This window comes from Xiphophorus hellerii, chromosome 18 (assembly GCF_003331165.1).
Source record: "Xiphophorus hellerii strain 12219 chromosome 18, Xiphophorus_hellerii-4.1, whole genome shotgun sequence".
Classification (NCBI taxonomy): Eukaryota; Metazoa; Chordata; class Actinopteri; order Cyprinodontiformes; family Poeciliidae; genus Xiphophorus; species Xiphophorus hellerii.
Genome location: NC_045689.1, coordinates 15526902 through 15582142, shown reverse-complemented (window position 1 = coordinate 15582142; position 55241 = coordinate 15526902). Strand labels below are relative to the sequence as shown.

The window sequence follows — 55241 nt, the reverse complement described above, 5'->3', positions numbered from 1 at the left end:
TAATAAGAGAAGTTATTGTTTAGAGCTTCACAAGTGCATTTCAGTCCTCCCGTCCTTCCTCTCTACTTCCACCTGCCCTCATTCTGACTCTGGCACAATCCTCAGCTTAAGAGGAGGACCAATAATGCTACATTTAGAGCTTAGTGCTGCTGATAGACTGAGAGTGGGTTGTCTTTACTGCTTGGAGTGTCTGTGTATTGAGTGCTAACTTGACACTTTGTGTTTTGTCTGTTTATGTAGCCATTGGTGAATGTGAAACCCATTTTACCTGGATTAATATTCTTACCATGTCTTTGGTTACATATGCTTTGATTTAATGTTTTTAATTTGAGAGCAAGTAAGCAAGTAAAAAAATGTGTGATGCATAAATCCAGGTTAAATGATATTGGAAGTTGAAGCTAACAGCTAGTCTTAAAAGGATGACAACAATAATTTCCCTGCTTGTACTAAGAACAGAGCATGAAACACATTTCCGGTCAGAGTAAGAATCTCAGAAGATGTAATGTTTTAAAGTATTATAAAACAATGACAGAAAAGAGGAGAGGAGATGGAGGTATTGCTTTACCAACTCCATATTCAGGACAGATGTGCAACACAGCACACAAGATGTTAATACTGAGGTAATTACCAACCGCTGCCACTCTGCTGCCTGAGCCTCATAGCCCAGAGCGTGACTTAGGCAGTGCTCACAGCTACTCTTCCATCACAACTCTTCTCCCTTCCTGTCAGTGCTCTTGTCAGTTTCTCCTTGTCTGTATCATTATTGCACATACTGAAGTGGTCTGCTTTCCTTTCCACAGGATTCCAGATTATTACCATTAATTGCTAAGTTGACGAGGTAACACCTTAATGGGTTTCTGCACTTGATTCAGCATAAAACAAATGTGCAATCAAACTGGTTATTACTTAAAAACATGTTTCCTCTGGAATTCTATAAATAGCATCTCACAAATGTTAGAGATCATCTCTTATACACTTTTTATCCCTTTGCTTTAACAAACGTATTTCAAACAGCAAACATTAGGTTCAGCCAGTTCCTCAAAAATTGAATTGCTTCGTAATGACAGATTTATTCTAAAGCCTTGCTTGTGCCCTGGCTGTGACCCCAGCTAACAAAAATCACTCATAAAGGCAGAGTTGCAGGGCATAAAGAAAGCTTGCTAATACATATGTTAAATTTTATGTCAGTGTTCACAAGCCTTCAGACTAACTGATCGCTACCCCTAAAGGAAGAATACTTCTTACAATGAAATATAGTTCATTCAAGGCTGTTCTCATAAAACTGCCATGCTCGCTTATGAAAACCAAATTAAATTTGCTGAGTCAGCACGCAGTGGCCACTATGCAATCAGTCGGGACAACTTTTTCAAAGCTAAAGGTTTTGGACACATTAAAAATGGCTGTGTTACACCCACACTATGCAACATAAAATGTATTAAATGCTCTTGGATAAACAAAAAGACAAACTTTAATAAACTGCCATCATTTGGTTGTCAACTAAGCCATATCACTGAAAAAGTGTGTGGAAATCGAGTGAAAATTTATTTAGTGTGTAAACCTAGAGCATTCTGTAGATTGTAGAATTGTTTTCTAATGTCATAAGCTTGAAACAACCAGCTTCTTCAAAATGAAATGCTGGTATTGGTGCTTTTTTCCTTTTTAGTACCAAATTTGCTGGCGCTCGGGGCCCCTTCCTACTTGGTTCTGTAAAAACACTCCAAAGACTGAAAATACAGCCATATCACTGTCACCAAAATGTTTCTTCAAGTAAATCATTCCTTCCTCTGGCATATACTGAATTTATATACTGTTTTACCTCTTTGGTGTGTTGAAGATATGTTTATGGAGAAAAAAAAATGTTTTTGCGTGTGTGTGTGTAAAGATGCTAGAGGCACACCGCACTGAACATGTTGACAATAAAATCATTTTTACTTTATATTATTTTGCTCGATAGCATAAAATACAAATAAAATGAATTTAGTCTTATTGTTGTGTAGGTGTTTTTCAAGGAGCATTAATACATTCTAAGCCAGGTTTGTCCTGTTATTTACAACAAAGTGCTTTCGTAATTTGACTTTTACTTTAAGCAACTATTATCTTGTTATTTGTAAAATTGGTTTGCTCTGTCACCTGCAACACATTCCTATTGTTGTAATTAACATACACTAATGCATCAATAGGTAAAACAACATAGAGAAACTGAAGTACAGACACAAAAGTTTTCAAAAGCGCAATCATTGATTAAATTTTACATGAAGGATCTAATGGAGCAAACGCTGGGCTCATGGACAGCGGAATGCAGTTACAATAATTACATGGGGGACAAACATTATGATCTGCTTGGACAACTTATGAGATTGCATTTCCATGATAATCAGTGGACCAGTCTCATACCTCCTTCCAAATCCAGCAGACGGCTAATTACGTGATGAAACATGGCTCAACAACAAGCACACACACACACGCACCCACCCCACCCAATGCCTTGAATGGAGCTGTGACACCTGCAGAGACCCTTAAAGCTAATTTGAGGGAAATCTTTTGAGTGAGACATTAACACAGCACAAGTGAAATGGAAAAAAAGTCAATTAACATTTAACCAAGTGATGAAACCCAACAATACAAACAAGTGTGCCTCTGGGTCCTCATTAGACAGATGGAAATTATTAAAATAAGATAATAAGAAGACTGCCTATAGAGCGAGGCTTTGCAGGGTGAAAAAGTTAAAGATGTTGCCTTTCTACCAATATTGAGCATGTACAAAGGATATTCATAGAGTGGAAAATTGGTTCTAGTTTATTATCATGAATTTTACGCATTGATACTACATGGTTCTTGTTTTCTGTAAGAGTTTCAGTTCAGTGTTTATAATCCTTTATTCCTTCTATTGTATTTACCTTTGTGGCTATGTAGAAGACTGCAATACTGATTTCAATGCAGGTGGTCTTTGACCTATGCAGCTAATTTATCTTGTCTGTGCATCAAAGTAGAATTAAAACCTTCGGAGCAGAGGTCATAACAAAAGAGAGTGTTGCTTCTAGAATGGTGATTCTGTCAACCTCTTGTATCACCCATATAACCAATTAATGAAGTCATATATCTTCATAAGTGCCGCATTCTCTCCAAGTGTTTTTTTTTTTTTTTTATGTGATTTAGTCACTTCAGACCCTCATTTTGTCACTTTACTGATCCAATTGATGAAGAAAAATTTGATTTTGGATTAGCTCTTCATCATTTAATGTTTTTTACCTTATCTATTTGACGGTGTTCAATTTCAGTTTTACTCAGTAATATGCATCTCGTCTTAATTCCTCAATAGTCTATTGAGCCATGTCAAGACTCCTGCACATCCTCCTCCTTGAAAAACATAATACAGTATAGCTCTTTTCTATAGTGCTTTTGATCACTCAAAGCTCTTTACACTAGAGCCACATTCACCCAGTTGCACATACAAGAGAACCCACAAGACAAAACTAACATGCATGCACAAAAGTGCACATACTGAAACTTGTCATGAACCCTCAACTTTCAGATTGAAAGACTACTTCTCCAGCTGAGTCCGAATCACTCCGGGTTCATATTACTTATTAGAAATATGCTGAAAATGTTTATTTTTTTTTCATTTAAATTCAGAAATGAAATAACACCATGTGTTATATACTTTCCTAAATAAAGAGTGTTTGCAAGTGTCTCTGCTAATTTTATACAGAAGTTTAATTTTTAATTAAAAAATGTTGAAAAGTATATTCACGCCCTGAATGATGTTTGCACCCAGTACTTTATTGGGGCTTCTTTAGCATGAGATACTGCATCAGTGCAGTGTAAGGTGGAGTTGAACCACCTCTGTTACTGCTGAGGTCTTAAGGAAGAGCAGGTTGCTTTAACAGTGGCCTTGAGCTCATCTACATGTTTGGTACTGGTGTCTTTTATCTTCCTCTTACAACACCCCACATACTCTCTAAGGGGTTTAAAGCAGGGCAGTTTGCTGCCCAATGAAGCACAGTGATACCAAGGTCATGGCAGTGTGGGCAGGTGTCAGGTACTGCTGGAAAATGAAACCAGCATCTCTATTAAGCTTGTCAGCAGAGGAAAGCATGCAGTGCTTGATGAAACACAGTGGGCCAACACCAGCAGATGACATAGCTCCCTAAATCATCAGCCACTTTCATAGAACATCTTCATTATAAACCGACAGAAATGAGTTGCCTCTGAGCTAAGTCACAAGGCAATTTTTGCGCAGAGCTAGTCTTTTTATACCATACTTTCCAAAACAATAATGCCAGAAAAACTCAGTTCTGTAATCCTGTTGGTAATTGAGTAAATGTTTCTTTTTAAAAGTCTTACCTTTTGATTCTTCTACTTGGAAATGATTCCGGTGTCATTTTTTTTGGTGCAGAGGTGCACTGCCGCATTGGTCCTGTCACAAAACACATAGAGATAACAAACAGGTGCCTTAACCCCAGCTTCATGTGTTCTGAGAGAATGGGCAAACTATAACATTCAATCTGATTGTTTATTGCCTTACCTGGGTCATCATCAGCTAAGGCCTATGCAAGAAATTAGTATTGTTAAAGGCCTGTAAAAACAATGTGTGACAGCCAAAACAACAAAAACATTTTAAAGTTAGAGAAATAAAACTATTTTAACCATGCCTAAGCTCCAGCAAGCACTCTCATCTGACCTCTCATGTCTGGTCTACCCCAGAACTAGAGAAAGGACCACCAAACAGCTCAGATTTTTTTTTACGTTTGTTAATGCAGGGCTTTATTTTATCGCTCTACTTTTTAGCTTCATCTTTATATTCTGTAGTTTGCTTTTCCTACTCCATCTTCTACTGTTATTGCAAGCCTATTTAATGTTGCTTATAGTGTCAGTGACTGCCAGGAGAAATTATATGATGAGCTGGAGTCACTCTGCATCTCTCAGCTGGATGCAAGAGACAAATGGGGAGATTTAATTTATGTTGCACTGGTAGGACAAGTTACTCAAGTTACTGTTGCGTTTTTAATGAGGCTATTTGTTTTCGTAGGCCGAGCTTTATCAGACGACTTCTTTATTGTCAGCCGACTGGACCTGTACTGCTCGTTCATGTGTTAACAGGTCCACTCTGTCCTGAGATCTGCCTGACTGGAAAGGAGGAGAGATGGAGAAGGCATTTGACAGGACAGCTTACCAGCCCCTAACCCACCTGCCCACCTGGGAAATCCCTGGTAGGCAGGTTTGTCAGTCCACCCCAGAAGTGTTGACTGCACCAATGAAGGTCTGCTAAGAGTTAAATCAGGAGTTTTCCCTGAAATAGGTAGGTTATAAACTGCTTTTTTTATTGTAAAGATCTGTTTTATTCATCTTATAAAATATAAATATTTTCTAAGAGACTAGGTTTTGGGCTTTCATTAGCTGTAAACTATTTCATCTCTGTGCAATGAGAATATGTAATAAATAACTTTCATCTTTTGAACTGAATTACTAAAATAAAGTAAAAGAAATTACGATCTCCTTATTAATTGGCATACCTCTATACTTACCTACAGCATTTTGTAAAGCCATGGTCACAAGATTAACATGCAGTATCACTTGTTTATGAATACTATATAAGATTTTCCTAATGCATAAGATTGTCATCTATACTCACAGCTGTAGTAACACTTGATGGCATGATTTTTGCACTTGCTGCAGGGATAGATGCTCATAATTCATATACTTTCCAGACAGATTCTTAATAGAATGCACCAAACCAGCAAGTAAGTGCTGCACCACATCTAAAAGTGTGTGCAAGGTTGTCAATTTGATGATTTATGCAAAGTATGAAAATTGATTCTTGGTATCTACGTTTAGCAATTTATTTGTTCATTTTCATCCATTTTAATGTGGCTTCATATGTTTTAACTCTTCAAATTAAATGACAGCTTCCTTGTTCAGTGAAATATAAATTTGAGTTTGGATATTCTGTGATGTAACAACACTTTTTTTTGCTTCAGTGCAGAGGCATGGATGGGCTGGATTTTTCAACCTTTTCACAGTTTCTAGATTAAATATCACGATGAGCGAGCTGGTGGGGATTGGGTTTCTGAGACAAGGACATTTCAATAGTGTGAATATAAATTTGCCTTTCTGAGAACTGAATAAATGACTGAAAATTTTCTCTCAGACAACTAGGTCATTCTTTTAACCATTATTGCAAAGTGACTTTCTTGTAATTTGTCCCCACATTACACTGTACATACACGGGTTATTAGCCAGTGCCGTCAATATGTTTCCTGCTATTCAGCATGCCATTAACATTATCTGCTCGTAATTGTACAGTGTGAACCTTTGCCTTTTGTTGCCAGAGGGGAGAGGGACTTGTTCCCACATCTAGGAACACCAGACAGCAAATATAAAATTTATATTTTATCATGCCCCAACGCCTGTCAGACAAATGTATGTGGACATCCTGTCAATAAAGGGTTGAAAGATTGATGAAATATGATTTCTCTGGGTGGAACATAGAGCAGATGGAAGTTTGGATACTATTTTTGGAAGAATGTGTTGATTCTTTTAAGATTTGGGTCATCCAACATTGACACATTGATATAGGCAATGCTGGTTTTGAAGGGCATAATATTAAAGAACATTTTTCAGTTTACAATTTGTAATATTCACAAAGTAGTTTATATGTGACTGTATGGAAATCATACATGGACATTTGCATGTCCGTCTTGTTCTCAAATTGACCATAATCTTCTTCTAAGATATCTTTACCAGGCATATGACCTCTATACATCAATGCAGTTTGTCCAAATAAATTTGATATTATCTCTGTGTTTATGAGTATGTGTATACATTTTTTTTATCACACCCTGCTTTCAAAATCCAAAGTAAATTACCTGTCATGATAAGTAATAATACACTCATCCATAACACCGGCATTTAAGTGACTGTTAGATAGAGATATTATCTCACAGAGACCCACACAAAACCTGTCCTTCAAGATCTGCTGTTGCAGCTTCACAGTTCGTCTCCAATTCCCTGACATTCTAAATAAACAGACTGCATGTCAAGGCAACGGCTGCACATTTCTGTACAGAGAAACCCACAAGCCAAGGATAGAGCGACCACACAATATTAGTTGTGACAACAACAGACCCAAATGCCTGGAACAGCCTTCAGTGAATTTGACATGGTCCCATCTTGCCGGATGTGCCAAACTCCTCTTGAACTTTTCTTCCTCTTATTTTGCGCTGAGGAACACAGTGAGCCTCAAGCAGCTCCTGCATGAGTTTGAAGTAATGTGCTTTGCCCTGACAGTGATGATAACGGGCCTAAGCTGGGGGCGAAGAAGGGAAAAAAAACAACTCTAAGCTCTCAAAAGAGCCTACTGTGTGCATGAAGGTTGGGTGTGTGCCTTTTTCCCAATAGGACAGGCGCTGGACTGAAATGGCTATTGTAAAAATTTAGACTGAGAAATTATCTTTTACAGCTCTCCTCAGACAACTTCTTCAATAAATGACCAATTCGAATAGAAATTACAGTGCTTTGCAGCGTATTCACAGACTTTGAACTTTTCAGTTTCTCAAGGTTCAACAAAACACTTCAATGAATTTAATTGGAATATTTTGTGATAGATGCAAAGTAGTGCATAATAAAAATGTAAATCTGATTTTGATATTGCCACAGGTCTTTGGGGCTATACCCTTACCAGCTTTATCCATCCAGAGAAGCAACATTTTTGCTCAGTCAGATGGAGAATATTTGTGAGAATTAGTGTCATGTCTTAACACAAATTCTCCATTAGATTCAGATTTGAAAGTATTCTGTTGTCAAGCTGTGACTGTGTGTTTACAGTTCTCGTCATGCTGGAAAGGGAGGAATTTTACTGCCCATAACATTTTCTTCCATCATTTGGCTTGTACCACCTTCCCTGTTCTGGCAATAAAAAAACTCTTCTCACACCTGATGAGAGCACCTGTTTGCTTTAAAAATGTCCATACATTTAAAGACTTAAACTTCAAATCATTGTAGGATTATTTTTTCCTAATGTGACTACTACATTTAGTGATCAGACTGTCAGTAAATCTTCTTCATCTAACTGTAATTTCCTCTCTGCAATAAATGATAAGTGGTAAATTTCCTCTCTGCAATAAGCTATTGATGGCAGTCAGACTCCAAGCAAAAACTCAAGAACAAATTAAACTTTTAATCCAGAGGTTTTGTATGTAAATCAAATATTTGCATAACAAGAAGTTGGCATAACACCCTCTGATCAGCTGATTACCATAGTGATGAGAATCTTCAAAGGGAAAACTTTTTCTTTCTGGGGTGGAGCTTAGAGTTATAGGTTATAAGCTGCAATATTGACTGTCTCTGAGGGCATGTTCTGCTCAGCAGGAAAGAATATGGGACACTCTGTTGTTGATTATAATGAAAAGGAGAAGAAGGCAAAAGCTTACTTTTGGAGCAGGGGGTATGGGGGAGCAAAAAGGAGCAGTCTCTTTGTGCTTCTTGACAGAGCTCATTATCTTTTCCAAAAGGTGTTGGAGGCTTTAAAAAGCAGCAGGAGGTAAGGCAGAAAAAAGAAGACCTGCACAGAATATATTTAAAGAAGTTAGATATTTGTGCTGCAAAGAATTTTACAGTTAAAATCCATTTCTTAATCACTCCTCCAGGACAATTATTCCCTCTTGATTCCCAATGCAATAAAACACTCACCATAAGGCACCTTTGGCAAAGGGCAATAGCCCGCACCTCAACAGGCAGGCATGAAGTGAGCCTATAGCTGTCTGAAATGTGCTGACACCTCACTTCTTGCAGTAGCCACAGGGGTAGGGTAATGGGAGCAGTGGGGGTAGAGTGATTACTGGATGAAAAACAAGCATCGCCTATTTTCATTTGCTGCAACAGATGCTCATTTTATGCAATTATTAATAACTTCAAATATTTCAGCTAATACTCTTATTATGGTCTGTTGAGTAATAAGCTGGTTGATTTTGACGTTTTTGGCCTTCTGCAGTCCATTTTTTGCGGTGTGGGGTCCTTGCCAGATATCTCCCTCTCTTTCCCTCTCCCTTTTTCTTATAGTGCTACTCAGCACTGCAGCACTGTAGCAACAGGGTAGATCTTTCTCCTAATATGCGTTTGTGTGTGTTTGATACATTGCAAGGACCATTTTCCTAACACACACTACATTGTGGGGACCAACTACTTCTTATTGCGGCCAAAACCTGTACCCCATACAGTGCTGTTTTTGGGTTAGGTTAGGTATAGGGTTAGGCATGCACTGGTAATGGATAGGTTTAGGGTAAGAATCAAGAATAGACTATAGAAATGAATGAAAAATAAATGGAAGTCAATACAAAGTCATTGTGAAGATAGAAAAACCTACTGTAAGTGGGGGTGTGCAGGCGTGTGCATGCATGCGTGTGTGTGTTTTTGTAAGAGGGAAGCAGTCACAGCATATCAGGGCAGCACTAACATGCAATGACGATATTTGGATAAAAAGCATGTTGCAAGGAAAAAAAGGAAAGCAAGTGCAGAAAAGAAGTGCATGGGCACCTTTCATTAGATTATTGAATCTATTCGTCTTGAGTGGGTGGTGAAACGGTGTGGCATCATGCCAGTGATGAGCTGTTCACTGCATACAGTGCTGTGAAAAATTAGTTGCCCTTTTTACTCATGTCGTGACCAGTGATGGCATAGTTAGCTTTAAAAAGTAACATGATTTTTGATTGCTGACTACTCCTTCCACTAACAATGACATCCATTAGATATAACTGTAATGCTGGGTCATAGTTAAATTTGAATAGCATTTTTTTTCATTAATAAATAAAGCCAGCATTTGAAAACTACTCATATTATCTTTGACACAAAATTAATTTCATCATGTAAAAAATTTAAGAGTGACAATGAAGCAAACATAGAAGAAATCTGTAAGATGCTGAATACTTTTTAGAAAGACCTGTTTGTGTGTATGTTTGGAGATATTTTCTCCAAATCCCAACTTAAGTTTGATTGCAAAGTGAAAACTAATTGTAATTTATTGTTTTTCTCTGCAGAAAAGATGGGTAATACTTGTTTGTGTTTGTAAATGTAAGCAGTAACTTTTCTTCTGCAGCAATATACAAAGTGTAATTTCATTATCTTTCAAAGAAAACTGAAATGCACCTGGTATAACCTAACACTTCTGTGGCAATCTGTGATCCATATGCCAGTAGCCATCTAAACCAGAACCTATAGGCTATATATAAGGCCATGGTCCTAAATAATAAATGACATCCATCACAAAAGTGGCTCTCCTGCTGCACTAAATTAAGCATGATTGATCCCCATATTGGAACTGAAACAATATAAACCACTCAAATGCCATCCCTGTCAACTGGTTCTATCAAATATCAACTCAAGGGGTGTAAAATAAGATTGTGCATGTAGGTGGGGCGGTGACTGCCTGGTGAGCACAGAGTAGCACTTTGGAAAGCACAGGCCATTAAGCTGTGCTGGATGCAGTGAATGGGAAGCTGCTATGATGGCATCACGTTGCCAAAGAGGGATGGCATAATTAAACTTTCATCCGACAAATATTCATGCGCATTTAATGATCCCAATTCACTTCATTCCACATGAATTATGAATATTAATGAAAAGGAGGAAAATGCAGTGGGGTGTGTATATGATGGAGCCCGAAGGAAAGATTGGGGTTAACGAAGAGCCACCAGTGGGTTGGCTTTGCAGTACGACCAAACACCCGTAGGCTGGAGGTCATAATTGGAAGTGTGTATATACTATGAGAAAGTAATGTACAAGTGTGTGTGTTGAGCCTGACTATTCTCGTCTTGTGTGGCTAAGTGACCATAAAATCTCACCCATATTATACCAGCCAATAGGAAACTGGTTTGGCCTAATTTGGGGGTTCTTCACTGTTTTCCCCATGGCAAGTTCAACAGTCTAATCTTGCAAACTCAAGCTGGCACATTTATTTATGTGTCGCTAATTCTATGTGTCTGAAAAGACAAGTTCCAAATTTAAGTGCAGCAGGTATGTTAAATGTAAATTAGAACAATGGTTTTGTTCATATACAATAGTCAATAGATTCAAATAGATTCAAAGGCATAAGAGTGCTTGTCAGTGCTTTGGCTCTTAAGACAGAGGCAATTCCCTGCTTTTCTACAGCACATTGAGCTTCAAAAGCTGGATGTATCTGCTGTATAAAATAATGAGATTTAAAATAATTTTAATGACATACATAATGTGACTCATTGATCAACCACAGCTTAGGTGCTGTTATATTGCCGCTTCTATTCCGCATAAAAAGTAGCAATGAAAATAAGGAATTAAATCTTGTAGATAATTTCACTGAGGCACAACAGTTGTGTGGTGTAAGACTATTTTCTTAGTCCTGCTTATTTTCATTAGATGTTGCTAGAAAAATTGAAGTCTATTCTGGATACATGCAGTTATTTAAATAATGGGAGTGATGCTATTTCTAAAACTGTTTGTTTACAACATCTAAGACATGACAGTGGGTGATACGCAGAGGGAAAAAATTCATAAGCATTTCAGTTTCTATTCATAAACAGATGGATGGATGGATGGATGGATGGATGGATGGATGGATGGATGGATGGATGGATGGACGGACGGATGGATGGATGGATCTCACAGAAAAAAAATCTCACAGAAAAAGCCTTTTGTGTTGCCTGAACTGTTACCATTGTCAGCGGATCAATGCTACCACCTACTGGTAATCCTTTAAACTGCACGCTGCTCTCAGTATAAGAGAACAATTACGTACATATTTGCATGCTTAATGTCGCTGCCTGCTTCGTCCTCCATCTTACTCTCTCTTTCAGCTCCCATGAAACCTTCCTTGTAGTTGTAAATCAAGGATAATAATGACGTAAGGGAATTGTTTGGAGTAATAACCATATATTAACTAAAAATAGATTCAAGGGTTTTCATTGCAGTACTACACAGGTGTGAATTTTATGGTTGAGTTTTACTGCTTCCCTTTGATAATAATAAACTATAAGTCTCTTGTTGTATTGGAGCTTTATATGCAGAAGAGCATGTGTTAACAACTAAGCCCACCATTTACACTGAGGAGTTTACTGCCATATGAAAAATTCAATCAAAACTCTGCCTTGCATGTAAAACATGTCATAAGCATAAAGTGTAGATTCTTAGTGTGTATGTCTGTTGCATTCCCCTCACTTTGATGTTTCATATTAAATTAAACCAGAAAATATGGAAATGAGTCACAATTCTCACTGTGGCCTAATTTGCATCTACTATTACCTCGTGCACCGCAACCCCAATACCACCTAATCATGGCAGAATCCGTGAAGATGTTTCTCAGGCATGAAGGGGAAATTCATTACCAGACAAGTTGATCTAATTAACATGGAGGACAGAACATGAGAATCCATCTAATAACAATGAGAGCAAAGCCTCTAAAATTGCTCGCTCGACCTCCACAGTCAGACACACCACGGACATTAGAGGCATTTGGTTCCGGACAATTTAAGGAACTGACCCAATCAGGGTAAAATAAAAAGTACAAAAAAAAATAATAATGTGACAGCTAGATATAAGGATAGGAAAGCGGTTATAACAGGGTTAAAAATGGATTCTACATGTAAAGAGAGTACATTAAAAATTATTAAAACAGCACAAAACAATTAGCAATTCAAGATCTCATGAACAACAGTATGAATCCAGATTCATCTTTTTTAAGGACTATAACCTTTGTCAGTCTTGTAACATTTCTGGAAATTGAAATGTCCTTTTCAATTAGAGAAGAAGGATAAGCAGCTTGAATAGGGCAAATTAATGCTGCAAACTTCTTTGGAATGATTGGACAATATAAATCATCCAGTGTGAAAAGCTCCCTTAATTCACCTTTTACTCTCATTATACATGTCTACAGTGACAAACAATACATTCTAATTCTGAATAATTGTTTTGTTTTTTTTCATAAGCCAAATGGCAATCTACCTTACACAGTAAACTTTTCATTTACAGCCCAGGTGTGTTAAATGTACAGTACACACCTAGTTGTTCCTAATTTCACTAAACATATGCTAAGTCTTACATCTTAATTCAAAACTCAAAAGCTGTCAAGACAATACAGTTAGTCACAGTTCACTTGGATGAATGAATGGACAGATGAAGAAACACTAAAATTCTTCAGTGAAAAACACCAAGGCAAAGTCATTAAAAATAGTTGGGCAACCATGTCAGAAGGGTTAAACAGAGAAATTGCTGTCTTGAAATAATGCTTACTTAAAAATAAAACCTGCTTTAATATGAAAGCTTTAGATACATGTGATATTTATATCACCTTTTACAGGTGATGGCTAAAAAAGAGACAATAACCACTATAAAGAGAATAAACACTTGACTCAGTCAAGTTAGACTCAGTTGTCATAGCATATCTACTACTAAAGCCCATTTCCTCTTTTTTGTCTCCCACCTTTAAGCCGCCAGGGTTCCTTGATTTCACTCAGACAGCAGAAGACAACCTCTAAATTTCATGGTCCAATTTCTGGGAATCCCCCGTTCAGCTCCTTCCAACAAGCAGCAGACACATTGTGGAACTGCTATTATGCTGAGCTCATCACGCAACCAACTTCTTGGCGAAATGCTGGAAAAATATTGTGAAAGGATTATTAGAGAAAGGTTGCTGTGATGACATGCAAAAGGCAAAGAATCGGAAAGAGCAAGAGCTTCGTTAATTGATAAAGGTCCAATTTCAGGGCATGAATTGTGAAGTCAAATTTCTTTTAAGTCATATTTGATATATAGAGCTTTTTTAATAGCAACTAAAAGTAACATTATTTTGCTATAAACCGATACTATGTCATTGGAAAATACATAATACTGCCCCTTTAAAACATTGTGTGTTGACACACAGGTTTTACATTACACACTCCAGTGCACTAAGCAGTGGTATGCATGTCGGTTTGCTTTAGGCTCAAGGGGTAGTATAGGGAAGGATTATGCTGTTTCTAGTTGTACTCAGAACTGGGAAATTCCAACTTCCCAGTCAGAAAAATTAACTGGAACGCCCTCTGAAGTCGGATTCCCCACTGAAAAAAATGAAAACATTCAGAATACCCACATTTATTACCACATTTATGATTTTGAATTCAAAATCAGCCTTCCACTTAATAAATAATACATTTAATAATAACTGATTTGTTTTGCTTTTAAACAGATGTGGCAGTCTTTCATATACCCCTGCATCTGTGGAGTAAGTACAGTCTATGGAAGCCACGGATTTAAGGTTTCTCTAAGTTTGTTCTGCCTGTCTGGGAGAATCCTCCCTCAGATACTGATTATGGATTATGCTGCTTTGTAGTTGTACTCAGAACTGGGAAATTCCAACTTCACAGTCAGAAAAAATTAACTGGAACGACCTCTGAAGTCGGACTCCCCACTGAAGAAATGAAAACAATTCAGAATGCCCAAATTTATTAAGTGGAAGGCTGATTTTGCTTTCAAAATGGCAACTTCTCACATCAACAGTGGAAAGACGTAGTGGAAATATGTTTATTTTAAACTCTACATGTAAGAGTGCGTCTAAAATCAGTTTTAACAAGTAACACTTGAAACTCTAAACTGAACAAATTAAAAGTAATGCTTAAAATATGAATAATATATAAATAAAATAATATATTTATTTTATTTTATTTTATTTGTCATGTTGTACACACTCCTTACCAGTTGGTGGCAGTAATGCTTCCGTAATGAAGAAGGCTCAGGAAGAAGAAAACAGAGGTGCTTACTTTTGAATGCCACGGTGTTTTTCATGCTAGTGTCTGTGTTTGTTTCTTTGTTTCACTAAAAAGTTTCACTAGCACCTCAAATACGATGGGTATAGAAGACGAAGCGGATCGCACTCTCTTCATAAGAAACTTAGACACCAGAGTTACGGAGGAACTGCTGTTCGAGCTGTTTTTACAGGTGCTGCTGTTGTTAGCCACAAGCTAGCAGATGTCCTGTTTGTTTGTAACGGCAGGCTAATGCTAATCCCGAGAAAATGTTTGAGGACAGACAGGCCAGAGTTGTAATTTACGAACATGATCTTATCTTAAGCTTTCTTTAATTTTTCTTCTTTTTTTACATTTTTATTATGTACACTAAAGCTATTCTGTTAGCGTGAAATTTATAAGTTTTTGCAGCCTTGTTTGTGACAGAAAGTGGTTGTGTTTGCAGGCTGGACCTCTCATCCGAACTAAAATCCCTAAAGATTCGGATGGGAAACAGAAAACATTTGGCTTTGCAGTTTATAAACATGAGGTGTCCGTGCCTTATGCCATGCAACTTCTAAATGGGACATCGCTGTATGGGAAAACCATCCAAGTCCAGTTCAGAACGGGTGAGAAATCGTTTAACATCTCAGTCATTGTAAATAATGTGACAACAAATTAGAATTAATCTATAGATATTTGCATGAAGTTATATTATCAATAGATGGAGTTAAAACAACTTGCTTAGAAAATGATTTTACATTTTAAGTTAGTTAATAAAAATTGCAAATAGCTACATTTCAATATCTTTAATTTACGCAGAGATTTGAGGATACATGGGAATGTTACAAAATTACCACAACATATGTCTGTGCGTATGAATAAAAATATGTACATTTGTGTAAATTCACTTAGTAAGAATGCTTTTTTTTTCTCGCTGTCTGAAATAAACTTGTTTTAGATCAATTAGTATTATGAAAATTGTTTCTATTTGCTAAATTGGAGAAGAAACATCAGTTTCATTTATTGTAGAAATAATAATACAAAATGCAAAGTAACATTTTTAATTATTCAATATATCATACACTCATGGACAAAATTGCTGGTACCCATTTATTAATTAATGAATGGAAACCCATAAAGGTCCCTGAAATGAATAGAAACCAGCAGAAGTGCTAATATTTTGTCATATATAGATATATTTTAGGATTGTCAATGTGAGTTCGTTAAAACATATGATTAATCTGACATTTTTAGTGTGCTAATATTCCATAACACAGATTAATCTCTTAATTTTGCCCTTAAAGCCTCTCTCCTGAGGAGGCTTTTATGCCTTCTAACATGTGGGGAATTAAATTTAGGCTAGGAATGCTTGAAATGATGTTCACCAATTGCATTAATGCTCCTACTGAATGAGAGCGCTGCTGTCGTGATTTTTATGCAGATTTTCACTGCATGGTAAGAAGTAATGCTCTGTAAATAAAACTTTTTTTCTCAAATTAATAACCAAAGTTTAGCAACATATATGTTGTTGGTACTGGTAAGCATAAACATATATATTTTTTAAAACTAATATACACAGAAGGTTATACAGATTATTTTCTCTGTTACTTAAACATAAATCAGCACAAAACATTTTGGGATAAATCTAAAATATAAATCTAGAATGTAACATTTCACTTTTTAAAAAACACTTTTTTTCATAGGTAGCAGTCATAGCAGTCCAGGAAACTCCCAGAATTCTAGTCCTGCAAATACCCCAAATCCTCATGGCCAAAGGTAAGAATACATAAGTGCCCTATATATTATGCCCCCACCCCCCTTATTAAAATAAAACAAATACAGGGAATTAATACATTGGTTGTTAAATTACCAGCAAGTACTCCTGATTTAAAGATGGAGGCGAGGATGCTTAAGAGGATCACTGGGGACTGTGGTGTCTCCTCCTGCAGAGTAAAGTTTAGACTGGGCCTAAAGAATCTGACCCGGCCCAGGCCCATAGATATTGTGTCCGAGCTTGAACCAACCCTACTAATTGACTTCAATTAGAGGTTCCAGCCCAAAGTAAACCTGACGTAGGAGTGAAAAGCAACACATTTGGTGCACTCAGTGAAGCCAAGAACCAGTTTAAAATACTTCCAGGCCTCTGACTTTGCATTTTGTTGGTTTAGTCGTGTAACTTCTTTAATTTTTAGCTTTTGTTTGACATTTTCCAGCTCCATTTTGTCACATGTTGTAACCACAGGGCGAGTCAATAGCAAATCTTTTGGGATGAGTGATTGATGGGAGCTTAGCAGGGCAGGGCTAGTCAGCTGTGCTTGTTTCAGTCTAATTAACTTCTACACCTTACATTCTTTCTTTCTTCATCAGGGTAAATTACCTACTCATCTAGGCCTGTCGCAATAAACAATAAATCAATTAATCGCACAATAAATTAAAACTATTGACTTCATTTTAATTATCGGTTTTATCGTTTCTTCCGGCCTTTTACTTTTTCTGTTGATGACACTAAATGAAAAAAGGCTCAACTCCGGTGCTCTCCACTGACCCTTCTCTTCCTCATTTCTTTAGTGTAATGCCAAGCTCTCACTACATGATCCTAGAGTTGTCGGCCCATTTTCAAAACATGAGAGACCATACATTAGCCGACAGAAATCCTAGGTATAAGGGTTCGATCGTGCCGTGTGGTGTCCAACAATGGGCACAAAATAATGGCTACAAGTCCAGTTAACTAATTTTAAAACCAGGCATTAATCAATGCTTTACTACAATCTACCTGCAATGCATGTGGCTAGTGTCAGTCCTGACTGAATTAAAATCATTATAACCTATTTATGTCATGTTAACGAACAGCTGAAAAGTTACCGTGTTTGTCAACTGCGGTAGCAATTTTTCTCCAACTCCTCCCCTTGTCATTTCTATATTCTTTGCACAAAATGTTGAATAAACGTTAATGTTGTTTCCACATATCATCTCCAATGTCCGCTGGACTTTGGGTTGTGCAGCTGTTTGGGATTCCCCTCCGTAATTTCCCCTCAGAAAGCACGGAGGGGATTCTGCGCTTTCTGATCGGCTACCTGTCACATTCAACAGGCTAATGCTCCCAGTCGGGGAAAACCCCTGATTTAGATCCGACCTCATGATCTACCATAACACACCACACACTACAGGATGATCGGTTACGAAATCGCAAGCGACAATCTTAGAACGCCCAACGTTCTAAGATTGTCGTAAGGGGGAAATTGGGGCAAAAAATCGTATAGTGTGAACTATTACACCAGGTAGTCGGATGTGCCCATCTTTTCTATTTAAATCTAATGATTACTGAAGGGCAATATAGTATACAGACTTCATAATCTGCACTCTTTTGGTTGAATGAAGTATTTATTTCCACTTTGGCTTTATGTTGTTTAGATTTTAAGTAAATTTTTTGTTAATGGAGACGGAGAATCCATTTTATTTTTGTTTTTGGTTGTTTTGTTTATTTTGTTTATCAGTTCCAGTGTTAAGTGTTCTTTTGAAAATAAAGTGTATCTATCTTTGGCAGGAAATCACATGCATTCCAATTAAATCAGTGTAAAAAGGTCTTCAAACAATATTATTGTTTATTGCAATAATTTTTGAGACAATCGCTCAACAAAGTTTATCGTGACAGGCCTATGCTCATCTATTTAGACTTTAATAAATAGATTAATACAACAATAAGGACAACATGCATTCTTGTTTTGTTTAGTTTTCACTGTGCTGTATGTATTGTAGGCTTATTAAAAATGCGCCACAGAAGACCTGCCCGAACATCAAGGATACGGTTTTGACAAGTTTCAGCCCGAATATAAGGTTGGACTTAGGCTGTAAATCTAAACTCTACTGCAGAGTCGTTTGCATAAAACAAAATGTACAGTTATGAAAACAGTTTTCTCTTCACATGAACATCAAATCACCAGTTTGAGTTGGTGAAACCTGTAGAAACTCTGCTTTTAATCTTTTTTTTTTTAATTAATTGACTGCATAGATGCTTTGAGTTCTGAGATCTACTGAGAAACATCCTAAAATGTTTTGCAAGAAATTTATGGTGGACATTAAACAGTAACTTTCTGCACTCACTTTCGCCTTTTATTTCTAGTAGTTATGCTGTGCAATGTGTGATATCTTTCTTGATTAAGTCCAGTGACTCAATAGAATAGCCAAGGAAAGAACATATCCAGGCCCGTTGATCATACTTGCCTTTTTGCACTCTTAAGAGTGGAACAGTAACTGAGCCAGCGCTGCTGATGTGTCATAAGTACAAGAGTACATAGACATGTACGCATATTGAGCAGTTTCTTCCTTCCTCTTTGTGTTCAGTCGCTTGCATCTATTACCTATGTTGTACCTTTGATAAAGACTGGCTAGAATTTTATTTTATTTTTTTTTATTTATGTGCTTACAGCCAAAAATATCCACTCTTGTCTATTTATTACAAGGGAAGAAATCATAGTTTGTTCTGCAACAGATGATTAATATCAATACTTGTAATCAATACTTTAAACACTGCCATGTTATTTGCAGTTTTATGTGAAAAAATTCAGGTAAAACCAGACATTCACATTCACTGTTATCCATATTATTAACTTTGCTGTCAATTTGAATGGCCAGTCATGAAAATGACCTTTTTGTTATACTGCAAAAAATCATGTAAATTTAGCTGTGCTTCTAACTAAAAATACATACCAATGCAACCAGTACCCTGTACTTGGCAGTGTGTGCATTTTTTTTTTTTTTGAAAGAGTACAGCAAGTTTAAGTAACTAACTAGCTTTAGTTACTTCAGTTTGTTCAGTTACAGGTTAATTTGTTCCAACTTATTCTGTTTTTCAGCAGTAATTCTAGAAGCATTTATGATTAAATAAAACATAGCAGGCTAAAATAATAAATTTCCCCTTTTTCTGTATTTAAACCATTTCCTTTCTTTTACTGGGGAACATGTGTGCACAGATTTTAAATTTTTCTCAGTAAATATCAGCAGACATATGTCAAGTATTGATTCATTTGGAAGTTTTCCCTTGATTTTTTGTTTTATTTTGTATTTTTTCCTGACCACCTGTCAATGTGTTTCTTTCCCCCGTTAACCAAATTCTTAGAAACAGCATGGTCTTTGGTGGACCTTAATGAGTTTAGAAAAACAATTTCTTAAAAGTTAGGTACATGTTCTGTGATTCATAAATGGTAATATTTTAATTATTTCATTTTCACTTTCTTTCGAAACCACTACCTCTAGCACAGAACTTGCAGCAAATAAATTTGTTTGCTACAAAAGTGCAATGAAAACAGAATCAGTGTACAGACATAACTTGGCATGTTGTGTAAATTGTGAGGCTTTCATCCTTTGTATTGATTAGTTTAAAAGAATAACCCATTGAAGATGTAAGTGTGGACCAAACTGAACTTCACCCATACAAATGTACAAACACTCACCAAGATCTTGCTCTTAAGGGAAAATGTTGTTCTTTTCTGTATAAAGAAGCTAAAGTTTGTTCGAAATATCTTCCATGTAAATCTTGCGTTTGTGCACTACTGAATTTTTTTCTGTTTAAGAGTGGTGGTGATGTAAATGAAAATATGCGAAACAAGGGTTTTGGTACAAACTTTTTAATAAATGTAACATTTTTCAATGTATTTTTTTTTTTATTCCCTTACAGGATGCCAATCCAGTTTAGTTCTCCTCCATACACACCTCCACACCAAATGCAGAGGTCATTTTCATCGCCTGACCATCTCCCAAAGCATGCCATGGTAACACTATTTCTTGGCCTACAAAGTAAAAACTCAAAAAACAAAAAAAAAACTCACGCCTCGCTACCTGTTCTTTTCTACATCCACAGAGGAACAACATGTGGCAACTCCATATGCAGCAGCTCGAGCTGCTTAACGGCACTTTTGCCAAATCTTTCCACCGGCAGTCGCCCGCTGCTGGAAATTCTGGCAGAGGGGAGTTGAGGCAGCAGGACGACGATCACTACAGGCATGATCGAACCCAGATGAACAGCGGCGGGAGAAGCCAGCGCCACGGGGATGAGCACGGCTCTGGTCGTTATCAGCAGCACAGCCACAGCCGGGAGAACTACCACCACCAGAATGACAGGAGTGGTGGCAACCGACACCACGACAGCCGAGGTGGAAACAGTCGTGATGAACGGGCTGGCAATCGTGGCCTCAAAGAGTACGTTCACAGATGGCGACGTTACTGAGTTACATATTTGTGAAAGAAAAAAAAAAATCAGTTCTTCACATTTTTTGTGGATATTTCTTTTAAGAAAATCTGAATTAGGTTAAAAATCATTGTGTATATACTCAGGTTGTTTGTAAATGATCTCACCAATTTGAGGATTTAATAACTCATGCCTTTAAGGCCTCTTTTTAAAGGTCTTTAAATTTGAACATTTTTCTTTGATGTGACAGTTTTGTTCTCGGCTGTTCTGGATATTCTGAAAGTGATTGTAATGTTGCAGAAGCAGTTACAACAATCTTGAATGACAAAAAAGATAAAAAATGACTTCAAAAATGTATGATACTTAACAGATTTGTGTTATGCAATTGTGCTTAAATGGTGCTCCTAACAATGTAAACAAATTTTCAGGTACTTTTGCTGAAAAGAACATCAACTTTAGCTATAAATTCCACCAGCAACATTGAAACAAACACAGGGCACCAACTTTTTTAATTTTTAGATCAACCTTGCTCTTTCCAGCAAAAGGGGCTTTATTTTACTTTTCTGTGGGTTTTATTTTTTAAACTCCAATCTGTAAAACATGTTTTAAAGTGAACCTTTTCTCTATAAAGCTCTTTTCACTTGACTGCTGTATTGTTATTCATCTGGCTTCAACACATGCCTTTGAGTCTTTGTTGTTGTTCATAAAGGCTATTTACAGCTCATGGTGTATAAAGAGGATATTGTATGTTGACGCTTACACGCTGTAATGCACGCACACATGGCCTTATCTGCACCTATAAATGGACCAAGTGTAACTAATATGCTTGTACAGCGGGTTCTGAAGTAATCTACAGGTGGCGCCACACACATCCATTTATTGAATCAATTAAGAAGTTAAATATAACCAAGCTACATGATCAGCTCCAACGTTTGACCTTTCTATTTATGATGCTTTCAAGTCTTAACGTGAATCAGACTCCCATTCTTTCAACTTGACAACACGGGGTTAGTGCCAGGTTTATTTCTTCCTAAGCAGTGTCCCATCCACTTTTCTCAACACGCTTTAAAAAATGGCACAGGTTTTGGGCGTTTACGGATGGGGAAAATGTTTGGCTTCACTCCCATCCCAAATTTAGCAACACTTGGAAACATGGGGCTTCATGTTGCAATCTGCCTTTTGCCTCAGACCTGTTGCTTAGAACTAGCTGATAATCAAATCTGAACGAAGTCTGCCCGACAGTTTTCATTTTACTGTCTCAATATTAAAACCTTTTTTCTTTTTTTTTATGCGCTTTCAACACTCCAAAAGGCTGTGTAGTATTTTCCCTCTACCTTCCTTCTAATCTGCTCTAGTATCCGATTGCATCCTGATACTCCCAAATTGCTCCAATAGAGAGTATCCTCTCTCCGGTGTCGGTAGGCCTACCAGGAAGATCCATATTACGCTTCTGACTGTGGCATAACTCTTCTAATTGGTTGATCTACATGGCGTCTCCAGCCCTGGAAAGGCTGAATAAGATTAGGGGGCCACTCGGCAGCCGCTGCTGTTCGGACCTGAATAGAAGCGTGGCTCCTGAAATGATCCCACTTCTAAACACCCCCGGAAAGCTATCCGCTCGCTGCCTTTGCAGGAGCCCAACAGCGCAGATAACAAGTGACAGGATTCCTTCAAACAGTGCTTCCTGTACCAAGGGGTTAATGCATTGTCACAGATAATTGAGCTTGAATTACTGACCAAAATACTCATGAGGGGAAAAAAAAAAAAAAAACTTCCGTATTTTTTTATTCCATATATTTTATTTTGCTAGCATGCTTTTAAAATTGCATTGTTTATTTTTCTCTTTATCTTAAGGACTCGTGCCATTAATTATGTATTAAGTCGTTTTGATCAAGTAATATTTGGTCCTCTCAAAACCAAACCGCAAAGTCTACAAGCATCTTTATCGGTAATTTGAGGGAGAAATTATTCTCCTTTCGGACAGCCACTTTCAAGTCTAGACACATTTTTAGGCTTAGGCATAAAATGATTACGATGATGAAATTATTATTATTGTTAATAATATTATTATTTTATTATTATTTCTACCGTTGTTATAGTTATTGTTGTTGTTATTATTAGAAGTGTAATAGATATTTCACTTCGGCGAAATATATATATATATATATACAACTTATTTAGCATAACCTACTTTAAAAGAAAAAAAAAAAGAAAAGGGAAATATTTTAAAGGTTTAAGAAAGATAAGTTCGGGTTCGTTCAGATGCGCGCGCAATTATTGATTGATAATAAATTACACCTGCCGCAATTTCCGTGGTGAGATCATTGGGAAGTAGGTTTAAAGGGGTAGTGGATCAAGTGGTAATTATAAAAATAACACGAACAGTAATAATAACAATTATATAATTCTTATTTTATCTTTATTATTGGTTAACATTATTTTTCAACAAATGTTTTTAATAACTGCATAATAACGGTGAACGAAAGAATTAATTAAATTAAAGAATCACAAGAAACCAGTCAAAAAGTAACAATATTTTATCACATGTGGATACTTGAAAACTGGCCTAATTTAACTCATTTATAAATTATATATTCCATAATAAAAATAAATAGACTAATTAATTGAATTAATTATATTCAGACTTGGAACAAGACAAACAACGCTTTTATTAGAAGTGGCAGGTTTCTGGAAACTCACGTTTATTAAAAATAACATATTTCCTTCACCTTTGAATGTTTTATTTTCGATCACTTTGTCAAAAACATTAGTTTATAGGAAATATCGTTTGTGCTTACGTTATAATGCTCTCGATATTGTTAAGTGTATATGTAGAGAGGGAGGTGGAAGTGTTTGGGATGTGTCCTTGTGTATGTATGTGTAAGAGAGAGAGAGAGAGAAGGAAGAGAGAGAGAGAATAGGAGCATTGAGATGAGTACACGGATGGTTTATATAGCAGAGGGTGTGAGCGCAGCGCATTACCACCGAGGCGTCCTGCGCAGCTCAAGTTGAAAGCTGCGGATCTTCGCCGCCACTCATTCAGGGAAGAAGAGCAAAAGCCGCATTTTCAGACATAGATAATGACTTCTCTAAACGCATGAACTTCGGTACTCGCATTTCTTCCTGCCGTTTAAACCCACAGGCTCAAACATACTTAGATTAAGTTGTGTACCAGCAAAGAGAGCGCACAGGGGACACACCATGCACTGTCAAGCCGAGCTGAGGCTCTCCTCCCCCGGGCAGCTGAAGGCGGCCAGGAGGCGCTACAAGACTTTCATGATTGACGAGATCCTCTCCAGAGAAACTTGTGATTACTTTGAGAAACTTTCTCTGTACTCCATGTGTCCTTCTCTCATCGTTCGACCAAAGCCTCTTCATTCATGTTCAGGTAAACCGACTTACGTCCAGTAATTGCTCGACTGCAAATAATGTTTTCTTAAAGCATGGAAACTCATATCTTGAATTTTTATAGTTGCAGTTTATCGCAAACTGAAGTTATACAATTTGTACCTAACGTGGATTGTCACGTTCAATTTTGTCTGAATGAAACAGATGAAACTAGATCAAAATACAATAAAGTGGGTGTTGTTGATTGTACCGCTGGCCTAACTAAATTAATTGAGGTGTTTTTATTTTATCTTTTTTTTTCACTATTCTTTGTGCGCGTACGGCTGTATCTACAAATTAATTTTTTATTTCAATTAAACGATTATATGCATCATTTACTAAATTCATTATTTCACAATTATGCGCTTGCATAATTGTTTTATTGCTGAACTAACCATTTTCACGGATAATTTATTGTTTTTCTTAAACTCTTCCCCAGAGATTTCCTCACTCTCCGCTTATCTCCACAAAGCGTTCAACGCTGTAAATCAAAGACAAGCGGTAGAGTCAGACAGCGTCAGTGATGCTTGAGGGCTCTTTGTTGAGCGCAAATGATAGATGGCCCAACTGATAAGCGGCGTAGCTGGAAAAAAAAAAAGTCACCTAAGGAGGCAATGAGACAGAAACGCAGAGCGCAGGTCAAGTAAAAAAAAATCTTAACCCCAACGCTGTAACCTTTGATCTACCAGATTGTGTTTGCTTTGATTAGTATGACTGTTGTGTCAAGCTCAAAGGCCATCCGTAATGAGTTTGGGACATTTTACGCATAGATGGATGGTCATGCTGTTGGACGCTGATATGTTGCGTACGTGACTCGATGCAAAGATGTTCGCAGGAAACGTGCAAGTCAGTGTGAGAAGCACCTGCAGAGCACTGACACTTGAATGAAATCAGATAAAATTCTTTGTTACTCATATGTTGTTGTTCTTGTTTTTCGTCTGATAATGTATCCTTTAAAAATTACATTCAGATAGATAGATAGATAGATAGATAGAAAGATAGATAGATAGATAGATAGATAGATAGATAGATAGATAGATAGATAGATAGATAGATAGATAGATAGATAGATAGATAGATAGAATTTTATTGGATATTGTTTAGAAAATGCAAATACACTCAGCCTTTTTTCTACTATTCATTAACATAATTGCTCTAAAGTCTGAAATAATAGCCCCAGCAATCTGATGATGACAGCGCTGTCGCTGAATATAAATAGGGAGCAGTAATTCGCTCATCCGTCTGATATAGCTTGGTAATGCTTGAGGGCACTGTGACTGACTGGGCTTCGGCACCCCCTCTCTTCAGATGTATAAAGTAACCCGCCGCCACATATCAGAACACTCTGCGCACCGCTTATTTGTAGCTGCAGGGGCGTGTGAGGCACAGTACAGTCCCCAGCATCAATGACTTCTAATGCTCGATATAGAAGCTCGTAACCTTTTTAGCACCCTTTGGGACCAAAGAGAGGTGAATGGCCTCTGCATGACAGGAAAAGTTGACTTCATTAAAAAAAAAAAAAAAAAAAAAGATGTTATTTCATCCTGCTGCCAGCGGAGGCCGCTGAAAGACAGTCATGCCAGTAATGTGTTGTCCACAGAAGTTGATAACAAGAGAAGTTTTTCATCGTCCATAATGTGTTTCTCACCTATCAATCTAGCGATCCTTTGTGAGGTACAGTATCTTTCTTCCATCGTCCTTGTCTCTTAACACACACAGGTCTATTTTGTAAGCAAAAACATTTGCTTACAAAGTCACCCACGGGCTTCACTTGAGTTGCTGCTGTTACACCTGAATTTCCCCCCTGTGGGACAATGAAGGCTATTTTTGTTCTTCTATTCTGCTCTATTCATAAAACCTGACTGTGATCTACTCGAAGCTAAAATGCCTCTAACCCCACGTTTGTATTCTCTGTGCCAAACCCACTTTGAAATAAACCGACTCTTGCCTGATTGCATTAGTCACTTCATAACATAAAAACTCATTGGACTGACTAGCACAGGACTAAAATAATCAGGCAAGAAACTCTTTATTTTCCTCTCAATTTTTTCTGCATAAGTTTATAGTGAATTCAAGAAAAGTTATTTATTTTTATTTGTTTCCAAGCTATTGACGCAGCAGCAGAAATGCTTAAATTATCTTGAAACACATGGGCCAGACTTGCTTTCAAAATCGGTACAAATCATGTCACGTGCAATTTGTCCTAAATGAGACAATCTAGCAGTTTTAAAAATTGTTTTTCTCTTCATTTTTAATTATTTAACAGAAAATATACTCCTGTTTAAATCAAACTCAAAAACCACAGGTGGCATTAATTCACAGAAAAAAGTATTGCTAAAAAGGGCTAAAAAGGCCAATTGTGCTTGTCTTGTGCTTTTCTCTATTTGTTTCATTCTTAATTATTCATCAGAGGGTTTTATTTGTAATTTACACTGCTGCAAAAAATCTCTGATCTGTATGTTGAGAACACTGCATATATTTGCAGATCATTCTTCAACGCAAACTTTGACTGCTTGTGAAAGATCATTCAAAGTAAGTTATAAATTACCACATAAAGAACGATGTGCATTGTAGAAAGAGGATGAGTGAACACTTGGAATCCATCAAGTTACAAAGTCGTCTGGTGTGTTGATGCCCTTCGTAGAGTGCTTACCACGCATTACACTGGATGTGAAGAGATACCAGCAGACTACAGCGTGAAAGCAATCAAATACAGAACTTCTTAAAGGAATGTAAACAAATTGGTACCAAAATCGTTAAAGCTGATTATTATTCCCATTACCATTTGCATCCACATTAGCATTCATGATGGCTGAGTAAATTTTTGGATCAAAGATAAGATTAAAAAGCTTGTAGCTGGAGTGTTCCCCCTGACTGATGTTCATCGTATCTAATCTAAGTTGTATTCCGAAGAAAAAAGGTCAGTGAGACAGGATGAAAATGCTTCAGAATTGATGCTGGAATCTAGCATACTTACTAAAGTCAAAGAACTCGGGTTTTTTTGTGTGTGGATCCCAGCTTTATTTTTGCCATCTGGTGACAGTAGTTTTGATTTGTTTTTGTACTATTCTTTAAATCATTGTATTTTTGTAAAAAAAAAAAAAAATCTCCGGCTCTTTTTATGACAATTGTATTTGCTCATACTACTTCAAGTTAGAGCTCTGTCAATGTAATTTTCAGACTATCTACATTTCTCCTTGTATGTGTACATTTGTCAACCTGTTGCATGGTTCCAAGTTCTCTTGGAGACCCCAGGACCCTAAGCCCCAAAGTTCTCCACTAGCTGCCTCTGAATCAGAGATATTAAGGCCTGACCTGGAGACTTAACAGCAAACAATCTATTGGCAGGTTATGATATTTCATTTGGAGGCCCATCTATCAGCAGGAGCCAGGGCAGAGAGTGCTTAGTGGTGTTTTCTGGCAGAGGTGAGAGAGCTTAAGATCAACTGTGTGTAATCTCACCTGACAGCATAATGACAAATATACATAAAGAGCAGGAGTGCACAGAGCACAGTGCATAGCTGGCTTGGACAGAGCTTACACGGAGCCCAAGAGAGCAAAAAAGAAGTTTCATCCCATCTTAAGGCTTAATCCGCCACAGACAATAAACCCACCCATTAGGGATAAAGTTGACTCGAGGAGGCCGATAACGCCCATGTCAACATGTAGGCGAGTATGCGCTCACACACACAAAGACACACTCTTCCATCTTCAGTTGAGGATAATGTTTGACAGGCTGTCAGCTCCCTGCCATTAGACCATTTATTGTTGCCATTAGATCTTTCCCTGCCTAAAAGAAATGAGCAATTAATCAGATCTGAAAGTGGTTTATGCTACAGGCTGATTTCTGTTTGACCTGTGTGCACAATGTGTTGAGGAAAGAGCCATCTTTAGGTGAGCAACCTATCATTTTCATATCATTGCTAACTACTAGATCTTCTGAATAACAACATTACAAGCAATTTTTTTAATGAAGAAGCACCTGGCTTTTATAGTAATGCTTAACTAGCTGCTCTTCTTAAGCTATTATTAGCAGCCTTCTGTAATGGTTACTATAAGCACTTGTTCCAGTTCTTGCATTCCAACTGTGATTATCAGAAGGATCCATGTGCCTTTGCAGGGGGCTGAGTTGCGTTCCTGCAGCTCCTCAAACAGTTTATTTGTAGACTATTGACAGGACACCAACGCTTGTCAGCAGCATGTCACTGAGCTGGCCTTGCCGTCAGTGGAAAGTCACCATGAGTACTGACATTTCTCCCTGTGGTCTCAGTGTTCTTGTGATGGGGTGGGTGGGAACGGGGTGGGGTGGGGTAGTCCAGAGGCATCCTCGAGCTCTTTACTGACAGGAGATGTCTTCCGAAGTGTGAGGACAAAAAAAAAACACACACACAAAGCGCAGCTCTTCCTCCAGGTAGACATGAGTCAACGTGGAGCCTTCCATTCCATGAATTACAGTTCGCTAAATGTCAATGTTAAAAATTTTCTCCCTTACAAATGAGTGCAAACGTTTTAGTCAGATGATTTATTAGTAACATAAACATGGATTTGACTTATGGAGAGAGAAAGAGTGACAACATAAATGGGAAGGCAGAAACACCATGCAAGAACAGACAAGGCGTGAAAAGGCGACTTCTTGTTCAGGCTTGTTGCAAACCAGCAATCTAACATTGAAGGGTTAGTGGTGACCTCAGCGCTTTACCATGATGTCATGATGAGCCTAAGGCAGTGTCTGATCTGTGTGTGTGTGTGTGTGTTTCTCTGTAAGCAGGGTAACTGTGGCTACCTGCATGCAGTCATTTTCTTTCTCGTTACTGATAAGTACCTTAAATAGAATTTACTCTGAATTTCTGAAACAAATGATGGTTTCAAACCTATGCGCTCATTGATCACTGCTTAAGAAATGTTTTTTATTTTGTTTTTCTTGAAAGAGTTTTCTTTCTCTGAGTTGAGAGACAAAACTCTTTAGAAGCACTGCAAGTGAGAAAAACCAACGATAGAACACAAAGTCCAGGTCTTCAACGGACACTGTGTGTGTCAAGAGAAATCAAACATCCAACTTTTAAGTTTTATGTAGTACTCTATATTTTTCTGAGATTTCCTAGTTTGTCCTATGTGAGTTTATGCCAAAAAAAACATGAAAAGGCTAATCTGAATTTTACCCTGCAACCTTCAGGTCTCCATCCCTTCTGCCTTGGCTGCAGACAAATGTTACATTTTATTGATTCTGGTGTCTGCAGTTCATATGGTCTCATTTATAGAGCTATAGGTTAATTGTATGGAACTTTGTACAAAGCTGGAGATAATGCAAGACAGGGTAAAATGTAAATACATGAAAGATTTTATTTAAAATCATATTTTAGATCTTGCAACAAACATATAGTATTCTGTAAATGTGTTCATTTTGTGCTTAGGAAACTATTTCATTTTTAACAACCTTTGAAAAATCATCCTTTCGGTTCAAAGGTTCATTGAGTGAGTGTAAAACAGCGCCTGCGTCATGGGATCACAGCCCTCTACATACAAGAGGTCAATTCCAAAGTACTTTTTGCAGTGACACAATGAAGCTGTCTGAAAAATTACAGCCAGTCAATATTGCCGCTATCAAAAGGTGACTGAGGGGGGCAGCTAAAAAGTTACAATTATCCACAAGGATGTTTCATGTAATTGCTGAACTTGAAATTCACGTTTTCCCATGTGTTTTTGAACTCCCTCAATGTCTGTGCCATTCCAGGTTCGTCGACACTGCGTTCCTACCCGCTGCTCTCGGTGATCACGCGGCAGCCGCCCAATGTGCAGCCCCACCTGCCGCAACCGTCCTCCCCGGGCACGGTATCCTCGCACCTGCCCCTCATGTCCCCGCAGCTCCCACGAGGGTCTGAACCCTCACCCAGTCAGACGCCCCTCAGCATCAGCAGCGAATCAGAGACAGAGAGCAGCACGCCCCGCCTGAAGAAGCCCCGCCGCAGCCGCACCATCTTCACTGAGCTGCAGTTGATGGGACTTGAGAAGAAGTTCCAGAAGCAGAAATACTTGTCCACACCTGATAGGTTGGTAAAGTTTATCACATAAATTGTCAGATTAGTGTTGATGTATAGTACAATTTTTTTTATAATTAACTAACAGCCTAGAAATGATTTATTATGACTACACCTCATAGCTACCAAAAAGATTGTTTGCCCAAAGATGGGAAAAAAGGACTCAAATAAAAGGGCAATTTGAAAGTGATCTACAGGTATTAAACAAGCCTAATGTGCTTGATACCAAAGCAATATAAATATCACTCAGTGCAAAGATTTTGACAACCTGTGTACTTTATTTGATCGAGAGCACATTTTCAAAAGTTCTCAACAGGCACGCTTGCTCAAGGACATTCACAAAGCCGTAAATGCACTTATCAAGCTGTAGTTAACTTAACAACATAATTTGTGATTTGTCCTGTGGGGGTTGTCTCATTTAATATGAATCCACCGGAGCCAGAGTATTACCTCAGTATTCTAGTTGGGACAAGAGTTAACGTTTTAACCCTGAGCACCTTAACAGCAAAAAAAGCTCCACTTCCTTGTTCGCAAAAAGGAGGGACATAAGCCAACACAAGCAAACAGTGATGTTTTACACAGATTTACTGCCAATCATTTAACTTGTGCAGGTGTACATTAAGGGTATTTACTTTTGGACATAGAGGTGAAGTAATCTATATGTTAATATGTGTGTCTTCTGTTCCATGCTGTGGAGCATAAGACTGACATGAGGTTAGAGCATATTTTCCAGTAACGTTATGCACTTAACATTTATATTTAGCCTGCAGGCTGCTTTTCCATTTTAATCACGAATGGGATTAAGCCATAAATGTTGTAAAAAGCTTTCCTGCACCTGCACAGAAAGAATTTTAAACCATTTTAGTGCACCCCAGATCCAACAATTTTATTTATTTCACATACATGGTTCTAATCAGTGGTTCATAAAAGCAAATAAAAATGTAAAAAGCTGAGGTGACACTAAATAGCCATGTGCATTAATATGCAAGGAGAATGTTAACAGCAATGTAGCTCTGTTCAGGCAGGGATTGCAAGTTATTTTTAATGATGTGGCGGACCACATCCTTTTCAAAAACAGATCTGCATATTTTGGAAATAGCAAGTGTACCATCTGTTTTTCCACACACATCCTCTCTTTGAATAAAGCTCCTGCAATGTATTATTGAATATATCACACTTTGACTTCCCTGTAGCTGCTGGAGTGACGCCACACCTCATCTTAAAGCAGAAGCCCCGAGGCAGAGCACAGCTCAGTGATCAAACCAACCATCCGTATGAATGGCCATGCCAAACTTTAGTGTTCTGTCAAAATATCTGACTCTAACACAGTGTTGGGAGTTAATTAAATACCCAGATGAAGCAAAAACATCAGCAGAGAAAATCCCCTTTTTAAAATCCCACATCAAAGGTGTGGCATGCTCCATACTTGGGTTTGTTGTGATCTAAAGATGCATTCGCCTTTTTTCCTCTGTTTTCTTGGCATGGAGCCTCTGCGGTCGTAAGCTCAAGCTATGTGTGAGGGCAAGTGTAACCAAAATCAAAAATATTTCTAAAAAGACTTAATTACCTGTCATTGCATCCTTAATGATTTTATGAATCATTAGCTTATGTTAATTAGGGTTTTGCTCATCAACCCTGTCATCATTCCCATTGTCAATATTTTCATTAACATATTTTGCAAAGCACTTTGTGAAAATTGTGCAGATGGAACAAAACAGAATCCTTGAAGTTACCTGAAAGGAGTAACTGACATCGTTTCTGAGTGCATGGTTTCAGTCCTTCAATAACTGTGAAGAAATATTTTCTTTCGTCTTCTGTTGCTTGTACTTTACCTCCAGTTATTGACATGCTCTACATTGGTTTATGTTTGAAAACCATGTTTGATAGACATTCTTTATGTATGGTTTAATCCAAATAGTTTTATGAATTTAAAAAGTTTTATTTTCTTCCTTTGGTGCTGTTTTTTAAATTATGCTAGCCCTTTATTTCATGACTTGGTTTCCACTTTCACCATCAAGTAAAAGTTGGGTGGCTTCTCTGAGAGTATCGAAAAACCTTTCATCTGACTGTTAAATGCCTTTTTGAGGAACAGGAAAGAGGAAATCCCACTTAAAAATTGATAACCTTTCTTCTCCTGTAACACAGGGTCTCCTTGTTAACTATATCTGTCCCTTCCTGAGGTTTTGCGTTACACTTTACAATTTGTCATGCATCACCACATGTGGTGGATGCATTCTACTCTCAGTTCAAGCATTAAGACATGTCTTTTGTTTGTAGTGTGTACTGTGTTGGATAACTAAAGATTTTTAGACCCAAGACAAAAAAAAAAAAAACAAGTGTTAGTGTGAGCTCTTATACTGTACAGGCTATATGGAGTGATCCAACAAAACAGGAGGTTAAATTTGGGCTAAGGAAAAGAGCCAGCAATATTTCTTTGGGTTAGAAAAAATGCAACTTCTATATATACTGAAATATTTAACCATACCATTATGATGTTAAGCTGTTTTTTTTTTTCCAAAATATACCTTTTTATTTGCCAAGTTTATCATAATTTTTTAGCTTATTTTTTCTGCCTAAGAAGTCCAAAAAGTACAACAAATATCAGCCTGATGTGCATTTAATTTTGTTTTAATTGTTTTGTTTTTTTTTCCAGATTGGACCTGGCTCAGTCCCTGGGTCTCACACAGCTTCAAGTGAAAACATGGTACCAAAACAGACGTATGAAATGGAAGAAAATGGTAAGACTTGCATATCCTAGCACAATCAATGAACATTTTGAATTTTTTCCCAGTAGACTGCCAAAATAATTGTGATTCAACAAATATTTATTTTCAACTGGGATACAATGTCATTATACTCCTATTCTGAATATACCTAACAATGCTGATCCTGAAAGTCATTTTGATTGTGCATCAGGATGATGGATGTATAAGTTTTCTCAGCTATTGCATGAGGACAGGATATGTTTCTTTTGACATGGTGTCACTGTCTGGTTTTATTTTATTTTGATATTTATTGATCTTATAAAATCAGATGCGCTGGAAACAATGTTGGAGCGCTATTCACCTAAGCAACAATAAAAACACAGCTCAAATTTTCAGTAATGTGACATGCATTCCAATATAAATATAGATATAAATAGATATAAATATAGATATTAATAAAGTGCATCATTTGCTGTTAGGCATTGCATCTATTTTTAGTATAACTATGGTCATTTTAATAATGTGAGCAACATGTCATAGGTAGCCATATGGCAGGAAGAGAAGGTGTGGAAAGGCTAAGCCTTGACTGATGATGATTGTGGTAAGAGCAAACACTTTTGTAGAAGGGTCAACAACACAGGGAACAAAAAAAGACCTGAAATCGTTAAAGATGAATGAGTGCACAAGGCCAAGCAAGCAGCAATATGTCTTCTCTTAATTACTATAATAGCAAGCATTGCCTTTGACTCCTGCTGCCATTTATTACCGGAGCCCTCCACTAATGCTGTCTGTGTGTTTTTCTAGGTGCTCAAAGGAGGTCATGAGGCCCCAACCAAGCCCAAGGGAAGACCAAAGAAGAACTCCATTCCTACCACGGAGGAAATAGAGGCTGAAGAGCGAAGACTGAAGATGGAGGAAGAGGAACAGATGAGGAGGGCATCTGATGAACCTCAGGATCTCAGTTCAGAAACTCACAGTCCAAGCAGAGCAATTGAGGGATCGGAGCAGGAGCAGCAGCCACTCCTAATGTCAGAAACTCACTTAGCCAGCTAAGCGAGAATAAACCAACCAAAGACTAATGCCAACCTGAAAACAAATAGTGCCTCAGGATCAGTGTACAAAGCTTGTTTGGTATATAGAGTCGTTTGCTTTAGCAGGATGACTGGATTCACTTTGATGGTGCCCAGTCAGTACCAATGCACCCATGTATGTTTTAGTGTACTGGAAAAAGTATTATAGAACAACATAACACTAATACACACTGATTGGACTGATAATCTTACAGCCGTTTTGGTTCATATTATAAAGGAGGGTAATTTTGTCAAACCCAAAACAGGTCAGTCAAGCTTTTATCACAACATGATGACTATATCAAATGCTCAACTAGCTTGCACACACCTCTCAGCTTACAAAGCTGTCAGATATCCAACACTGCCTTATAATATTAAGTCTATGTGTCTTTGTATTAATAACCAACTGCCAAAAACTGTTAATATGTGCCTTGTTGGTTTCAGAGGAAAGCTTTTATTTGTTGGTAATATAACCATCAAAGACAGTATATTTTTTCAATCAAGTGCCAAAACTTGGAGACAGATTTTTACAGGCAAGCAAATGAAACCTCAGTCTGCAGGTTTAAGTTATACTGTACAGCTTTGAGCCTCAAATGTTTCTTTACTGCCAGTAAAGTTTTCATTTATATTTTTATTTTACAGCTAAAAAAAAAACACTTTATGTACGTATGTAAACCATATTTTTATCTGCTGTTTGAATTAGATTAATATACTTATTATGTATAAATGTTTAAGTCAGCCCCTGAACTGTACTTTTTCTAAGGGAGTCAGGATGATTTTCAGTTACGAGGGCACTAAGACTCTTAAGCTGTCATGATTCATTGAGGGAATAAATCACAGCCTGAGCCATAAATACACAGCAAATGTTGAACATTTAAAATCTCAGAGACATTTTCAGCCTGCAGGCTTTGCATGAGTACCCCAATCGGTATGTTAGACCTGCATTAACATAACACTGTCTTCAGTTGCCCCTTAGTGACTTCTCTGTATCCATCAATCTCTCTCTTGTCGAATACTCACCATTTTATGGAGTCACTATTTGAAATACAAGAGTTTATTTGTCTTTGTTCATATGAAAAGTGCAGTATTTTCAGATGTAAATTATGCTTGTCTGGTAAGATGTGTTGTTGATTTTTTTAGGTCTCCATAAAATTATTTTTGGTATATGCAAGTGTGTGTTTATGTATTTAAATGCACTGAATAAAACAGCTGTCATTTAAATTTGACTTGTTGTTATTATGCTCCAGTTAACCACCATTTAAAATTTTCTTTTTTATTTATTTTTTTAGCCATCCGTACAAGGAAATACGTCTTTGAGTTGGCTCACACTTTTAAGAGCTGCTCGGCTGCATATAAACTTTTTATCACTTAGAAACTGGCTCTGCCTGTTTGTTTTTGGTGTGTCAATGAAAACAGTTTGGTTATGAATGTACTTATAGGTTCCTTTGAAATGACTTTCTAAATGTGCTGTCATATAGAGCGAATATAAATCAAACAGATGCAGTAGCTCTGACAAGTTATTCTAGAGATGTTAGTAACAAATGGAGCTTTTGAAGATCTATGATCAATAGCTAAGAAATGCTGTAAATCATATTCAAGAGATCATATTTCAGAAAAAAACAAGCTATTAAGGACTTCATGGTGTGATGTTTATTTTATTTTTTTATTTAACATGCACAATTTGCAACATAGTACACCCAGGAGCTCCATGGTTTCCTTGGGTATGTGATGACCAGGCTCAGGTGTATTTTTAGTCCTGATACCGGACACGGATGATTTCTAAAGCAAACAGTGTGAGTTAACATTGAGTAATGCATATTGTGCTTTGACGCCTTGAGCAAACATTCTGAGGATGTTTCGTATGTACTCGCCGGCAGAAGCCCCCACACTTCGCTGAAGTATTTCAAATATTTTATGTTCTCAGTCTGTAAGCAACCAACTCCACCACTTTCCAGGAACTTTAGCATCTCAGGCTTCACATATATTCATCAGCTGTGGGTATCAACGATACTGAGAGTCTATATAACTGGATGATTATATTGTAACTAATATAACAGCCCATGAAACATTGCTTCCAAGCAGTCTTAAGAAGTGACTAGTATGATGACCGAGATTCACATTTTTCTGCTCTGAAAAAAACAAATGGCACCATTTATTTTCAACTACATAATTTTTCTTTATACAACCAATAGGGATAATGTGCTTAATCAAAAATTAAAAACAAAGTTCACTGCTTCAATTAATAATCCAACGCATCTAGGAAAAGAATCTCCATGTCTATCCAAACAAGTCACTAGCTCCTCCCTTGACCAATAATTTAAACTCAGCTGAATGACCATAATCCCCTCATAGATATGTATTTTTCACTATAACTTTCACTAAGAGAGTGATGATACCCTGCTAAACATATGATATGTAACTGTATATGCAGCAGAAGAAAAAGACTAAAGAACAGAAGGGAACGAATAAAGTGTACGGACGGTAGCAGACTAATTATTAATTTTCTGTACGGGCCTGTTGGTCCAGAATGTGCATGCACCAAAGGAACTCTATGTTCTGCACAACTTTGAAAAGGTAGCACATGAAAACACATCATTGCAGAGTATGGAGAATACAGAACTTGAGGAACACTCCACTATTATGACATACAAGAATAAAATGTTAAAACTTGTTTGTGAGAGAGCAACTGCATTATGTTGGTATTTTAGAAAAGATTCCTGAAGAATAGACACATGTCTGTTAGCAATGCTGTGATTAATTTATAAGTTGGTAAGTTAATAAATATTATTTTGAAAGTCAACATGTAAGCCAGCAGGCATGGAGACAAGTCTAGATAGAACTACGTTTAACAAGTCTCTGCATGTTTGATGCTCCTCTGGGCTAATTGTTGTGCGGCTAGATAACCTTTCCAGAAACAGGCCTGTAGTAAGATGCCGACGGCCTAATTGGACAACTTGTTAGTTTCTCACCAGCCCAAGTTCAGTTTTAGGTCACTCAAGTTTAGTGGTCTCAACCTATCCCAGTCCTTCTCCATCAACAAAGAGACATTGACTGTGTACCTTTACTTGTCAGCTTAGCATACGCTCAGGTAATTAGCAGTGTTTGGAGCGAGGCAGGGGAGAGGTCAGCACTGTGTTTCAGCTGCATTGGGAAATGACAGCAGATGTTATCTCTAAATGCAGAGTGCATGAAAAACAGGACTCCAGTCGTTAAAGGCGGATGTCCTCTACAACAATCATCTCCATTGTGTTCTGCAGCCCTTTATTTGCAATGGAGGAAGATTATGTTTTCTTTAGGAATACACTGACTCATTCCTGTGCTGTAATTGTCATTTTTCTGCGAGTCACAATGGATGGTTTCTACCACAAATAATTTTGAATTAAAAAATTAAACCATCATAGTTTTTGCTCAATTTGTAAAGTTTATTTTGAAGCCTGAAATTCAAATTTTATTTAATGAGATTTACATATTCTGATTAGCACTAAATGCAACCCAAACACCACCTTGAGTAGTAGCCACAGTTTGAGAACTAAAAGATTTGAACATTATGATTTTAGTATTTTCTTAAGCACTAAAGTCATTACTGACATTATTTAAAACTAGGATCCCATAAAGGATTTTAATTGCTATGCTTTCACAACTGGGAAAAAAAACAATAGATGACATCCAAATGTTTTGACAACTATTGGATTCCTTTCATTTACAGGGATTTGGAAATCTAAATTATTTTTTTAACTAAGCCATAACCCAATGAAAATAACTTTTCTTGCCAGGATCTTATGAATCTGATTTTTCTGGATCACTTCCAGCTTTTGCACAATCACACTTAACAGAGATGGTTTATGATTAAGTGTTTAAAGTAAATCTAATTGCATCCATTGTTAGTCTACGAGGGGATTTTTCTGTAATGTTCTTAGTGTCAGACAGTACTTACAGCGCTGCCCACCTCCCTGTGGTCTTTTTAACTCTCATCCTCTGGTCAACATGTCTGGTGAAGGTGGTTCTCTCCACCACTTGGCTTTGAAGCTCATAAATCTTCCTTTGAGGTTGTGTATTTATGTGTGTGTGTGCCTAATGTATGTTTTTTGCTACAAGGATATTGTGAGGCTTGTTAAAGAGGCCATAATTACTGGCTGAAGGGTGCATATCTGCCTGCTGTGGAGGAGAAGAGTAATAGACCTGTCAGTTTTACCCAAGAGTTCATGTCCAAATCACCAAAACCAGACTACCCTAAAACTCTACAGAGCTCCATGAAGATTCACATCAGTAAAAAAATGTCAAAGGGACTATTCATTTATGAAAATAATTGCAACTCTTTAGAAAAAGGTGATTGTTTCACCTCTATTTGCACAGGATAGTCAATGTCATATGTAAATGTCATAAAAGTTTACTTGTGGTGTGACCTTCAGGTGCCGACAGATGACCAGTTCATGATGATCTGTAGATCACTGTACGGAATTATTATAAAATACATAGTTACAGTACTTATTGTACATAAGCCAGCAGCGATGCAGAATTACTTGATTTTTAACGTACTCACCCAGCCCAATAACTCTAGTGAGTTCAGAGTTATTTAGTGAGTCCAGAGTTTATTGCTTGATGCCCTTTTTCCATGGTGACTCGTTGCTGTCATCAAAGCAACATTTTCAGCAAGACCAATATTAAAAACAAAACAACAATCAAATACACTCACTAAAATGGTTTTCTGTTTATGGCAAGAATTGAATTGATGAACAGATAATAAAACACTACTTTTGAAACAATAGTGTTAATGCTTGTTGGTTTAGTTTCTTAACCTTAAGCATTTTAACATGTTATCATGTTACAACCTAATATTGCAGGATATTTTGGGTAAACTGTATGTGATAAACCCCCGCAGAGAAGAGCATAATTGTGAAGTGGAAGAGGATTGATACATGTTTTTATATATATATATTAAAACAAAATCAGAAAAGTATAGTGTTCATTTGTGATCAAGCCCCCCTGCTGTGAAATCTCCAAATAAAATGCAATCCAAATCCTTCTGAATTTATGTAATTATGAATTGTTTGTAACTGAGTGTACTTAAATTTCAATGAATAACCAGCATCATAAAGATCATGAAACACAACAGACAGGTCAGGGACAAGTTGTGGGGAAGTTTAAAGCTGGTTAGTTAGCTAGGTAAATATAGGGCAGTGGTGGAAGAAAACCTGTAGCAAACCAGGGTGGAGGTTTCCCTTTTAACAGGAAAGAAACCACAGACATATAGCTAAGGCTGCAATGAAATACTATTGGTCAGATCATATTCATACGTTAAATTTTCCCAGTCAAAGTCCAGATCTAAATCCAATTCAGAATTTTTGTTAATGTATCCTAATTCTAATTTTGTGTTGTTTTTTTGGTTGGAGAAAACCAAATTGATTTTATTTTGTAATTGCCATTTTATATGCCACCTGTAAAGTTTTATATATTCCACTGAAAAATGGGATTACAATTACTTCTGATTTCATTTCTGAATGCAACAATCTGAAATCACACTAAAAGTCCATCCATAGATTTGATTTTAGCTTCACTAACACAGTTTTTTATCTTGTCCTGTAAGTTGACAACCAAAATACTCACTAGTCCAGGTCTGTCAGACCTATGGGCTGTTTGTTCTCACAGCTGGTATAATGTGCATCTGCAGGAAAACTCTATTCACATATCAACTGGAAATTTTGAGAAGACAAAGACTCTTTGTACACAGTACACAGTGTTATGTTTACAAATGAAGTCATTTTGATGGGAAAGCTCTGTTCACATTTTTACAACACTTGTATGAAAAAAGTATTTAAATAGCAAATTAAAGTTGCACTTTGCCCTATCTAGATAATTAAAACATGGGCATATTTACAGAGTTCTAATAAATTAAATGTATGAAATGATGATCTTTATACTTGATTAAAAATTGGCCCAATTGCTTTTATCTTTGGCCTTTTTTCTAAACACATTGTGTTTCCAGAAGAGCCAGTTTGATTGTGTAATTGTGAGCTGGCTGTAGCAAGCCAACTGGTCATCTTGACTTTAGGTATACCAATCTCATAATAGACAAACACTTTGCAGTGATCTTTTATTATATTGTGAGTGCAAGAACAATACTTGGACCATAATCAAAATGCCTCATGCATATTGAGAGCAGTTCTTTGGTTTTTTCTGTTCTTTCAGTTTTTAAAATCTGCTAAAGCTGTTGAGCACATTAAAATGGGGGTAACATTCATAAACTACAAGTCCTTTTTTTAAAAATATGTCCTGCTGTACATTATCAACTCCTTCTTATAGCTCATTAAAAATACAAGCAAACAGGAAAAACAAAGAAGTGAATCTAACAATATGGTAAGGCTATGTGGGTGGTGGGTACAGTCAGAGTTTCTCACTGTGACCATAAATCATTTTCAGGCACAGCTGAGAAGCCTGGAGTCATCCATACCAAATTCAGAAAAGCCTGCTGTTTTTCCTTCTTTGCTGTGACCTGGTTTAGCCTTTGACTATTTTCACTTTCCAATTATCTTATGTATATCACTGTTGTATCGTTTTTATTTTAACTTCAGACTAATGAATTAAAATGTTAATCTAGAAGTTTACATGTTTCAACAACTCTTTCGATACTAATCTTTAAGCGTCTGAATATTGTACAAGGACCTTGATTTATTCCTGATGTAAATGCATTTCCACTGCAGGAACCTTTTCCTGGAGCAAGAGTAGTTCTCTGGGGCAATTCTTCTCCTGTACAAGGGTAAAATCTACGGAAAATCCCCCTGCGTAAGATGCAACTCTTTTTGGATGAAACATGAAATAAATGTCAGTGTGCCATGGGGGCTATGGCTTCCTTCCTTGTTGAATATTCCCAACTTCCTGTTTCACTTATTTTCTACTGTATATTGCTTGAATTTAAATTAAATTAATCAAATTAATTAACTGAACCATCAGCTTCAGAAACTGGCAAGGAAAAGAGAACGAATTGTTTCCTGTAAATCCCCTAAAATAGTAATTTCTCTTTCCCAGGTGTGTTTATTAAGAGATTTTAAGTTTTTAAGAGGCAGATATGCAACAGCTCTGTGTGTTGTGAATGCTTCTCTGAGATGCACTGAGCAGACTCTAAGTACACAAAATTATCTGTGGATTATCACAAAATTACCCTGGGTTAGAAGAGACTTTACAAGCCAATTTATGCTCAACATTAAGAACCATTGTGCCTCCAGATGAAGCCTTCTTCTGCATTCCTTTCATGCGTATTCTTGTTGATCATCAGGGAGCTTACAGATACATATGCCAGCGCGGTACATAGAGCAGTGGCACTAGTAGTCTTGTGGGACAGTATAGTTCATGTGGGATCAGAAAAACCAGCAAAGACAAAGCAATGACAGAACAAGTAGAAATTTTCCATCCACATTCTGTAATGTATTTAATGCCTGCACGAAAGTTTGTTACAGTTACATCTTTCCTAAATGATTTGGAGTGAGTTTTCATAACTTATAATGCTCATAATGCTTATAATTCGTATTCGCTTTGACATCTGTTATCGTTCCATCACTAAAAAATCACGATCAGTGCCATGTATGCAGAGGGTGTAAGTCTTCAAAGCCACAGTTTAGATTTCTAGGCCCAATGTTGGGACTTTTGCTGCATGTCTTATTCTTCTCTGTCTGTGTCCTGTACACTTTTATAGGACAAAAACATGCAAAATACAAGAATGTTGGTGAATGTTGGAATGACAGCTACAGCATAGTAATAAAACAATTTAGCAGTTATTTCTTTTTCCAAACATCTATATGCCTTTCTAAAACATTTTCTGCTTCATCACAGAAGGTTAAAGAGCCTCAACTTATGACACTTATAGGATAATTAGCAATGCAGTTAATGACATTGCATGAAGGCCACTACTACTATCTGTGGTGATCGGTGTTTTTCTGTGTATTTATTTTGAGTTTTCTGTGTCCCTGAGTCTCTGTGCCATCCTGTCTCCCCTTGATCATTCCCAGGTGTGTCTCGTTTCTGTGATTACCCTCTGTGTATTTAATGCCACCTGTGTGTCTGCGTCTTTGTCGGGTCCTCGTCTCATTTGGTGTCTAGTCTCTGTCATCGTTGTGCCCAGTCCGTCGTCTCATCCTTTGCATAACCGTTTGCTACCGGCGTCGAGCCCTGGCTTCCGCTCGGCCGTGCTGCCCGGGATTCTGGACATTATTGGACTGTGTAATTCTGGATATTCATTATTAAAACCATCTTACTCGTCTCATCCTGGGTCTGCTGCATTTCCCTGACCATCTTCCACCACCATTTCATGACACTATCAGGTCAAAGCAATATATCATTGAAGATGGACAGTAGAAAAGGAGGTATGAGATAATTGAATACATGTATTAAAATAATCATATTTGATCTTAACATATAATAAGTCAAGTCTTCACTAGTAAGTTACTCATTTAATTATTTGTGCACTCAATAAATCGAGTGATATTTGTATTAATGAAATGTTTTTGTTACAGCTTAAAAAAAAAAAACAAGATATAAATATTTATTTGAGAAACAATGTATTTGTTAGATGGTGACTATTGTATTTGCATTCCACTTTTGGGATTCTTCTTACCCTCTCAGTCTTAAACAATAAGTTTCCTTTTTTCTGTAATTCTTTGGCTCATGATTTTCCCTGACGGTTTAATGTTTTCAGTTTAGGCGACATGCAGTATGCTTGTAATTCCCATTTTACACCAGAACTCGAGTTTTAAAAGGATGCATTTTTAAAGCCAAGGAAATGTCAGAGAGAGTCGCACATAAAGAGAAGCTATGCTGGCTTTGTGGCTGTGGGATCAGCCGGGTGGCTGAATGACTGAGCAATTACGTATTTGTTGAAAGCTCGTTTCATAGGTCCATAACAAACTGATATGAAGTGAACTGTCTGTGCTTTTTTGTTGTGTGTGTGTGTATGTGTTTACTTAGACTAGAGTTTTGGATTCCCCACGAGACCCGTGCTCTCAGTTGACATCGACATTCTGTGTGATGATTTTTTCTTTTTACACAGCACAAAATAAACTTCCTTTTCAAACTTATCTTTAGTTAAGGTTTCGTTTTGACACAAATCCATGCTGGGAAGTTTTCCTGTGCTGACAGAATAAATTTCTTTTTTTTTCTCAGAGAGAAACCTCACATTATTCCTACCTTCAGAAACATGTATGTGTTTGGAAAAGGACTTAGTGTCAGTTAAAGCATGTTGTTTTGGCCCAGGAGGCAAAACAGGTGAATGACCTACTGTCCGTTCAAATATTTCCACTTGGGAAATAAAAATAATAAAAAACATGAAGGATAGATGATGGTGATTGGCATGATGTGAGGATCCTCTGTTTTCACAGCATGTTTAGCTTCTCTTCTGTCAGCTTGTCTGACAGTGGAGCATTTCAGTGAACCTGTGAAGGGGGCTCTCTGCCTTTCTGACTTGGCTGATGTCATGGAGCAGACAGAGGTCAGCTGTCAACTCAAGGTGTGGTGTTAAAAGGGGATGGAGCATCTTATCTATTAATCTGGGATCTACTAAACCATATGTAAATTAATGGATGAATTTAAAATATTAAATCTAAATTGTCATTAGTACTATGACAATATTAGATCACTGTGATTACATTAACATTATGAAACAATATCAGATGTGTGAACACATTTCCATGTTTGTGGCTTATTCAAGTTGCTACATGTGAAGCAGATGTGATTGTGACTCACCTGTGGAATAATTAGGGGAAATACGTTGCTCCATGTTTTATTCAGGTTGGATGATCATAAACAATAAGGGTGAGCTACAAATAAAAAAAAGTTTGAAAAAAGCTTCATAATAACAGAGATTCCATTAAGGTAAAGCGCTTGTGCAGAGTCTGTAAAGTGAGTAGAAGAGGGTATAAATGAAAACCATAATGGTGTAACAACTCCGGAAAGGTTCAATTTGTTTTACAAGATGCGGTTTTAAAAATAAAAACAAGCCTGAAGCCACATAGTAACAGATTAAATCATAATGCACTTGTTTTTCTCTCTTTTTTTGGCAAATTATACCTCATAACAAAAGACCACGTATCCCAGGCTGTGTAAACTCCTAGTTATTTTTTTTAGTACAGCTGACAAAACTGTCTTTATATGTGAAATGCTCAACTGGTTCAGTTCCTCGTGAGTTGTTGTCATAAGGCATCAAAACCACAGCTCCAACCTGCCAAAGGTTCATCCCTCTCCACCTGTTGTGGCACTGGTTGCTATAAACATTCAAATAATTTCAATTGAGTTTGCAGTGTTGTAATGCTTCCCTTAAGATGTTATCTCTGTGCATCTGGCAGGGGGCCATTAGCTTGGCGTGCACATGCACAAGTTGAAGCACATTCACACTCAGTCTCACACACATACAACACATGCACGCACACGCCAACATGCACGCCAGAGATATACAAGGACGTATTCATAAGTTAGAAATAGAAAAATGCAAATGGAACTACAAAACAGGGGAAGATATGGAAAATATGTAAGTTTGTGAGGTTTCTTTGGTCCAGGTTAGGTGAGTTCTTTTTTAGCTTAATAGACTGAATGCACAACGACATTGCTGAGTGGTGAAGCAAAGGGAAAAATGCTTTGAGCCATCATAGAATGAAGATAATTTCATAAGCACTTAAAGGTGATGAAATACATGGGCATGGCAGAAGGAAGAACATGTTTTATGTACTAGTGCACGTGGATTTTTGCACATTAACTAACAAGAAGACACTTTGTCATAGAGTCTGTTGGTGCCAGCAGCAGATGCAGTCTTTGTGGATGCATCATATATCTCTAAAAACATAATCTGTCAGAACGACTAGACTTTGCATTATAGTATAGTTCACATTTTTAGTCCTTCCTTTGTCTTTGTCCTATTCATCCAAGGTGGAGGGTTGAGATATGGACCAAGACTGAATAGTTGCAGACTGCTTAGACTCTGCCGCTGAACTACAGAGGAGCTGATAATTGCTCTTCAGGCAACACCCAGGAACTGCATTAGAAAGGTTTCATAAGTGGTTGTTAATTGTCAGGCAGATGTTAATGCAAAAGTCTGTAAATATTCATCTTGTGATGTTTGTAATGTTATGTCAGTAGGAAATGTGTTTACATAATGATTTACAGTTCACTTTTGTAACCGTTCACTTTAGCTTCCTCATACATTCTAATTTCAACTCAGAACCTCTTGGTGGTGGAGCAATGTTTTGACATTTTGTGTTAAATTGAATGATTTAGACTCAATAAGCAGAAGAGTGCATTTGAATAGATGTAACAAAAGATAAAGTAAAGTGACTACAAGAAGATGAATTTGCATTGATTTCAGATGTGGATATTGGTTAGATTCCTTCTCTCAATTAATACAATAGTAAACGAATGCAATAATTAAACACATGAAGATAGATGTATAATAGTGAAACACAAACTTCCACCACACTAAATGCTGCCATCACATGGTTTCACTGTGTCTTCAGTGTGTGGCAAGCATCACATTTTGGATATACGTAAGTGGCAAGGTTTGAGACATTATCATTTACTTGTCTTGTGTGGCTTAAATGATGCTGTTCTTTTACTAATGTTCTCAAGCAAACACCAATGCCTCAGAAAAGCTGTATTAATACTTAAATATTGATGAACTGTGTATTAAGGAGTGAATGTACTTGGCATGATCACATAGATAAATCCTATGTAGTTTTAGTCTGACAACATGTGAATGAGTTTAAGGAACATATTTATTTTTTATTTTTTTGCAAAGCACTACTCATGATTGTTCTTGTGAGTCTTAATGTTGTGACTCTACATCTGTTGTGGAGAAGATGATTATCTGGAACATTTCCTTGTTGACTGTCAAAATTCATCGAGAACATGAACTTGTTGAAAAGGTCAAACGACATGCCAGCTTGTTAAAGGAAGATCAAAGAATTATCATTAAACCCTCGCTTTTTAAAGTGCCCTCTGACCACCACTAGAAATGAACTGTGCAGAATACATTAGGCAATGAGGATGTTTTTCTTTCCTGTGATGTGGGTGGTAATGATTCAATTAACATGATAAATATGGACTATTGCTTCCTGATTAGTGGCCAAACTACTTAGAGGAGCGCAGAGGGAGGGCAAGGAGGTGAAAGAAAATATGGAAATGGCCTCCATGTTATGTTGGGAGTAATGAAGAAAAGGAAGAGTCAAGCTTGTTGATCACAAGTAAGAGTACACGATAGGAACTTTTTTTTTTTCTTTATCAGCCTCAGGGGGAAGTTTGACTTGCAGCCAGGGGGGCTTATTTGAATCTGATCTGCTGTTGATTGAAATAAATTGGTCCATCACAACTGCTCATAACACAATCCTGGGCATAGATGGGCGAGTCATCTGAGAGGACACTCACTATAATCCAGTCTTCTCATGAGCTGTGGCATTCAGGGCTGGTGAAAAGCAAAAACAAAAAATAAAAACGTTAATAAATAAATAAAAGCAGACCTTAGATGCCAGTGACCTTTTGCACACACAAATCTTCAACCAGGAGGTGTTTGATGGCTCTGGGAAATGTGATTTCATGCTGGACAACAAAAAAAGAGATCAAAACCAACACGGTGGTGTGAAGGAAAATGTTTTCTTAGTCTTACTTTTCATCCAGCATTTGGAGTGACAGGGGGCTAGAGTCAGAGGTCAACTTGTCACACGTAGTTATATAAGCGTGACTTTGACCCCTGCTCACTGTGGAGAGTAGAATTTCAGTGAGCTTAAGAAAACAATGCTTTGCTGAATGTTTTGTTGCAAAGTTCAGATAATCTAAAATTAAATCAAGTCCAAAGATTCATGCAGTAATCTCTGTTTTTCAGTTTCTTGTTGTCTTTCATGCAGCTTCAAACTTGCAAAAAGATGAGGTATAAAATGAATCCTATTTAATCCCATTCACACAGTACTTTGCCAAAAAACTGAAATTATAATTTTGAAGAGTGCTCACATGTTGGTCCCAACCTTTCAACATTTGTTTATTCTCTAATTACAGATCTTATGACTCACATAATTTTGTATTCAGTGAGTGTTTAAAGCAGTGTTGCAATTCGTTCAAACAAATTTAGCATGAAATCTAGTCAGCAGTTATGCATCACTTAGCTGGCATTCAGGTTGAGTGAGTGGAAGAGGAGACACAAAGGGGACTATTGTTTGAGAATGGCCTTGGATACAAACTTATGGTTGCTATTTCTATCAACAACTACTCACAACACATCTGGTGAATTTTTGTTGCTTGAGAGGCTGTACACAAAGATAGTAAGTGTTCTGTGACGGCTGACAAAATCTGTGGAGCACAAATGATTTATTCAATCTTTGATATCGGAGAGGGCCACCATGGTGCAATAAACAGGAGAGTTAATAAACTTCTGTTGTCAAAACTGTGTAGTATGGTGACATACTGTATTTCCAGTGAATGAGCATGCTTGCAGGTTGATGGATGTTGATTGCTGAAAATGAAGGTACACAAAAACTACCAATTGCGTATCCAGGCTACCCTCTCATAGTAACTCTTTCTGGGCAGCAAAACATGTTTGAAAAACATCTGAAATGTCAGTTATTCAGATTTAATTTAGTGTAAATATTAAAAAGGTAACTGAAATCTATACCAGTGTAAATATTAAAGAGATACCCACATTTTCATGAAATAGGTAATAAGAGGCAATAAAATCTGTCACACTTAGGTGTACTTTACATTTTGTCCAACAATGTGCACAATTTTGTACATATCTACCTCCCATTAATTATTGTTCATTTTCTCTCCCTCTCTTGATTAAAATAATATTAGAGGTACTTTTCCACCTCATCTTTTCATCTTTTCCTTTCTTGGCACTAAAAGACTTTAGGCATACCAACTTGAAGTAACAAACACCACAAGCTGTCTGAAATGATACATTGTGGGTATCAAGGGTGTTGTGGCAGAGAGAGAGAGAGAAAAAAAACACTTTTGTGAATCAAAATTCATAATTGTCATAACATTGTTTATTTTCTGTAAATTTAGATTTCAACTTAATAATTCTCAATCTTTTATGGTGTTCCTGAAGCACTTTATTGTGAGCCAACAGCCTAAATAGCTATATGTTTTTTTACAACAAAAGTAATTTTATCTGCGACACCGCCCTGCAGGGGCTACTGAACTACTGCTGCAAGGTGATGCACTTGACCCTGTCATTTAGTGTTTAACCCTATCTCTCTTGTAGCTATTGGCTGAGCTTTAGGTTACATTTACACTGCAGGCTTTGATGCTCAATTACAGTTTTTTGTGAAATAATAATTTTTTTTGCATGGTCATTCACATCCAAATGTATGAGACTTGTATGTGATCAAATATGCATGTGTCTAATAATAGTCTCATGTCTGTTGGCCTCTATGTGTCACTCTACACTGATGGCATCTATATATTTAAAACAGGTACTTATTTACATCATAAACACGTCTTTTATCTTTATCACGGCTTATAAGTTACATTTTATAAGTTCCGTTACTATTTATCTTCTGTCTTTTGACTGCCATTAAGCTGCCTCTGCGCTGGCAGTTTAACAAGAAATTGTCCCTTCCAAGCAAAAGCATCACAACTCAAACAGGAAGTTAACTATACGTAAAACCAAGTAAAGGCCATGTAAACAGAGACCTTCTAAATTATTAGTATACACCATAGGCACATTGTAGTCAACATTTTATCCACATACTTCCCAGATACTGAAAAATGTTCTTATATTTAATCTTGACCTGTTGTCAAATTTATTGTACATATAGATATGATGTGGCACCAAAAAAGAGTGACATGAATAAATCTGCTGTCAGATTAAAACATTATAATATTGACTTCCACTGCTCATTTATAAGTTTAAAGTTGCCTATTTGAGCAAATAACAGGCATGGTTATGATGTTTTGTTTTGTTTTCTTTTAGCTAAGAATAGTTTGGAAATGTATATTTTGCACCAATTATGGACTTAGTCAAGCTGCAATTGTTGGCTATTGTAGAAGCAGTTTTTTAATTGAGTATGATGTTCTTCATACTCATGCAGTTTATCTAGCGAAGCATCAGTGAATCTTTGATCGATCTCAGGATCTCTTGAAGAAATCTGTGGACATGCTTTCCTGATTTTCTTAAGCCTTGATCAACATAGTCGCACCTCCTGAGCCTGGTTTGGTCCTTGTTAAAATGACGGCTCTATGTCAAGCCTGGTTTTATCTCCTTATGTTTTTGGTAGGATTACAAAATTAATCCTACTTTTGTGAAACAGCGCTGGGGAATTTAATACATCATAACAACAATGATTAAAATAAATTATCCTAATAAACAAGTTGACAACTGATGACCAGTCTATTTACAATATGTACAGTTACAAATGATCATCACAGTGTAAGCACAGGAGAGAAGGTGGGTGTCTGTGGATATGGATAGGTGTGAAACATTTGATACAAAGAATTTCCCAAATGGCTATCAAAGTTACTCTGTTCTTCTGACAAGACAGGGGCAAAAGATGAATAAATTGCAAGATGGCAGATTTAGTGAACCAAATTTTGAAAGTAATATAATTTGGTTTGTACCTGCTCGTGTTTTAGCACACATGGTTCAAAGGACAGTGGATTTTGGGAAGAGAGTGATATTTGACTTTCTCTAAAGGGCTAGTCTTGGTCGATGACAGAGAAAAATGTATCAATTTGTGTGACTGATGTGTCAGACAACTGGAGCTGTTACTCAAACTAGCCACAAAATTAAATAAAAAATTACAAACAGTGAGCTCAAGTTTAGAATATGTTTCATTCATAACCTAATCCATAAGTATGAATGCTGTGTTTTGATAGGGTAGACTCCGCTTCAGGTGCCAACTCAATTTTGTTCATAAAGAAAAAAGTTTTGTCAAATTTCCTTTTGTTGCCCCTGAAGAAGAAACCTGATTGCCTCTTGCACAACATGACTTGACCTCTGTTCTCTTTTTGAAATACCAAGTTCACTTGTAACCTGAGTTGTCTGACAACTGAGGGAACGTGATTGACCCAGGCTGCTGGTAAAAAGGAAATACATGAATGGCTGCTGCTCAAAGAAACATGATTAGTTATTTCTTTTTAGGGAAATGTAGGCTTATAATGAGTTTTTATAAGATAGGAATGTTCCTCAACAATGGAGACAACTAGAGCCAGTCAAGCAAAGAAGTGTATAAAAGGACTAAAACATTTGTTGGTTTATTGAAAATATCAGCAAGTGTTTCCTTACCAGTAGGAGAACGTTGTCACTTTTGAATATTATTGATGTATTTGTCAGGGACAATGTACATTAATTATCATTGCTGTGAGTGTTTCAGCATTAGAAAGGTTATCCATTTTTCATCTGTTGTCCTTGGACAAAAGGAAAATTTGTCTCGCAATCACATAGAAATTGTTGCAAAACAAAGACAGTGGACATGTAGCATGAATATTTATCCCTCTGTTGTCCACAATTTAAGTAGTTTATGTTACAGCTATGTACATCCCTATACTTTTTTCGGTCTTGTAGTTGTTTGGAAATTATCCTGCTTATAATATCCACTTAAAGTCTGTATTATATCCAGGTAATTTAAACATGACTGATTTGAGTTTTTGAATTGGTATAAATCAGAAAATATATTCCCATTTGTCTGACTACCCCCCAGTCTTCTAAGAAAGATTGCCTAATTTGCTGAAAACTCACTACAATATGATATGTCTTCTACAAAAAAGGGAAGTATTACTAATTACACTTTCAAAAATTTCTTTAATACTGAACAAAACCTCACAGAAACAACAATACGTATTGAATCAACCATCATGATTCTACAAGCAATTTTAGAGTAGAAGCTATTTTACAATATTATATATGTATATATTTCTATATAAATATATTTATTTTTAAATACATATATTTTATCTATATTGATGCATATAAATAAAATATGCATTCATGTGCCAGTACGGCTCCCCTGAACAATGCCTTTGTCAGACTTAGTTCTAATGCAACCCTGATGATTCCAAGATAATAGCGCTAGGCGTGTTTATAAACAGACAGTATGCCAGTATAAAAAGACCTTAAGGTTTTTTATGGGTCCTATTTTTAAAAGCAACATTAAGTTTAGTTAATGAGAACAAAGATCTTCTGACTCTACTGACTCAATCAAGACATAAATTATTCTTCTCTTAATAAGATTACAACCTCACAGTGAGTTTGGAGACCACCCACATCCAACAAGCTGCACCATTGTAGATTTCCATCTCTTAAGGTCTTTGGTTTCTCACTCGACATTGGACAAGACACCTCACTGCAAATTCTTTGTTTTATTGAGAGAATAAATCTATTATCGCCACAAGAGAGAAAGAAAAACGAGCCGTTTTCTTTCTTTCTTTTCTTGTGTGTAAAAAAACGTTACCATAAATAAACAACTGATATCTTTCCCATCATTGTTAAAATTTTTTCTACTCCTCTATTCCTCCCCTTCCTTTTGTCCCCAGGTGAAAGGAAATTGTTGGCACACGAATGTGGATTGTTCAGTTAGCCACGATGTACTAACCTCACTGACAGTAATCCTCACTGAACTGTGTGTGTGCGCGTGCACGCCTATGCGCGAGTGTAGGTGAGAGACGTTTGCGGTGCATGTGTTTGTTTTTATGAGCTTAGCTCAGGCACACGTGTGCTGACAGCAACCTGCTGGGTGAGCTTAGTGTTCACTGAGAGTTAAGCGAATGACATTGTGACACATATCACCAGAAAACATCCTCTTCATTCAGCATTCATTTTGTAACTATTTACTGGCACACACTCAGGAAGTGAAACATACCACAGAGATTTGTTTCTCTTTCAAGGAAATTTGTACCTTCCTAAGGAAACAACATAAGCAGATTTTTGCTTTATCTTTGGTCAGAATTTCATGCTGTGTGTTAAATATAAAATACAAATGCATGTTCAAGAATTGAATTTATTGCAAGTGCTGCACCCTATGTCATGAATTTGGACTATGCGGTACATTTTGTTTCCTAAATACATCGACCATAAATGCCTTCATATCTGAGTTGCATAATAATCAAGCTAGTTTGGTCTTTCATTGCAAAGACCGAATGAGCATAGACTTCACTTGGACATGAGTAAGATAGGCATTTAAATTTGCTTATCCAAACACTTAACTCGTTTGTGGATTCTTTTTAAATAACATTTCATACAATTTAAATAAATGAAACAACATGAGTTTAAGATTGATCAGCAAACTAAAACATATGTTTAGGATTTAGTTTTATGATCTAAAACAAAGATTAGCAAAGTAATCTGATCTGAATGTGACACTGGGTGAGGTCTGTGCAGTTTCTCCGGTAGTTAGTGCTGTTGCTTCACTGGTAGAAAGTTGCCAGTTCCTGATGCGTGCGTTTTGTTATGGAGTGATCTCTCACACACAATGCCATTCATACTATCCGCCACTGTCAGTCAGCAGTGCTTCTGTACAATACCTTCTTAATGGCTTCATATTTTATTTTTCTTTTGTCACTTGTACCAATAAGAACATTGCTGTCCAAAGCAACTTACACCTTATGCAAGTCCAATCTAAATACACTTGTTACTATGTTAGAACTAAAATAATGAAAAAGAAAAACGTACTGAAGATGTGAATGTTCGAACAGTAGCAGCATTACAACAGTAGTTGTTTTTCCAGCTAAAGCCCCAAATCTGAATTCTGGATGTAGATCAGAAAGCAAAGACAGACATGAAGGAAAATACAAACAAACTGGTGCCTTCATGTAGGGCCAATTTAGATGCACCCAGCTCCCACACACCAGTAAAGGTTTCCACTTGCTCATCTGAAGAACCCAATCCACCCTGAATTACAGGGAGATTAGGGCCGGATTACACTGGCTCTGAGAATCTCAGCCAGAGAGCAGCTATTATATCCATCAGAGGAGACAGTGGGCCGCACCTGTCGCCCTACAGCCTTGTGAAAGGGGACAGTTCTGACCCACTGTAGAATATGTAGGGAGCTTTGAAGAAGAAAATTAAACTTTAGAATTTATATAATAAAGGTATACATTGTTCTAGCTTTAACTATATCCTCCAGTGGAGCAATTTCCTTTTAATGCATGTTAAGTGAAACATGTTTTGAATTTTACAACATTACTTCATACCCTGGCAAGAGATGTCTCCTAGAGAATGTGAGCATGTGTATGGCCTAAGAGGTTCTTTATTGTCCCTGCAAGCTCTTTACAACCAGCTGCGCAGGCAGTAACTCACTTGAATGTAATTATCCTGAAAAACTGGGCCATAAAAGAGGCAATTTCAAGAAAATGGTGTCAAGAAAAGTTAATAAAAATAGAAGTTATTTACATGGATAGCCCTACAAATGACTGCTAATACCTTGGTAATGAAAGGGAAGAGGGAGTGGACACTTAAAGTTAAATGGCTTTCTCAACAGTGCTGCAGACTTATGATTTCAACACACAAGTAAAAGCACCTTTTGAGAAATAGGGATAGACCTCAGTGGGATCTGCTCATCATTCTGCTTCTCTAAGTTAAATAAGCTGCAACATCATAAATAGACATTTTATGTTGTGATTTTCTCTGAAAAAAAAAAATCTGTTGCTTGAGGGGCTGCACCAAACCTCACACTTGCCATCCATTTAGATTTTTCTTTTCGCTATTTATTGTTGGTCAGTCTGTGACTTCATTAAGCCTCAAAAAGTACATTGACATGTAACTTTTTATCTATTTGTGTTGGTAAAAAGTAAAGTTTATGTGGACAGCTTTTCTCAAACGTATTCTCACATTATTTAAACAGAAGGCATTATTGTTTGTTTAACCTATTTTCTAAAATTTGAGCAGAGGAGAGTATTTGGCATACATTTACTTTTCCCTCCCACTGGCTGCAATTAGAAGTATGAATGTCCTAAGCCAGTTCTAGAAATCGGATCAGGAATAATTGGTATTTCTCAGTGACTCTCATCTCCCAATATCAACTGTTGCCTCACTCTCTATGGTTATATCAGCTGCATCTCCACTGAGATCTGCAGCTGTTTTACGTTTCCAGTTTATAACAACCATGGCCTATTTTGTGTACATGACTTGTAAAACTGCATTACAGTTCATGCAGTTTGATTTATTTATTAAATCTAGGTTTTCCACTTTGGTTATACACCATTTTCATCCTTTATAATGACATTCACAGTGCAGAAACTTTCTGTCTGACTTTATGTGACCTGTAGTGTCAGCTATATTCAAGTGTATAAAAACAGCTCCCAGAGAGGCAGAGGGAGTTATGCTCAGCAAGGTTTAAATCTGAGTCATTAAACTTCAAGAAAAGAGTTAAGTATATGAAGCAGGATAACAACTATTTCTGTAAATTTCCATCTTTATTCAATGAACCTGAACTTCTCTATGAAAAGGATCATGCATGCTTATGTTAGTCAAACATATCGTTGGAATAATCTGTCGCAGTTAAAAACCATATAAAAGGAAATTCAGGTGTCACAGCCACAAATTAAGGTAAATGGGACCTTGCATATTCACATAAAAAGTAAAAAAATAAACAAATAAGAATAAGAGACATGGCCAAACGAGGCCAAATTTACAACATACAAAAAATATAAACATTGGTTATAGCTATAAAACAGATATTTAAAACCATATTCAGATCAAAAGAATGTGCAGGTGAGCACAATAATTTAAAGAAAAAAAATTACAAGATGTACATTTAAATATGTATAAATTACTAGCCATTTGAATGCCCTAAGAAAAAATGCTTTGTGGTAGCTGCCCCACCACCAGAACAGGAATTACCAAAATGTTTTCCTCATTCAGTAGTAGAAAATTAATCCTCACAAAGACCACAGATTTAAAGTGGGATTAAAATAAGGAAACATAAATTACAATGAATTAAATATAACAATACAGAGTACTAGGACTATGAGTCATCCTATAAACTGCTGTTAGAATATGTCTTTGCTTAAAATGTGTGACAACTGTGGATTTAAAGTTATTTCTGAAAGTACTACAATAATCATATTCTCTTCACTTAATAATATACACATTCTTGTTAAAACATTTTCCTTTTTTGGTTAATGGGTTACTAGCATTATTTTAAATATATTGCAAGAAGAAGAAGTGTGACACAAGC

The 55241-nt window shown here is 36.9% G+C and overlaps 2 protein-coding genes across 2 annotated transcripts; both read left to right on the top strand.

Annotated features, from left to right (window-relative positions):
• The first annotated feature begins 14727 nt into the window (after positions 1–14727).
• On the top strand, positions 14728–21555 carry rbm7 (RNA binding motif protein 7). The gene is made up of 5 exons (XM_032546044.1): positions 14728–14937; positions 15190–15352; positions 16430–16502; positions 20401–20494; positions 20584–21555. Exons 1-5 carry the CDS (start codon positions 14845–14847, stop codon positions 20947–20949), a joined length of 789 nt encoding a protein of 262 aa, XP_032401935.1. The 5' UTR covers positions 14728–14844; the 3' UTR covers positions 20950–21555.
• A 2302-nt stretch (positions 21556–23857) lies between these two features.
• On the top strand, positions 23858–35328 carry barx2 (BARX homeobox 2). Its single transcript, XM_032545774.1, has 4 exons — positions 23858–24298; positions 30029–30344; positions 32986–33070; positions 33842–35328. The coding sequence occupies exons 1-4, from the start codon at positions 24112–24114 to the stop codon at positions 34088–34090; spliced, it is 837 nt and encodes a 278-aa protein (XP_032401665.1). The 5' UTR covers positions 23858–24111; the 3' UTR covers positions 34091–35328.
• Positions 35329–55241: the final 19913 nt, after the last annotated feature.

Coding starts and splice junctions, on each gene's coding strand:
- barx2 (XM_032545774.1), top strand. CDS start 24,112: ATGCACTGTCAAGCCGAGCTGAGGCTCTCCTCCCCCGGGCAGCTGAAG. Junction 24,299..30,028: donor GCCTCTTCATTCATGTTCAG/GTAAACCGACTT, acceptor GTGCCATTCCAG/GTTCGTCGACACTGCGTTCC. Junction 30,345..32,985: donor TACTTGTCCACACCTGATAG/GTTGGTAAAGTT, acceptor TTTTTTTTCCAG/ATTGGACCTGGCTCAGTCCC.
- rbm7 (XM_032546044.1), top strand. CDS start 14,845: ATGGGTATAGAAGACGAAGCGGATCGCACTCTCTTCATAAGAAACTTA. Junction 14,938..15,189: donor TGTTCGAGCTGTTTTTACAG/GTGCTGCTGTTG, acceptor TTGTGTTTGCAG/GCTGGACCTCTCATCCGAAC. Junction 15,353..16,429: donor CCAAGTCCAGTTCAGAACGG/GTGAGAAATCGT, acceptor TTTTTTTCATAG/GTAGCAGTCATAGCAGTCCA.